Consider the following 72,089-nt stretch of genomic DNA (forward strand, 5'->3'; position numbering starts at 1 on the left):
GTAGTGGATACTATTCTAATCTTTGGTGACTTTAATATTCACATGGAAAAGTCCACAGACCCACTCCAAAAGGCTTTCGGAGCCATCATCGACTCAGTGGGTTTTGTCCAACATGTCTCTGGACCCACTCACTGTCACAGTCATACGCTGGACCTAGTTTTGTCCCATGGAATAAATGTTGTGGATCTTAATGTTTTTCCTCATAATCCTGGACTATCGGACCACCATTTTATTACGTTTGCAATTGCAACAAATAATCTGCTCAGACCCCAACCAAGGATCATCAAAAGTCGTGCTATAAATTCACAGACAACACAAAGATTCCTTGATGTCCTTCCAGATTCCTTCTGTCTACCCAAGGACGCCAGAGGACAAAAATCAGTTAACCACCTAACTGAGGAACTCAATTTAACCTTGCGCAATACCCTAGATGCAGTTGCACCCCTAAAAACTAAAAACATTTCTCATAAGAAACTAGCTCCCTGGTACACAGAAAATACCCGAGCTCTGAAGCAAGCTTCCAGAAAATTGGAACGGAAATGGCGCCACACCAAACTGGAAGTCTTCCGACTAGCTTGGAAAGACAGTACTGTGCAATACCGAAGAGCCCTTACTGCTGCTCGATCATCCTATTTTTCTAACTTAATTGAGGAAAATAAGAACAATCCGAAATTCCTTTTTGATACTGTCGCAAAGCTAACTAAAAAGCAGCATTCCCCAAGAGAGGATGACTTTCACTTTAGCAGTGATAAATTCATGGACTTCTTTGAGGAAAAGATTATGATTATTAGAAAGCAAATTACGGACTCCTCCTTAAATCTGTGTGTCAGAGACCTATGTCAGAGACGCAAACTCGGTCTCAACCTTTAAGTCTCTACTGAAGACTCATCTCTTCAGTGAGTCATATGATTGAGTGTAGTCTGGCCCAGGAGTGGGAGGGTGAACGGAAAGGCTCTGGAGCAACGAACCGCCCTTGCTGTCTCTGCCTGGCCGGTTCCCCTCTTTCCACTGGGATTCTCTGCCTCTAACCCTATTACAGGGGCTGAGTCACTGGCTTACTGGGGCTCTCTCATGCCGTCCCTGGAGGGGGTGCGTCACCTGAGTGGGTTGATTCACTGATGTGGTCATCCTGTCTGGGTTGGCAACCCCCCCCCCCCCCCCCCCCTTGGGTTGTGCCGTGGCGGAGGTCTTTGTGGGCTATACTCAGCCTTGTCTCAGGATGGTAAGTTGGTGGTTGAAGATATCCCTCTAGTGGTGTGGGGGCTGTGCTTTGGCAAAGTGGGTGGTGTTATATCCTTCCTGTTTGGCCCTGTCCGGGGGTGTCCTCGGATGGGGCCACAGTGTCTCCTGACCCCTCCTGTCTCAGCCTCCAGTATTTATGCTGCAGTAGTTTATGTGTCGGGGGGCTAGGGTCAGTTTGTTATATCTGGAGTACTTCTCCTGTCCTATTCGGTGTCCTGTGTGAATCTAAGTGTGCGTTCTCTAATTCTCTCCTTCTCTCTTTCTCTCTCTCGGAGGACCTGAGCCCTAGGACCATGCCCCAGGAATACCTGACATGATGACTCCTTGCTGTCCCCAGTCCACCTGGCTGTGCTGCTGCTCCAGTTTCAACTGTTCTGCCTTATTATTATTCGACCATGCTGGTCATTTATGAACATTTGAACATCTTGACCATGTTCTGTTATAATCTCCACCCGGCACAGCCAGAAGAGGACTGGCCACCCCACATAGCCTGGTTCCTCTCTAGGTTTCTTCCTAGGTTTTGGCCTTTCTAGGGAGTTTTTCCTAGCCACCATGGTTCTACACCTGCATTGCTTGCTGTTTGGGGTTTTAGGCTGGGTTTCTGTACAGCACTTTGAGATATCAGCTGATGTACGAAGGGCTATATAAATAAATTTGATTTGATTTGATTTGACAATCAAAACAGAATCATTTCCTTGCATCATATACAATGCCTTTAAAAAATACCTCTTTTACTAGAAATGTTTGCACATTTATTTTAAAAAAATGAACACAGAAATATCTAATTTACATAAGTTTTCACACCCCTGAGTCAATACATGAATCACCTTTTGCAGCAATTACAGCTGTCCTTCTGAAAAGCGAAAAGGTGAATTTGTCTCCAAGTGTCTGTTGGAAAGCAGCCTGAACCAGGTTAACCTCTAGGATTTTGCCTGAGCTAAGCTATCTTCCGGGGGGGGTTTATCCTAAAAAACTCCCTAGTGTTTGCCAATGACAAGCATATACATAACATGATGCAGCCACCACCATGCTTGAAAATATGAAGTGGTACTCAGTTATGTGTTGGATTTGCCATAAAGCTTTGTATTTAGGACATAAAGTTTGTATTCTGTACAGGCTTCCTCCTTCTCCACTCTGTCATTTAGGTTAGTATGGGGGAGTAACTACAATGTTGTTGATCCATCCTCAGTTTTCTCCCATCACAGCCATTAAACTGTGTAATTGTTTTAAAGTCACCATTGGCCTCATTGTGTAATCCCTGAGCAGTTTCCTTCCTCTCCGGCAAACTGAGTTAGGAAAGACGGCTGTATCTTTGTAGTGACTGGATATATTGCTACACCATCCAAAGTGTAATTGTTTTAATTCGGTCATACCAAGGATAATTTAGCTATTTGATTTTTATTGTTTTACTCTCTCGAATGGACACACAACCAATAAAACGAGGTTGCATTTTTTTGAGCCAAGAACCAAATACTGGTGCAGGGATTTTCAAGGCAATATATGTTTTTAGATGAAATCTAACAGAAATGAAGCTACTCTTACCTTTATGAAGGTAAACAAGTTGATATGTGTTCCTGTATTGAAGGTTCTGCACTGTGTTCTCTCTCTCTCTCTGAGTGTGTCAGTTTGCAGGAGTTAATGATAAAGTGTTTCGATTCACATTGGTTTTTATATGAAGCTTGCTATTTGGCTGTGGGTTGTTCTAAAACCCTCTGGAGTCAAAACGGGGGTGGAAGATTGAAAAACATGTTTTCTGAAAAGAGAACAAAGGGGAGGGGTTGAGGGGAGAAGATCTTTGACTTGCCAGGAGAACAAATTGGGCTTGCGAGAGAAGAGCCCCCCCTCTCTCTCTTCACCTTTTTCTCTCTCTCTCTACAAATAATTTATTATTTTGACTCTATACTCCAAAAGTTTGGAGTTTGAAATCAAACAATGACTGTGAGGTTAAAGGGTAGGCTGTCGGCTTTAATCTGAGGGTATTTTCATCAATATCAGGTGAACCGTTTAGAAATTACAGCGCTTTTTTGTGCATCGTCCCCCCCTCCCCATTTCAGTGGACCAAAGGTATTGGGACAAATTCACTTACATGTGTTTTAGTAGTGAAAAGTAATTCGTCTAAAAGTAATTCCTCCAACAATGACTACATCAAGCTTGTGGCTCTACAAATGTGTTTCATGCATTTGCTGTTGGTTTTGGTTGTGTTTCAGATTATTTAAATTAATGGTCATGGTAAATAATGTAGTGTGTCACTTTTATTGTAAATAAGAATAGAATATATTTCGAAACACTTCTACATTAAAGTGGATGCTGGTATGATTATGGATAGCCCTGAATGAATTGTGAATAATGATGAGTGAGAAGGTTAGATGTACAAAGACCATAGCCCCAAGACAGGCTAACCCCTCACCAATACAATAACATATACATTTGGGGGGGGGGGGGGGGGGTGATTTTTGTGCGCCTAACTTTCTCACTCATCATTATTCACGATTCATTCAGGATTATCCGTAATCGTGGTTAGAAACATTCTTCACTGTCCCAATAATTGAACATAACAGCTGCTTAGCTAGCTACCCATCCAGCTCAGGCTAGAAAGCTGTGTTTAGCTAGCTAACTATAAAGGTCTGCTAACTTAGCTGCAGTTAGGCCTATATTAATTGACAGTGTCTGTACAAGGTAATTGACAGAATACATACATATATCAAATTGTTAGCTAACAGTTCACTAGCTGGTTAACAAGTGATTAGCTAACCGATTAGCTACTTACTATTCATCTTCTGCATAGATAGCTAGCTTAATTAACCACAGAGCTAAGGTCTGCCAGTTAGCTAGCTAGCTGGGCTAGCAAGCATCCCCATGGTTCCTCCCACCCAACGGTTTCTCAATCAGACAGTTATGAGCAACAAAATTAGTTCCAGGCTATTATAAACAGTCACCTTTGATGGGAGAATCTTTCCAGTCTTTTTATTGGGTTTGGGTTTTTAGCAAGGGAGTGGACAGCGATGTCGATGTTTCCAACTGACAATAACGGTTGTAACTCAAATCAAATGTTATTAAATCAAAATCAAAATCAAATCAAATGTATTTATATAGCCCTTCGTACATCAGCTGATATCTCAAAGTGCTGTACAGAAACCCAGCCTAAAACCCCAAACAGCAAGCAATGCAGGTGTAGAAGCACGGTGGCTAGGAAAAACTCCCTAGAAAGGCCAAAACCTAGGAAGAAACCTAGAGAGGAACCAGGCTATGTGGGGTGGCCAGTCCTCTTCTCCAAACAGGAAGGATATAACCCCACCCACTTTGCCAAAGCACAGCCCCCACACCACTAGAGGGATATCTTCAACCACCAACTTACCATCCTGAGACAAGGCTGAGTATAGCCCACAAAGATCTCCGCCACGGCACAACCCAAGGGGGGGGGGGCGCCAACCCAGACAGGATGATCACATCAGTGACTCAACCCACTCAGGTGACGCACCCCTCCCAGGGACGGTATGAGAGAGCCCCAGTAAGCAAGTGACTCAGCCCCTGTAATAGGGTTAGAGGCAGAGAATCCCAGTGGAAAGAGGGGAACCGGCCAGGCAGAGACAGCAAGGGCGGTTCGTTGCTCCAGAGCCTTTCCGTTCACCTTCCCACTCCTGGGCCAGACTACACTCAATCATATGACCCACTGAAGAGATGAGTCGTCAGTAAAGACTTAAAGGTTGAGAACGAGTTTGCGTCTCTGACATGGGTAGGCAGACCTTTCCATAAAAATGGAGCTCTATAGGAGAAAGCCCTGCCTCCAGCTGTTTGCTTAGAAATTCTAGGGACAATTAGGAGGCCTAAATCTTGTGACCATAACGTACGTGTAGGTATGTATTAGTCACATGCGCCGAATAAACCAGCTGTAGGTAGATCTTACAGTGAATGCTTTGTTACAAGCCCTTAACCAACAGTTGCAGTTTATAAAATACAAATAAGAAATAAATGTAACAAGTAGTTTAAGAGCAGCAGTAAAATAACAATAGGGAGACTATATACAGGGGGTACCAGTACAGAGTCAATGTGCAGGGCCACCGGTTAGTCAAGGTAATTGAGGTAATATGTACATGTATGTAGAGTTATTAAAGTGACTATGCATAGATAAAAACAGAGAGTAGCAGCGGGGTAAATGGGGTGGGGGGGGGGACAATGCAAATAGTCTGGGTAGCCATTTGATCAGATGTTCATGTGTCTTATGGCTTGGGGTTAAAGCTGTTTAGAAACCTCTTGGACCTAGACTTGGCACTCCGGTACTGCTTGCTGTGCAGTAGCAGAGAACAGTCTATGACTAGAGTGGCTGGAGTCTTTGACAATTTTTAGGGCTTTCCTCTGACACCACCTGGTATAAAGGTCCTGGATGGCAGGAAGCTTGGCCTCAGTCGGAGGCTGAGCATTTGCCATACCAGGCAGTGATGCAACCTGTCAGGATGCTCTCGATGGTGCAGCTGTAGAAACTTTTGAGGATCTGAGAACCCATGCCAAATAATTTCAGTCTCCTGAGGGGGAATAGGTTCTGTTGTGCCCTCTACACGACTGTCTTGGTGTGCTTGGACCATGTTAGTTTGTTGGTGATGTGGACACCAAGGAACTTGAAGCTCTCAACCTGCTCCACTTCAGCCCCGTTGATGAGAATGGGGCTGTGCTGGATTCTCCTTTTCCTGTAGTCCACAATCATCTCCTTTGTCTTGATCACGTTGAGGGAGAGGTTGTTGTCCTGGCACCACACGGCCAGGTTTCTGACCTCCTCCCTATAGGCTGTCTCGTCGTTGTCGGTGATCAGGCCTCCAGGCCTGTCATCGGTAAACTTAATGATGGTGTTGGAGTCGTGCCTTGCCGTGCAGTCATGAGTGAACAGGGAGTACAGAAGGAGACTGAGCATGCACCACTGAGGGGCCCCTGTGTTGAGGATCAGAGTGGCAGAGTGTTGTTACCAACCCTTACCACCTGGGGGCGGCCCATCAGGAAGTGCAGGATCCAGTTGCAGAGGGAGGTGTTTAGTCCCATAGTCCTTAGCTTATTGATGAGCTTTGAGGTCACTATTGTGTTGAACACTGAGCTGTAGTCAATGAATAGCATTCTCACATAGGTGTTCCTTTTGTCCATGTGGGAAAGGTCAGTGTGGAGTGGATATTGTGTCATCTTTGGATCTGTTAGGGCGATATGCAAATTGGAGTGGGTCTAGAGTTTCTGGGGTAATGGTGTTGATGTGAGCCATGAACAACCTTTCAAAGTACTTCATGGCTACAGATGTGAGTGCTCTTGGGGACAGGGTCTATGGTGGTCTGCTTAAAACATGTTGGTATTACAGGGGGAGGTTGAAAATGTCAGTGAAGACACTTGCCAGTTGGACCAGCGCATGCTCACAGTACAAGTCCTGGTAATCCGTCTGGCCCTGCGGCATTGTGAATGTTGACCTGTTTAAAGGTCTTACTCACATTGGCTGAGGTGAGCATGATCACACAGTGCTCTCATGCATGTTTCAGTGTTATTTGCCTCAAAGCGAGCAGTAGTTTAGCTCATCTGGTAGGCTTGTGTCACTGGGCAGCTCTCGGCTGTGCTTCTCTTTGTAGTCTGTAATGGTTTGCAATCTGTCCCACATCCAAAGAGCGTCGGACCCGGTGTAGTATGATTCGATTTTGTTCCTGTATTGACACTTTGCCTGTTTCATGGTTCGTCGAAGGGCATAGCGAGATTTCTTATAAGCTTCCGCGTTAGAGTCCCGCTCCTTGAAAGCGGCAGCTCTAGCCTTTAGCTTAGAGCAGATGTTGCCTGTAATCCATGGCTTCTGGTTGAAGTATGTACGTACGGTCACTGTAGGGACGACGTCATCAATGCACTTATTGATGAAGCCAATGACTGATGTGGTGTACTCCTCAATGCCATAGGATGAATCCATGGAACATATTACAGTCTGTGCTTGCAAAACAGTCCAGTAGCTTCATCGGACCACTTTTGTTTTGACCGAGTCACTGGTGCTTCCTGCTTTAAAATCTGCTTGTAAGCAGGAATCAGGAGGATAGAATTATGGTCAGATTTGCCAAATGGAGGGTGAGGGAGAGCTTTGTGCGCGTCTTTGTGTGTGGAGTAAAGGTGGTCTAGTTTTTTTCTCCTCTGGTTGCACATTTAACATGCTGATAGAATTTTGGTAAAACGGATTTAAGTTTCCCTGTATTAAAGTCCCCGGCCACTAGGAGCGCCACCTCTGGATGAGCGTTTTCCTGTTTTCTTATGGTGGATACAGTTAATTAAGTGCGGTCTTAGTGTCAGCATCAGTCTGTGGTGGTATGTAGACAGCTACGAAAAATACAGATGAAAACTCTCTAGGTAGATAGTGTTGTCTACAGCTTATCATGAGATACTCTACCTCAGGCGGGCAAAACCTTGAGACTTCCTTAGATATTGTGCACCAGCTGTTGTTTACATATATGCATAGTTCCACCCCTTGTCTTACCAGACGCAAGCTGTTCTATCCTGCCGATACAGAGTATTACCAGCCAGCTGTATGTTGATAATGTCGTCATTCAGCCATGACTCTGTGAAGCATAAGATATTACCGTTTTTAATGTCCCATTTTCGTAGTTTAATCTTCTTCATAGGTCGTCGATTTTATTTTCCAATGATTGCACGTTAGCTAGTAGGACGGAAGGCAGTGGGGGTTTATTAGATCACCTACGAATTCTCAGAAGGCAGCCCAACCTCCGTCCTCTTTTTCTCTGTCGTCTCTTCACGCAAATAACGTGGATTTGGGCCTGTTCCCGGGAAAGCAGTATGTCATTCACATCAGGCTTGTCGGATTCGTTAATGGAAAAAAAAGCTTCTGCCAGTTCGTGGTGAGTAATCGTTGTTCTGATGTCCAGAAGTTTTTTTCAGTCATAGCAACAACATTATGTACAAAATAAGTTAAAAAAATAAGTTACAAACAATGCAAAAAAACAAACATAAAAGCACAATCGGTTAGGAGCACGTAAAACGTCAGCCATCTTCTCCATCACCGTCTTCTCAAATTGAATGCAGGGGACAGTGCACATGAGCTGTGCAACTTTTGTTTTAGAAGTGGGATAAACACTCCAAACAGCAGCGTCCGCAAGGAGGCATCCACATGGTCCTAAAGCACACCGCTGCCTCGTTTTGTATCACATTCTAATAGTAATCATAAACATTTTTTATTTCAGATTGTGGGGGGGGCATGTGAAAGTTGTGCCCCTTTCAAATATTCATAGTCTAATATAGTTTATATAGTTTCAACTAAAAGGCAACACTTTTTTTTTAAATAAATGCTCATTTATTTGATGGCGGCCAAATATTTGATCAAAAACTACAAGTTAGTTGAATTAGTCTAAATATATGATCATTAGCACATGGTCTGGAGGGCTCTCAGATGTGAATCTTAAATAGAATATATAGCCTAGAATGAAACACATGAGGGACATGGAATCACATCAACATTAGCAGACCACTTTTGCAGCTTCAAAATGACTAACAAATATATTGTTCATAATGAGTGAAACATAAGATAATACAGAAACACTTCACATCATGTTCTTATATATGTGTTGTTGCGTAGTACTTTGTAAATTGCTTCATAATTACATAACAATGGATTTATTACATGGAATAAGGAACAGTCACTATTCCTATTGTGTCCCGTAAAAATACTCTTGGCTCATTGCTATGCGATTAAAATGCAATTACCAAAGTATTATGTCACAACATGCAAATAGAATTTAGTTTTAATACACAGGCACAAGGGGGAGTTTAATGTTAAGTGCTAACAGTAACAAAATACAGCTATTAAGTGGAAACTAAATATCCAAAACTGCCTTCTTGAATCAACTACAGCCAAGGTACAGTAGGTAAAAAATTATGTTAGTTTGTACTCTGAATAAACTATCCCTTTAAATGTGGTAGAGTGTGTTTGAAACAAGAACACTTCCCCTCAGATGGACAAGAAGGTCCAAAGTAGTTTTTGCTAAGCATCCAACTTGCTGTTTGCAAATGGCTTTGAATCAAAAACTGTATTGCAGCTTTCAACATTTTCAGTGGTATGTTGAAAGAGTCATACAGTATTTGAGCATCACAACTTATTTATACTTCTCTGTACAGACTATCATTGGTTAGTTGGTTTGACTTGATTATGTACACCTGGGGCAATGGACAGTCAGGAGAATGGACATTTACAAAATGTTCAGATAGACTGATCTTCAACATGAAGTTCCATGTAACGAGTTTCGTCTTCATACGAAGGAGAGTCGGACCAAAATGCAGCGTGTGGTTTACGATCCATGTTTATTAATAATACGAAACACGAATCTCCAATACAATACTACAAAACAAAACGTAACGAAAACCTAAACAGCCTATCTGGTGAAAAAACACATAGACAGGAACAATCACCCACAAACACACAGTGAAACCCAGGCTACCTAAATATGGTTCCCAATCAGAGACAATGACGAACACCTGCCTCTGACTGAGAACCATATCAGGCTGAACATAGAAATAGACAAACAAGACATGAAACATAGAATACCCACTCAGATCACACCCTGGCCAACCAAAACATAAAAAATACAAAGTAAACTATGGTCAGGGCGTGACAGTACCCCCCCCCCCAAGGTGCGGACTCCGGCCGCAAAACCTGAACCTATAGGGGAGGGTCTGGGTGGGCATCTGTCCGCGGTGGCGGCTCTGGCGCTGGACGTGGACCCCACTCCATGACAGTTTTAATCCCCCCCCTAAACGTCCCTAAATAGGTTACCCACCACAATGATAACACGGGACAGAGGGACAGCTCGGGACAGAGGTAACTCGGGACAGATAGGTAGCTCAGCACTGAGAGGAAGCTCAGCACTGAGAAGAAGCTCAGCACTGAGAGGAAGCCCAGGCAGGTAGTAGAAACTACCAGAACCTGGCTGGCTGGCGGTTTCAGCAGATCCTGGTCGACTAGCGGATCTGGGAGAATCTGGTCGACTGGCGGATCTGGGAGAATCTGGTCGACTGGCGGATCTGGGAGAATCTGGTCGACTGGCGGATCTGGGAGAATCTGGTCGACTGGCGGATCTGGGAGAATCTGGTCGACTGGCGGATCTGGGAGAATCTGGTCGACTGGCGGATCTGGGAGAATCTGGTCGACTGGCGGATCTGAGAGAGTCTGGACGACTGGCAGATCTGAGAGAGTCTGGACGACTGGCAGATCTGGAAGAGTCTGGACGACTGGCAGATCTGGAAGAGTCTGGTCGACTGGCAGATCTGGAAGAGTCTGGTCGACTGGCAGATCTGGAAGAGTCTGGACGACTGGCAGATCTGGAAGAGTCTGGACGACTGGCAGATCTGGAAGAGTCTGGACGACTGGCAGATCTGGAAGAGTCTGGACGACTGGCAGATCTGTCTGCTCCATGCTGACTGGCTGCTCCATGCTGACTGGCAGCTCTGGCTGCTCCATGCTGACTGGCTGCTCCATGCTGACTGGCAGCTCTGGCTGCTCCATGCTGACTGGCTGCTCTGGCTGCTCCATGCTGACTGGCTGCTCTGGCTGCTCCATGCTGACTGGCTGCTCCATGCTGACTGGCAGCTCTGGCTGCTCCATGCTGACTGGCTGCTCTGGCTGCTCCATGCTGACTGGCTGCTCTGGCTGCTCCATGCTGACTGGCTGCTCCATGCTGACTGGCTGCTCCATGCTGACTGGCGGCCCTGGCTGCTCCATGCTGACTGGCGGCCCTGGCTGCTCCATGCTGACTGGCGGCCCTGGCTGCTCCATGCTAACTGGCAGCTCTGGCGGCTCCTTGCAGACTGGCAGCTCTGGCGGCTCCTTGCAGACTGGCAGCTCTGGCGGCTCCTTGCAGACTGGCAGCTTTGGCGGCATCCTGCAGACAGGCAGCTCTGGCGGCTCCTTGCAGACTGGCAGCTCCATGCAGACTGGCAGCTCTATGCAGACTGGCAGCTCCATGCAGACTGGCAGCTCCTTGCAGACTGGCAGCTCCTTGCAGACTGGCAGCTCCTTGCAGACTGGCAGCTCCTTGCTAACTGGCAGCTCTAAGCTAACTGGCAGCTCTATGCTAACTGGCAGCTCTATGCTAACTGGCAGTTCTGAACAGGCGGAAGACTCCGGCAGCGCTGTAGAGGCGGAAAGCTCTGACAGCGCTAAACAGGCGGGAGACTCCGACAGCGCTGGAGAGGAGGAGGGCTCCGACAGCGCTGGACAGGCGAGGCGCACTGTAGGCCTGATGCGTGGTACTGGCACTGGTGGTACTGGGCCAAGGACACGCACAGGAAGCCTGGTGCGGGGAGCTGCTACCGGAGGGCTGGGGTGTGGAGGTGGTACTGGAAAAACCGAACCGTGCAGGCGCACTGGAGCTCTTGAGCACCGAGCCTGCCCAACCTTACCTGGTTGAACGCTCACGGTCGCCCTGCCAGTGCGGCGAGGTGGAATAGCCCGCACTGGGCTATGCAGGCGAACCGGAGACACCGAGCGCAAGGCTGGTGCCATGTAAGCCGGCCCAAGGAGACGCACTGGGGACCAGCTGCGTAGAGCCGGCTTCATGGCATTAGGCTCGACACTCAATCTAGCCCGGCAGACACGTGGAGCTGGAATATACCGCACCGGGCTATGCACCCGCACTGGAGACACCGTGCGCACCACTGCATAACACGGTGCCTGTCCGGTCTCTCTAGCCCCCCGGTAAGCACAGGGAGTCTGCTCAGGTCTCCTACCTGGCATAGCCATACTCCCTGTTAGCCCCCCCCCAAGAAATTTTTGGGGCTGCCTCTCAGGCTTCCATCCGCGTCGCCGTGCTGCCTTCTCATACCAGCGCCTCTCTGCTTTCACCGCCTCCATTCTACGGTAACTGTTAGTGTTCAAATACTGGAGAGTTGAGACCAAATCACGGACGCTGGACAGAGTGGATTTCAGTTGTAACGAAAGACAGTTTTAATGAGTCAGGGATATCTTGTCCCGCAGTTTTACGTGCACGGACCTAGTTCACATAACTCGGCAAGGAGCCAGGTGAAAAAGAGGCCTATACAATGGTTACATACATTTTTATACATAGAATAAAGTAGGTGGAGTCTTGTCGTTTCGGTCTTCTTGACTGGTCGGAGGGTTGGAGGCGGGCCTTGCTCTAGCCAGAGCGGGCCCCATTGGTGCACAGCAAAAGTTCTTTGCTCTTGGGACCGGCCAGTTAGAGGGAGATGAGATGTGTGTTTATATAAGGAAGAGGGGGTCAGTCTTATGGCTGGGTGTATGTGTTCTTACGATGGAATGTCTTTGTTTATATGAGCTATGTGTATGAATATTTATATAACAAATCCCCCTCTTCACGTCTATTAGACGTGAAAACTATAGCAGAAAGGTGGCGGTTGCAATCGTGGGTATACATAAGGTGGTGCTCCTAACCTTGTCTGATTTGCATGGTGGGTCTGTAGGTGTAGTGCTACGTTTGGGACGGGAGTGATTGGAGGGAGTGATATCAGGAAAGGAGTTAGGGACATGTGTAGGGGTTGGTGTATGTGATGTGGCAGGGTGAAATAGTTGTTCAATTAACCATGTGAAAGTCCTAGGGTTACTCCAAATATCAGTAGGAATATCACAAATAAGGGACCAGATATCCCCAGCCTCACCCAGAGAGGGAGAAATTTCCCTCTAACTGGGCGAGGTTCCCTTCTCAGGGGAGGCGGAGTTTGATGCCGCATCACCTGAGGAAGGAGTGTCTTCATTTGGAATCGAATTTAGGCCGCTCAAATCAGCTCTGACTTCAGTCAGTGTTCTAGAAGGAATTGGGGCTGGGGTGCAATGTGTAAGGCGGTGTCAAGGTGTGCCTGATTTACCTTTGACCTGGACTGAGTGTGAAGTAACCTCCTTCACTTCGTACGGTCCAGTCCACCTGGGTTCCAGCCACTTTCTCTTGTGGACTGTAACCCTCACCCCGTCACCAACCTTTACCTTCAGTAGTGGCGTGTCCCCCGGCAGCTCCCCCTCCTGGACCTTGTGAACCTGGGTAGAGAGTGCTGCAGAGAGAACCGTCAGTTTTTTCACATAATTAGACATTACAATTTGTTGTACATCAAGGGCGGGCATATGACCTCCCTCCCTTGGTGGACCATGCATGACTCTACCAGTCATTATCCCAAAGCTATCTTAGCTTTTGGTTTGACGTTCCACCAGATTTTGGGATTGGGGCCTGTACACAGATCCAAATCTGTGGGTTATGCCAAATCTTTCTTCCACCTGTCTCAGGTGTTTGTTAAATGTGAGCCATTTGTCAAATTTGATTTGTCTTGGGATGCCATACCTGGGTATTAGTTTGGTTTGTAGCCACTTAAAAGACTGACCTAGCATCCTCCCCTTTTGTTAGTATTGCCTCTACCCATTTGGAGAACCTATCTACTATGACTAGGAGATAGAGTTTGCCTTTAGATAAATTTTCGGGGCCCATGTCGGTGTAGTCTATCCTAATATCCTGAAAACATGCATTAGGAATTACGTATGAGCCCATTGGTGTTTGATATGGTTTCTTTGGGTTGTGTCTGTCACAACCATTGCATTCGTCACAAAATAAATCATCGTCATAAAATAAGTCAGTCATATTTTTTATGTGAGGGTGCCACCAGATGTGCGAGGCCTTTTTGGAGGGTCTTTAGTTTGCCTTCGTGTGTGGGGCCATGTGTTTCTCATAAAAGTTCTGGGTCCATCAGTGTGGCCTGCTTCATGGGCATGGGCTGAGTCTGTATAGATATTCAGTCTCTCCTTTTCCTCTGATGAGGACCTGCGTCAATCCGATGATTTCAGCTAATTTGGCCGATGCTGGTTGAGGGTTGATGGCTGATTGAAGGGTGACATGTGAACCGTCTGGGAGTTGCTGTTTCCTTCTTCTGCCGTGGGTGGTTGGCATTTCTATGACCAGGGGATGGTGCTCCCAGTCATTCCCTGGAACTGCGGTTGGTTGTATGCGGGTTGCTGATGCATGGGTGTGGGTCCTGGTTGCTGATGTTCGTACTGTTGAGGTCTATTTCCACCCCTTTCCTTCCCATATGGACCTCTCGTAGAGTTCCACTGGCGTTGTTGTGGTGTGAGTGGGTATGGACACTCTCGTGAGTAGTGCCCTGGAGTTCTACAGTTGAAACAAACCCCTCTTTTTTGAATGGCCTGGTATCCATTGCGGCTGGTATGCAAATTGTGGTTGCGGGGGATACCAAGGCCCCGGGTTGGCTGGTTGAGGACCGGCCTGCTGTTGAATCATCTGGGAGATAGTCTGGGCCACTATTTGAGAGATGTCTGTTTTGGTGCCCGTCTCCTTCGTTTCTTCCGCCACCATCTGTTTCTTAGGTTTTTCTCCTTGTTGTGCTTCCTTCAATTGGAGTTTCAGGAGTTGTACCTGGAGGGACTGCACCTGGCTCTCAGCACCCCCTCTTTCCTTGTTGTGCTGGGTCACATGGTGGTGCACATGAGTGTTGAATTGGGTCAGAGGAAGTGCAAACAACCCTACCGTTCCTCTGAGTTTGGTTTTAACATCTCCGGGACACCCGTTGACCACCATTTCCTTCCACATGCTGAGTGTGGTATCAGTGTGATCGAATGGTTCTTCGTGGACCGATCTCCATGTGGTCTTAGCCCTGTCCAGGTATGCTGCAGGTTGCTCACCTGGGTTGATTGTAAAGGAGGATAAGGTGGCATGGTTTCTTTCTGTAGGGTATGTTCTCCGTAGAACTTCCCATAATCTGGTACGGAAGTGGTCTATGGGCAGTGTTGGGGCCCGCCATCCAAGGTCAGCTGCTGTCATGAGGGCCTCCATGGTTCCGTGGTCGGTGGCTCTTGCTAGAAGTGCTTTCATGTCTCCTAGGCAGAGTTGCAGGCCTGACGTAAGTGTCTGCAGTTGATGTAGCCACGCTGAAGCTCCTCCATGTAGGCTAGGCATCTGTCCCATCAGTGTTGTTAAATCAGTCATTTTCCAGGGCTGGTACTCCACAGTGTGTGCATCACCTGGTGTCGGTCGCAGGGGGTACTGTCCTGCCATCTCCTGCTCTCGCTCTCTTCTATCAGCAATTCTGGAGGAATGTGTTTCGGACCCCATTGATTCGGTAACTTTGGTTACTGTTCCTCTCCTTATGCCTTCCACACGGTAGGCTCCCTCTCTGTTGTTATCTTGGTTAGCTATTAGCTCCCTGAGTTCCTTAGCTCGAGCTATTGATGATTTCAGCAGCTCCTGCATCTTAGTCACGTTTGGAGCTCCCATCGGAGCTGGGGTGAGCACCATGTCAATTTCTTCTTCGTTTTCGATATCCATGTTCTGATGACAGTCCTCCCTATCCGTCTGATAGAAGTGGTTTGAATCTAATCTTGTTTGTAAGTGTCCTCTGGTTTCAGAGGTGAGAGAGTTCACAGAGGAGCATTGCGGCCTCCGTTCCTGGGGGAGGTCTCCTGCTCCTGGAATCCCAGTTTCGAACTGTTCACATACCATATGGCCAGCCGTTATCCCCAGGGTAATTTCCCCTTTTAACTCCCCTTGGTCTATTCTCAGAACTGGAGCCTGTATTGTGGGAGGTGCCCTGGGTAGGAATGGGTTGTGTGACGGGCTCCGGTGATTTTGTCCCTTTGAGTATGGCTGGGGCTGAACTGCCTCCATTGTCAATTGTGGATATAGTGAGGGAGAAACGGCCACAGGGGGAGCCGTGGGCAAGTTCTCAGGCGGAGCTTTAACATCCCCCGACGCCACAATGGCCACGCCCATCATGTCTGGTGTGTTTTTGGGCAGCACCCTCCTACTCTCCTGTATGGCCCATGTACCTATCTTGAGCTCCCCCTCTGCTCTCTCTCTCTCTCTCTTGTACCTACTTTTTTGAACCTGTGTATGTTGTTTCTCTCCGCCTCACTCGCTTTTGCATGCTCTACTGCGTCCTCTAATTCTGTCTGCATATCTTGGAGTTTCCCCCCTGTAGGTGGTCCTCCGCTAAAATAACCTGCTTGTGTCCATCTTATCCGTAATCCTTTCCACACTTTCTCCACTTTCCCATACTGTTTTTTACCTCCCGCTCTATCAATCATACTCTGATCTAAATATTCATTGAATTTTAGTTTGGGCGTGGTAGCTGCAGACATTTTATCTAGTTCGTCTGATAATGTGTATACTGCGTTATTTAGGTATATTCAATCCTTACTATGTGGTGTTTATTTCTATCGTTGTATGCGTAGCCTGTCCCTGGTCGAGACAAAGGGGGTTATCAGTATGTGACGCCCGCCACGTGTGTATTTCACCGGTATTTTATTTGAATTTGTTCAGCGATTCGTTTAGGTATTTTCTATAAATGATTATGCGATTTCCTTTTGGAACAATATATCAGTGAATATATGCGGTTCTATAACAATTTTCAGAGTAATTCTAGCTCTTTAGGAAATATAGATAGAATGTCTAGACAACCAAGAGTTGTTCAGTGAATTATTTAAATACTTTCTGTAAACAATTCAGTAAATTCCTTTATGAACTTATATCAGTAAATTCGAGCGATTCTATAGCAATTGTCAGAATAATTACATATCTTTAGGAAATATGGATAGAATAGAAAAACCCAAAAATCAGTGTGTAGCTTTTAGCGTCTGTCAAACAAAGTCTGTACTAAGCTCGGCGGCTTATTTAAATACTTTCTAGAAACAATTCAGTAAGTTCCTTTATGAACTTATATCAGTAAATTCCAGCGATTCTATAGCAATTGTCAGAATAATTTTAAACTTTAGGCAATATCAACAGGAATGAAAAAAACGAAAATCAGTATTCCATTCGATACTAAGGTGGCTTTGTCTACCAGCACGTGTGCATAATAGCCCAGTTACGTATCCCAACCTACTCCGCGACAAACGTTTCTTTCAATTTAATTTCCCCCATCTCCAAATCATGGAATGTCAACTCTGGTTCATCTTATGTTTATTGTTTGATGTGCAATAGCCACATCATTCCCGATCTCTGTCTAGTGGAAGGCCAAACTTACATATCCTATATCTATTCGACTACACCTCTAACATAACCAATTAAACAGTTTACAACTCATTCAATAGGATCTTTTACATGCAGATTCAGTCGATCTATTAATTAACTAAATCTCTAAACACAACCAATTAAACAGTTTAGAACTTATTCAATAGGAACTTTTACGTGCATACTACACTTCTACACAAAACCAATTAAACAGTAAGCACTTATTTAATAGGAACTTTTACATGCAGATTCAGTCGATCTATTAATTAACTAAATCTCTAAACACAACCAATTAAACAGTTTAGAACTTATTCAATAGGAACTTTTACGTGCATACTACACTTCTAAACAAAACCAATTAAACAGTAAGCACTTATTTAATAGGAACTTTTACATGCTTTTACATACTACACTTCTAATAATAGGCCAATTGATAAAAAATAAAAATACAAATAAAAAATAAAAACGAGCAAAACAAGATCTCCCCGATCAATGTCTTAGGTTCTTATGTAGAAATTTGGGCACCGATTCATACTCACGCCCAGTACTCTCTGATCAAAATTTGGTTTAGGCTATAATACAATATGCAGATTTCGATATAACGGGCTCTGCTCACCTTTATATAGAGCGCTCCGATCAGATTTCCTGAGGCAAGATGAATGGCTGGGGAAGTCACTCTTCCGTCTGATTTTTTAGCCGTGATCAGTCTCGTCCTCTCACACTAACTTATAATAGATCGAATTCGAGAACAACCAAACTCTGCTACCAATTCTGTTAGTGTTCAAATACTGGAGAGTTGAGACCAAATCACGGACGCTGGACAGAGTGGATTTCAGTTGTAACGAAAGACAGTTTTAATGAGTCAGGGATATCTTGTCCCGCAGTTTTACGTGCACGGACCTAGTTCACATAACTCGGCAAGGAGCCAGGTGAAAAAGAGGCCTATACAATGGTTACATACATTTTTATACATAGAATAAAGTAGGTGGAGTCTTGTCGTTTCGGTCTTCTTGACTGGTCGGAGGGTTGGAGGCGGGCCTTGCTCTAGCCAGAGCGGGCCCCATTGGTGCACAGCAAAAGTTCTTTGCTCTTGGGACCGGCCAGTTAGAGGGAGATGAGATGTGTGTTTATATAAGGAAGAGGGGGTCAGTCTTATGGCTGGGTGTATGTGTTCTTACGATGGAATGTCTTTGTTTATATGAGCTATGTGTATGAATATTTATATAACATAACCCTCCTCGCACTGCTCCAGCGAATCCCAGGCGGGCTCCGGCACTCTCCCTGGGTCGGCCGCCCACCTGTCGATCTCCTCCCAAGTAGTATACTCCATACTGTACTCCTCCTTGGGCTGTTCCTGTTGTTTCTTCTCCCGCTGCACCTTAGTGCGGCTACACTCCCCTGGTTTAGCCCAGGGTCCTCTCCCGTCGAGGATTTCCTCCCATGTCCAGAAATCCTTATTGCGCTTCTCCTCGCGCTGCTCCTGCCTGTTGACACGCTGCTTGGTCCGTTGGTGGTGGGTGATTCTGTAACGGCTTTCTTCTATCTCCTCTTCTGATGAAGAGGTAGAACAAGGATCGGACCAAAATGCAGCGTGTGGTTTACGATCCATGTTTATTAATAATACGAAACACGAATCTCCAATACAATACTACAAAACAAAACGTAACGAAAACCTAAACAGCCTATCTGGTGAAAAAACACATAGACAGGAACAATCACCCACAAACACACAGTGAAACCCAGGCTACCTAAATATGGTTCCCAATCAGAGACAATGACGAACACCTGCCTCTGACTGAGAACCATATCAGGCTGAACATAGAAATAGACAAACAAGACATGAAACATAGAATACCCACTCAGATCACACCCTGGCCAACCAAAACATAAAAAATACAAAGTAAACTATGGTCAGGGCGTGACATTCCAGATATAACCCTGCTGATCTATTTAAAAAAGAAATCTGATTCTACTGCTTGCATGAATTACTTGATGTGGAATAGAGTTCCATGTAGTCGTGGCTCTATGTCATACTGTGCGTTTCCCATAGTCTGTTCTGGACTTGGGGACAGTGGAGAGACCTCTGGTGGCATGTCTTGTGGGTGTCTTCGCTGTGTGCTAGTCATTTATACAGACAGCTCAATCCATCAACGTGTCAATACTTCTCACAAATACAAGTACTGATTAGGTTAATCTCTCCTCTACTTGTCCATCTGATCCAGGAAAGATTGGCATGCATATTATTATTGTTAGCTCTCTGTGTACATTTAAGGCCCAGCTGTGCTGTTCTGTAATGGGCCAACTGTAATTTGCCTATGTCCATCTTTGTGGCACTTGACAAAGGGCAACAAAATTAGGGCATGTACACTCTTAGAAAAATGTGTTCCAAATGGGTCATTGGCTGTCCCCTTAGGTCAACCCTTTTTGGTTAGAGGTTTAACTTTTTTGGGTTCCATTTAGAACCCTCAGTGGAAAGGGTTCTACACCGAACCCAAAATGGTTAAACCTGGAACCGAAAGAGTTCCTCCTGAAACCAAGAAGGGTTTTTCAAAGGCTTCTCCTATGAGGGACAGCCGAAGAACCCTTTCAGGTTCTAGATAACGCAGTTTTTTCTAAGAGTGTAGGACTTGCTTTTTTTGATAGCCATGTCAAGAAAGCAGAGCAGCGCTTTATTACGGACAGACAGCCCCTTATGTCATGCAATAAAATGCAAATTAATTACTTAAAAATCATACAATGTGATTTTCTGGATTTTTGTTTTAGATTCCGTCTCTCACAGTTGAAGTGTACCTATGATAAAAAATTACAGACCTCTACATGGAGAACCTGCAAAATCGGCAGTGTATCAAATACTTGTTCTCCTCACTGTAGGTATATTATTTGAATAGCATTTGACATGAGATCCTCTCTAAGCTTTACAGGAATATGACTCCAAACAGCAACTCCACCCCCATCATTTTTTCTGATGATGTGGTAACCAAAGCATTGCTGCCATTTCCCAGAAAGTTATCAATTTCTTTTAACCTTGTTTCCAGACTAATTATGTTAATGATTGTTTTTATTGATTTACTGTGAGGCTTATCAGAGGAAGACATGGCAGTGATATTTATTTTGGAGCAGATAATGGACTTCCTACCAGAACAAACCGCCTCAGTGCTGACAGTAGAACTCAGGTGCATGGGCTCGTGATTACTGCTTACAATATCTGTTCGATTGACAGAGGCATTTCGGGAAGTTAGAGGAAAACACATTTGGTCACTTACATTATAACTTCCAACACTCCTGGGATAATGTACATTTGCAGCAGCACTAAGGCAATTCAGCAGCACAATGGTAGGGATTATCTGAGCAGGGCTTGATATCACAAAAATAATCATTACAATAATGACACATTTCTATATACAAACTTCCTATAGGAGAAATTAAGTCATTGTAAAGACAAATGCAATTCCCAATTTCAAAATTATAACGTAATTACCATATTGGTCATGGGGTGATGATGATAAAACAACACTAAAACAGACCTTCATCCTTCATTTAGTAGGATAAAACAGACCTTTTGAAAACAGACCTTCTGAAATGTAGGGGGCAAGTATGTCCTCAACTCCAGAGCAAGGAAAATATCTGGAAGACAATTTATTTATTATTATTTATTATTATTATTTTATTATTATTTATTTTATTATTATTGGACTCACAAGATAAATAAAAACACCCCTCTCTCAGCCTCTGTCTATCAGCAAGATGTTTGTGGTTGTGCCTTCACTTTCACTGTTGTTGTTTTCTGTGCCTATTATAGGCTTATTGTATTCCATAGAATGCTCTAGTAAGGGACCCAATGGTAGAAATGCATGTGCTAGATCTGTTGTAACACAAAAAAATATTATACAATATATTTTTAAAGAAACAAGATTCGGTATAGGGGCACTATAGGACATGTCAACAATATTCTATGATAGGCACTGTATATGAACACAGGCTACCAGAAAATTGATTACCAGAAAATTACAGATACCGACACTGCTGTGATCTTACCGACACTGCTGTGATCTTACCGACACTGCCCTGCTCTTACCGACACTGCTGTGATCTTACCGACACTGCTGTGATCTTACCGACACTGCCCTGCTCTTACCGACATTGCCCTGCTCTTACCGACACTGCTGTGATCTTACCGACACTGCCCTGCTCTTACCGACATTGCCCTGCTCTTACAGACACTGCCCTGCTCTTACCGACACTGCTGTGATCTTACCGACACTGCCCTGCTCTTGCCGACACTGCCCTGCTATTACCTACACTGCTGTGATCTTAGGGATACTGCCCTGCTCTTACCGACACTGCTGTGATCTTACCGACACTGCCGTGCTCTTACCAACACTGCCCTGCTCTTACCGACACTGCCCTGCTCTTACCGACACTGCCCTGCTCTTACCGACACTGCCCTGCTCTTACCGACACTGCCCTGCTCTTACCGACACTGCTGTGATCTTACCGACACTGCCCTGCTCTTGCCGACACTGCTGTGATCTTACCGACACTGCCCTGCTCTTACCGACACTGCCCTGCTCTTACCGACACTGCCCTGCTCTTACCGACACTGCCCTGCTCTTACCGACACTGCCCTGCTCTTACCGACGCTTTCCTGCTCTTGCCGACACTGCCCTGCTATTACCGACACTGCTGTGATCTTACCGACACTGCCCTGCTCTTACCGACACTGCTGTGATCTTACCGACACTGCCCTGCTCTTACCGACACTGCTGTGATCTTACCGACACTGCCCTGCTCTTACCGACACTGCCCTGCTCTTACCGACACTGCCCTGCTCTTACCGACACTGCCCTGCTCTTACCGACACTGCTGTGATCTTACCGACACTGCCCTGCTCTTGCCGACACTGCTGTGATCTTACCGACACTGCCCTGCTCTTACCGACACTGCCCTGCTCTTACCGACACTGCCCTGCTCTTACCGACACTGCCCTGCTCTTACCGACACTTTCCTGCTCTTGCCGACACTGCCCTGCTATTACCGACACTGCTGTGATCTTACCGACACTGCCCTGCTCTTACCGACACTGCTGTGATCTTACCGACACTGCCCTGCTCTTACCGACACTGCTGTGATCTTACCGACACTGCCCTGCTCTTACCGACACTGCTGTGATCTTACCGACACTGCCCTGCTCTTACCGACAATGCCCTGCTCTTACCGAAACTGCTGTGACCTTACCGACAATGCCCTGCTCTTACCGACACTGCCCTGCTCATACCGACACTGCTGTGATCTTACCGACACTGCCCTGCTGTTACCGACACTGCCCTGCTCTTACCGACACTGCCCTGCTCTTACCGACACTGCCCTGCTCTTACCGACACTGCCCTGATCTTACCGACACTGCCCTGCTCTTACAGACACTGCCCTGATCTTACCGACACTGCCCTGATCTTACCGACACTTTCCTGATCTTACCGACACTTTCCTACTCTTACCAACACTGTCGTGCTCTTACCGACACTGCCCTGCTCTTACCGACACTTTCCTGCTCTTGCCGACACTGCCCTGCTATTACCGACACTGCTGTGATCTTACCGACACTGCCCTGCTCTTACCGACACTGCTGTGATCTTACCGACACTGCCCTGCTCTTACCGACACTGCTGTGATCTTACCGACACTGCCCTGCTCTTACCGACACTGCTGTGATCTTACCGACACTGCCCTGCTCTTACCGACAATGCCCTGCTCTTACCGAAACTGCTGTGACCTTACCGACAATGCCCTGCTCTTACCGACACTGCCCTGCTCATACCGACACTGCTGTGATCTTACCGACACTGCCCTGCTGTTACCGACACTGCCCTGCTCTTACCGACACTGCCCTGCTCTTACCGACACTGCCCTGCTCTTACCGACACTGCCCTGATCTTACCGACACTGCCCTGCTCTTACAGACACTGCCCTGATCTTACCGACACTGCCCTGATCTTACCGACACTTTCCTGATCTTACCGACACTTTCCTACTCTTACCAACACTGTCGTGCTCTTACCGACACTGCCCTGCTCTTACCGACACTGCCCTGCTCTTACTGACACTGCCCTGGTCTTAACGACACTGCCCTGATCTTACCGACACTGCACTGCTCTTACAGACACTGCCCTGATCTTACCGACACTGCCGTGCTCTTACCGACACTGCCGTGCTCTTACCAACACTGCCCTGCTATTACCTACACTGCTGTGATCTTAAGGATACTGCCCTGCTCTTACCGACACTGCTGTGATCTTACCGACACTGCCGTGCTCTTACCAACACTGCCCTGCTCTTACCGACACTGCCCTGCTCTTACCGACACTGCCCTGCTCTTACCGACACTGCCCTGCTCTTACCGACACTGCCCTGCTCTTACCGACACTGCTGTGATCTTACCGACACTGCCCTGCTCTTGCCGACACTGCTGTGATCTTACCGACACTGCCCTGCTCTTACCGACACTGCCCTGCTCTTACCGACACTGCCCTGCTCTTACCGACACTGCCCTGCTCTTACCGACACTGCCCTGCTCTTACCGACACTTTCCTGCTCTTGCCGACACTGCCCTGCTATTACCGACACTGCTGTGATCTTACCGACACTGCCCTGCTCTTACCGACACTGCTGTGATCTTACCGACACTGCCCTGCTCTTACCGACACTGCTGTGATCTTACCGACACTGCCCTGCTCTTACCGACACTGCTGTGATCTTACCGACACTGCCCTGCTCTAACCGACAATGCCCTGCTCTTACCGAAACTGCTGTGACCTTACCGACAATGCCCTGCTCTTACCGACACTGCCCTGCTCATACCGACACTGCTGTGATCTTACCGACACTGCCCTGCTGTTACCGACACTGCCCTGCTCTTACCGACACTGCCCTGCTCTTACCGACACTGCCCTGCTCTTACCGACACTGCCCTGATCTTACCGACACTGCCCTGCTCTTACAGACACTGCCCTGATCTTACCGACACTGCCCTGATCTTACCGACACTTTCCTGATCTTACCGACACTTTCCTGCTCTTACCAACACTGTCGTTCTCTTACCGACACTGCCCTGCTCTTACCGACACTGCCCTGCTCTTACTGACACTGCCCTGATCTTAACGACACTGCCCTGATCTTACCGACACTGCACTGCTCTTACAGACACTGCCCTGATCTTACCGACACTGCCGTGCTCTTACCGACACTGCCGTGCTCTTACCAACACTGCCCTGCTCTTACCGAAACTGCCCTGCTCTTACAGACACTGCCCTGCTCTTACCGACACTGCCCTGCTCTTACCAACACTGCTGTGATCTTATCGACACTGCCCTGCTCTTACCGACACTGCTGTGATCTTACCGACACTGCTGTGATCTTACCGACACTGCCCTGCTCTTACCGACACTGCCCTGCTCTTACCAACACTGCCCTGCTCTTACCAACACTGCCCTGCTCTTACCGACAATGCCCTGCTCTTAAAGACAATGCCCTGCTCTTACCGACACTGCCCTGCTCTTACCGACACTGCCCTGCTCTTACCGACACTTTCCTGCTCTTACCGACACTGCCCTGCTCTTACCGACACTGCCCTGATCTTACCGACACTGCCCTGCTCTTACAGACACTGCCCTGATCTTACCGACACTGCCCTGATCTTACCGACACTTTCCTGATCTTACCGACACTTTCCTGCTCTTACCAACACTGTCGTGCTCTTTCCGACACTGCCCTGCTCTTACCGACACTGCGCTGCTCTTACTGACACTGCCCTGATCTTAACGACACTGCCCTGATCTTACCGACACTGCCCTGCTCTTACAGACACTGCCCTGATCTTACAGACACTGCCGTGCTCTTACCGACACTGCCGTGCTCTTACCAACACTGCCCTGCTCTTACCGAAACTGCCCTGCTCTTACAGACACTGCCCTGCTCTTACCGACACTGCCCTGCTCTTACCAACACTGCTGTGTTCTTACCGACACTGCCCTTCTCTTAACGACACTGCTGTGATCTTACCGACACTGCTGTGATCTTACCGACACTGCCCTGCTCTTACCGACACTGCCGTGTTCTTACCGACACTGCCCTGCCCTTACCGACACTGCCGTGTTCTTACCGACACTGCCCTGCCCTTACCGACACTGCCCTGCTCTTACCGACACTGCCCTGCTCTTACCGACACTGCTGTGATCTTACCGACACTGCCCTGCATCTGACATTATATAGGTTTATCAAAACTGCTGCAGGAATTTGTCTTACCTTGCAGGAATAAATTAATCCTGCAGGAATTGACCTTGTCCTGCAGGATTGTCTTTTTTTTAAACATGCAGGATCTGTAGGATTTTAGAAATTCCTGCAGGACAATACTAACAGGAGTCCAAAAGAGGGGTAGGCAAAACTTCTGACAGTTATCAACATTAGTCCTGCACAATTCCTTCACAGAGGCACAAATTCCTGCAGGAGTCACAGACAAATATTAGGAGAAAACCTAAACACTTCATGGTGATAAAAGAAAGAACCAAATTGAGAGCATTATGCTGAAAAACAGTTGTTTTATTGATGTCTAAACTGAGGACCATGAGATCAGAGTGAGGAGGAGGGGGAAACTAGGTACATGTGTCTGTTGTGATTCAGAACACAGTTTAGAGCTGTGTCTAGGGGACTCAAAGAGGAGCACGTTTTGGGTTATGCCCTAGCACTCCGCTAACACACTTGATTCAACTAATCAAGTCATCATCAAGCCTTTAGTTGAAACAGGTGTGTTAGTGCCCAGGACCGGGATTGGGAAACGCTGGTGTTGAGGGTGTTTGGAATCAGAGTGAGGTCAGAGTTTTGACAGATTGTTGTGGATGAGAAGTGGGACATTACTCTAGGCTTGGGGTGTAGGAGTAGTACAGGGTCTACTGTAGAGGCTCTAGGGTGTAGGAGTAGTACAGGGTCTACTGTAGAGGCTCTAGGGTGTAGGAGTAGTACAGGGTCTACTGTAGGGGCTCTAGGGTGTAGGAGTAGTACAGGGTTTACTGTAGAGGCTCTAGGGTGTAGGAGTAGTACAGGGTCTACTGTAGAGGCTCTAGGGTGTAGGAGTAGTACAGGGTCTACTGTAGAGGCTCTAGGGTGTAGGAGTAGTACAGGGTCTACTGTAGGGGCTCTAGGGTGTAGGAGTAGTACAGGGTCTACTGTAGAGGCTCTAGGGTGTAGGAGTAGTACAGGGTCTACTGTAGAGGCTCTAGGGTGTAGGAGTAGTACAGGGTCTACTGTAGAGGCTCTAGGGTGTAGGAGTAGTACAGGGTCTACTGTAGGGTCTCTAGGGTGTAGGAGTAGTACAGGGTCTACTGTAGGGTATCTAGGGTGTAGGAGTAGTACAGGGTCTACTGTAGGGTCTCTAGGGTGTAGGAGTAGTACAGGGTCTACTGTAGGGTCTCTAGGGTGTAGGAGTAGTACAGGGTCTACTGTAGGGACTCTAGGGTGTAGGGGTAGTGCAGGGTCTACTGTAGGGTCTCTAGGGTGTAGGAGTAGTGCAGGGTCTACTGTAGAGGCTCTAGGGTGTAGGGGTAGTGCAGGGTCTACTGTAGAGGCTCTAGGGTGTAGGGGTAGTGCAGGGTCTACTGTAGGGGCTCTAGGGTGTAGGAGTAGTGCAGGGTCTACTGTAGAGGCTATAGGGTGTAGGAGTAGTGCAGGGTCTACTGTAGAGGCTCTAGGGTGTAGGAGTAATACAGCGTCCCTCCCCTCTTGATGGAGCAGCTATGTTGCCAAGTTCCATTCTTGATGGAGCGCTCGCAGGTCCCCAGCAGGTCGTCGAAGAGCACGTCGGAGTCGTACACCTCCAGCCTCAGCGGGTCATTCTCACGGACGTTGAAGAAGTTGAAGTCCTCCTTCCACCAGGGGTCATGGTTGTCGGTCTTTACCTCTGTCTTCCCACCGTAGCCGGCGCCACTGAACACCTGAATTATAATAATGACAATGATTATGACAATAATGATGATAATAATGATAGTGATAATCATCATCATCAACATTATCGTCATCATAAATATCATCATCGTCATGACAATCATCATAAACATAATAACAATCATAATAATAGATTAGATTTATATAAAGCATTTGCCCAGATGCTCAAAGAGCTTCATATAGCTTCCACCACAAATGTGTATCACCCAGACATTTGGCACCAGACAGATCACAACACATCAGCTATCATGGTTGACAGGTGACTCAGGTGAGGAGAGATTTACCTTGACGTAGCCATCAGGGGTCTGGAACAAGCCGCTGTTCAGGTCGCTGGCTCTGAGGTTGAACACCTTGAGGACCTTACGTTCCTCTGCTGCATAGATCTGGACCACAGCCAGAACACACACCACCAGCAGGCACAACAGAAGAGAGGAGGAGGACATGCCTCTCAGTCAGATAGGGCTTGATCTGTGGAGGGAAGAGAGAGAGAGAGAGAGAGAGAGAGAGAGACGGGGGTGAGAGTGAGAGAGAGAGAGAGAGGGAGAGAGACGGGGGAGAGGCAGAGATGGGGGGTGGGAGGCAGAGAGAGAGTGCGGGGGTGAGAGTGAGAGAGAGAGAGAGAGAGAGACGGGGGAGAGGCAGAGATGGGGGGGTGGGAGGCAGAGAGAGAGTGCGGGGGTGAGAGAGAGAGAGAGAGAGAGAGAGAGAGAGAGACAGAGAGACAGAGAGACAGAGAGATGGAGGGTGGGAGGCAGAGAGAGAGTGCGGGGGTGAGAGTGAGAGAGAGAGAGAGAGACACGGGGGAGAGGCAGAGATGGGGGGTGGGAGGCAGAGAGAGTGCGGGGGTGAGAGTGAGAGAGAGAGAGAGAGAGACGGGGGAGAGGCAGAGATGGGGGGTGGGAGGCAGAGAGAGAGTGCGGGGGTGAGAGTGAGAGAGAGAGAGACAGGGGAGAGGCAGAGATGGGGGTGGGAAGCAGAGAGAGAGTGGGGGGGAAGAGAAACAAATGAAAATATAGAAAAAGTCAGAAGAAGAGAGGAAAGACTTGATATATCAGGACATGACGTGGAAACAACGTTGATTCAACCAGTTTTTGCCCAATGAGTTCTTTACATTATGTTCATTTTCAAATATAATACATTATAAAATAAACTCTCGGCAGGGTCATAATACCTGTGTTCTGTAAAGTCTGGGGACGAGCGTCTGTCTGTGTGTCTGTCTCTGTGTCTGTCTGTGTGTCTCAGGGGAACCACTGACTGTTTTCCTATGCCCTCTCACTGTTTATAAATGGCACTCCACAGGTGGCTTGTTCTCAGTGATGCCTCAACCAATGAGATGACAGTCTGCGTTGCCAAATAACAGCAACACCTACAGGTATTATTATCCTCTGACGCTGATAAAATGAAGGCCAGACTTTTGAATTAACACTTTGAGAGCTAGTTTCCCTGCCCAATGAGTGAGGAAAACGTTGCTAACTGTCGAGTGGCGCAGCGGTCTAAGGCACTGCATCTCAATGCTAGAGGCGTCACTACAGACCCTGGTTTGATCCCGACTGTATCACAACCGGCCGTGATCAGGAGTCTCATAGGGCGACACAATTGGCCCAGCATTGTCCGGGTTAGGGGAGGGTTTGGCCGGGGTAAGACATCATTGTAAAATAAGAATATGTTCTTAAATCCTCTTTGGGTTAGATGTGCCGCTAGCGACCCACCTCGACAACATCCGGTGAAATTGCAGAGCGCGAAATTCAAATTACAGAAATAGTAATATATAACAGTCATGAAATACAAGTGCCATACATCAGTTGAAAGCTTAACTTCTTGTTAATCCAGCCGCTGTGTCAGATTTCAAAAAGGCTTTACGGCGAAAGCACACCATGCGATTATCTGAGGACAGCGCCCAGCACACAAAAGCATTAAAAACATTTTCCAACCAGGCAGATGCGCAACGAAAGTCAGAAATAGCGATAAAATAAATGCCTTACCTTTGAAGATCTTCTTCTGTTGGCACTCCAAAAGGTCCCAGCTACATCACAAATGGTTCTTTTGTTCAATAAAGTCCTTCTTTATATCCCAAAAATTCAGTTTCCCTCCTTCAAAATGCATATAAAATCAATCACAAACGTTACCAATAAACTTCTCCAAACAAGTCAAACAACGTTTATAATCAAACCTCAGGTACCCTAATACGTAAATAAACAAGAGAATTTAAGACGGAGGATTGTTATTGTCTTTACCGGAGATAAACAACAAAGTAAGCGCATTCACCAGTCCGCGTAACTAACACTACAGCCAAAATGGGAGCCACTTAGAAAAACTACAAATTCTAGCAAATTTTTCCAAAAACAAGCCTGAACCTCTTTCTAAAGACGGTTGACATCTAGTGGAAGCCCTAGGAACTGCAATCTGGGAGGTTTTCCCTTCATATTCAAAATGACAGCCATAGGAATCAATGGTGGGCTGAATTTTTGTTTTTCTGGATGGTTTGTCCTCTGAGTTTTGCCTGCCATATCAGTTATGTTATACTCACAGACATTATCTTAACAGTTTTAGAAACTTTAGAGTGTTTTCTATCCAAATCTACCAATTACATGCATATCCTAGCTTCTGGGCCTGAGTAACAGGCAGTTTACTTTGGGCACGCTTGTCATCCAGACGTCAAAATACTGCCCCCTAGCCCAAAGAGGTTTTAACTGACTTGCCTAGTTAAATTTTAAAAATAAAAAAATCCTTGCTTCTTTATCTTCTCAATTCCTCTCAAAACTCTGAAGCTGGAGTCTTATATCTCCCTCTCTAACTTTAAGCATCAGCTGTCTGAGCAGCTTACCGATCACTGTACCTGTACACAGCCAATCTGTAAATAGCACACCCAACTACCTCATCCCCATATTATTACTTACCCTTTTGCTCTTTTGCACCCCAGTATCTCGACTTGCATCATCATCATCATCTGCACATCTATCCCTCCAGTATTATTACTAAATTGTAATTATTTTCACCTCTAGGGCCTATTTATGGCCTACCTCCCTCCTCTTCTACATTTGCACACACTGTACATAGATTTTTTATATTTTTCTGTTCTTTTATGTTATTAACTGTACGTCTGTTTATGTGTAGCTGTGTTATTTTTGTCCCACTGCTTTGCTTTATCTTGGCCAGGTCGCAGTTGTAAATGAGAACTTGTTCTCAACTGGCCTACCTGGTTAAATAAAGGTGTTCTCAACTGGCCTACCTGGTTAAATAAAGGTGATATAAAATGTAAAGAAATAAAAAAGATCAATGGAGGAAGAGAACCATGGGACCTTGGACCCTCTACTCTCTGCCAGTACACTTTAAGGGGAACTGAGGAAACAACGGCATAGGAAGCAAGGATTTTGACAGCTAGTGCTGTTTTCAGACACAGCCCAATAAGAGGTCCTGTCCGTCTTTTTCTGCTATTGGCCTGTAGCGATGGGACTTAGGAACTGGGTGACACATTCCTTATTACCTTGTTTTACAATGGGTGGGTTAGTTCCTCAATTCTGATTGGTTGAAAGCGCATTCCAGTCATTGTCTATTCCAGAAGTTACCACCGGCTAAATCTATGATGTTGAAAGGCCTATTTACTCTGTTCCATCTGACTGCACAATCCACTGTCTCATCAGCCCAGCCAGGCAATTTATAAACTTGATCTCCACTATAAAAAGCATCTGGACATTGTCTCACATTTCTTTTAGGCTAACATTTCATTTTCAACATCAGAGATTTGTATAAACCTTTCTGTCCGTCTCTGACATTTGCAACATTGCTCTGAACAACAGTGTCCTGACGAGAAAACACATTTCCCTAGAAAACAGCTTAAGCAAATTCAAATGCAGCTTAAACCGCATCAGATTACCTGATGTTGAGTTTATTGTTTTCTTATGTAGGATTAAACATCAGATTGGCTTTTTAGCTTGTTTTTAAAATCTCTTGGCAGGAGAGGGTGTGACTGCTTCCCAAATGGCATCCTATTCTCTTTGTACACTACCTTTGACCAGGGTGCATAGTAGTGCACTATATAAGGAAAAGGGTGGCATTTGGGATGCACTCTGTGTTCATATTGGTGCTAGATACCACTGGGAACAAACCACATGTGGTTTAATATGAGCGTATTCTGCATGCCACGGGGGCTTTATAAAGTGGCACGAGGCCTTCGGATAACTTGGGTAACCATGAGACAGGCACATCAGGTTAATGTTAACTAGCTGGCTCATCGTTGCCCATGAAAATAAGGTAGGCTAGCGAGCAAGGATTTTAGACAGGAGCCTAGGACAACAAAATATTAAATTGTGAACAGGTCAACATTCACAAAGCTGCTGGGCCAGATGGATTATCAGGATGTGTACTCAAAGCATGCGCAGACCAACTGGCAAGTGTCTTCCCTGACATTTTCAAACTCTCCCTGACCGAATATGTAATACCTACATGTTTCAAGCAGACTACCATAATCCCTGTGCCCAAGGAAGTGAAGGTAACCTGACTAAATGATTACCGCCCCGTGGCACTCACGTCGTAGCCATGAACTGCTTTGTAAGGCTGGTCATGGCTCACATCAGCAGCATCCTCCCGGACACCCTAGACACACTCAAATTTGCATACCGCCCCAACAGATCCGCAGATGACACAACCTCAATCTCACTCCACACTGCCCTTTCTCACCTGGACAAAAGGAACACCTATGTGAGAATGCTGTTCATTGACTACAGCTCAGCGTTCAACACCATAGTGCCCGCAAAGCTCATCACTAAGCTAAGGACTCTGGGAATAAACACCTGCCTCTGCAACTGGATCCTGGACTTCCTGACGGGCCGCCCCCAGGTGTTAAGAGTAGGCAACAACACATCTGCCATGCTGATCCTTAACACTGGGCCCCTCAGGGGTGTGTACTTAGTCCCTTCCTGTACTCTCTGTTCACCCACGACTGCATGGCCAAACACGACTACAACACCATCATTAAGTTTGCTGATGACACAACAGTGGCCTGATCACCGACAACAATGAGACGGCCTATAGGGATGAGGTCAGAGAACTGTCAGTGTGATGCCAAGACAACAACCTCTCCCTTAATAATTAATGTGAGCAAGACAAAGGAGCTGATCGTGGACTACAGGAAAAGGCGGGCCGAACAGGCCCCCTTTAACATCGACGGGGCTGTAGTGGAGCGGGTCAAGAGTTTCAAGTTCCTTGGCGTCCACATCCCCAACGAACTATCATAGTCCAAACATACCAAGACAGTCATGAAGAGGGCACGACAAAACCTTTTCCCCCTCAGGAGACTGGAAAAACTTGGCACGGGTCCTCAGATCCTCAAAGGTGATACAGCTGCACCATCGAGAGCATCCTGACCGGTTGCATTGCCGCCTGGTATGGCAACTGCTGACCACAAGGCGGTACAGAGAGTAGTGTGAACGGCCCAGTACATCACTGGGGCCAAGCATTACATTGACCCTGATCCCTTTTGTGCACTGCTGCTGCTCGCTGTTTATTACCTATGCATAGTCACACCCACCTACACTACCGATCAAAAGTTTGGGGTCACTAAGAAATGTCCTTGTTTTTGAAAGGAAATCAAATTTTTGGTCCATAACAAATTGATCAGAAATACAGTGTAGACATTGTTAATCTTGTAAACTGAAAAAGTTTGGGCACCCCTCTGAGGCTGCATAATAATTTACTCTGTCGTCACAGAAAATGATCACAGTGGCATGCCATTAATTTTCTAATAAAAGCTGAGTACTGGGGTATTGTCGAGACAAAGATTTTTAGTGTAGCAATATTAAGTTGTATGAAATTAAATCAGACGTGAAAAATAGGCTATGCAAAAATGTGGGCACCCTTGTCATTCTGTTGATTTGAATACCTGTAACTACTTAACACTGATTAATTGGAACACACAATTGGTTTTGTGAGCTCATTAAGCTTTGAACTTCATAGACAAGTGCATCCAATCATGAGAAAAGGTATTTAAGGTGGCCAATTGCAAGTTGTTGTTCTCTTTGACTCTCCTCTGAAGAGTGTCAACATGGGGGCCTCAAAACAACTCTCAAATGACCTGAAAACAAAGATTGTTCAACATTATGGTTTAAAGGAAGGCTACAAAAAGCTATCGCTGAGATTTAAGCTGTCAGTGTCCACTGTGAGGAACATAGTGAGGAAATGTTAAGGCCAGAAGTGGCAGGCCAAGTAAAATATCAAAGAGGCAAAGGTGAAGGATGGTGAGAACGGTCAAAAACAGCCCACAGACCACCTCCAAAGACCTACAACATCATCTTGCTGCAGATGGTGTCACTGTACATCGTTCAACAATTCAGCACACTTTGCACAAGGAGAAGCTGTATGGGAGAGTGATGCGGAAGAAGCCTTTTCTGCACACACGCCACAAACAGAGTCGCTTGAGGTATGCAAACACACATTTGGACAAGCCAGCTTCATTTTGGAATAAGATGCTGTGGACTGATGAAACAAAGATTGAGTTATTTGGCCATAACAAGGGACGTTATGCATGGCGGCAAAAGAACACAGCGTTCCAAGAAAAACACTTGCTACCCACAGTACAATTTGGTGGGGGTTCCATCATGCTGTGGGGCTGTGTGGCCAGGGCCGGTACTGGGAATCTTGTTCAAGTTGAGGGTCGCATGGATTCCACTCAATATCAGCAGATTCTTGGGAATAATGTTGAAGAATCAGTCACAAAGTTGAAGTTACGCCGGGGCTGGATATTTCAACAAGACAACGACCCAAAACACAGCTCAAAATCTACCCGGGCATTTACGCAGAGGAGCAAGTACAATGTTCTGGAATGGCCATCCCAGACCTGAATATCAATGAGAATCTGTGGGATGATTTGAAGCGGGCTGTCCATGCTCGGCAACCATCAAACCTAACTGAACTGGAGATGTTTTGTAAGGAGGAATGGTCCAAAATACCTTCATCCAGAATCCAGACACTCATTAGAGGCTATGGGAAGCGTCTAGAGGCCGTTATTTTAGCAAAAGGAGGCTCTACTAAATATTGATGTGATTTTTCTATTGAAGTGCCCAAATTTATGCACCTGTCTAATTTTGTTTTGATGCATATTGCACAAATATTACTGTGTCCATCAGTTATTTGATAGATCAAAATGAAATTGCTGATTCAAACACCCAAGTATTTATAAATGGAAATCATGGAAATTGTCAGGTGTGCCCAAACTTTTTCATACGACTGTAGCTGAAAACAGCAGATTTTTATTGGAATATCTACGTAGGCGTACAGAGGCCCATTATCAGCAATGGCACAGTGTGTAAGGTAATTCAAGTTTGTCATTTGAAAAGTCTAATTGATCATTAGAAAACCTTTTTGCAATTATGTTAGCACAGCTGAAAACTGGTCTACATTTGTTGTATTCGGCTCATTTGACAAATAAGGTTTGATTTGATTTGGAATGAGAAAGCCATATAACAGATGAGGGGTCAGACAATGGAGGGGTAGGTCTAGATACTCTAGCTGAGTATTGTTGGATTAGAGTAGTTGATGAAGGGGCTCTATGCTAGGCTAGGGAATCTAGGGTGTAGGAGTAGTACAGGGTCTACACTAGAGGCTCTAGGGTGTAGGAGTAATACAGGATCTACTGTAGGGGCTCTGCATGAACGCACAGAGAGAGAGAGAGAGAGAGAGTGAGAGGGAGAGAGGAATCAGAACCACGGACTGCCATGGCTGATTGGACTAAATTGTTTTTAGTTGTCATTGTATTAGACTAAGCAGAGGTGATTTGATAATGTTAAAACTGTGCTGGAATAGTGGAGGCAGCTCCTGTTTTCTTTGAGACTTAAGGAAACTCTCCGTGGTTCTAAATCAATAGTTGTTTAGTAGTCCAAAAATGTCAAATACTAACTTGCTTGACCCTGCTGCAGTAGGTCATGGAGCTGTTTGTTACATGCAATATGTTTTGTGGACTTCACTGGATAGAGGTCGCTCTCTGGTTTTAAGATGAAACAAATGTGTGGTTGAATTCATTCTTTCCCTGTGTCTTCTTATTGTATCGGTCTTCAGGCCAATATATGAGGGCCGCAAGGCATATGAACTAACAGGTTATAGAGCAAACAACGCAATTATCACAACACATACAGTTGAAGTCGGAAGTTTACATACACTTAGTTTGGAGTCATTAAAACTCCTTTTTCAACCACTCCACAAATGTCTTGTTAACAAACTGTAATTTTGTCAAGTTGGTTAGGACATCTACTTTGAACATGACACAAGTCATTTTTCCAACAATTGTTTCCAGACAGATTATTTCACTTATAATTCACTGTATCACAATTCCAGTGGGTTAGAAGTTTACATACACTAAATTGACTGTGCCTTTAAACAGCTTGGAAAATTCCAGAAAATTCTGATAGGCTAATTGACACTATTTGAGTCAATTGGAGGTGTACCTGTGGATGGATGTCAAGGCCCACCTTCAAACTCAGTGTCTCTTTGCTTGACATCGTGGGAAAATCAAAAGAAATCAGCCAAGACCTCAGTTAAACATTTTAGACCTCCACAAGTCTTGTTCATCAATGGGAGCAATTTCCAAATGCCTGAAGGTACCATGTTCATTTGTACAAACAATAGTATGCAAGTATAAACACCATGGGACCACGCAGCCGTCATACCGCTCAGAAAGGAGACACGTTCTGTCTCCTAAAGATGAACGTACTTTGGTGCGAAAAGTGCAAATCAATCCCAGAACAACAGCAAAGGACCGTGTGAAGATGCTGGAGGAAACAGGTACAAAAGTATCTATATTGACATAACCTGAAAGGCCGCTCCGCAAGGAAGAAGACACTGCTCCAAAACCACCATAAAAAAAGCCAGACTATGGTTTGCAACTGGGGACAAAGTACTTTTTGGAGAAATGTCCTCTGGTCTGATGAAAAAAAATAGAGCTGTTTGGCCATAATGACCATCGTTATGTTTGGAGGAAAAAAAGGGGAGGCTTGCAAGCCGAAGAACACCATCCCAACCGTGAAGCACGGGGGTGGCAGCATCATGTTGTGGGGGTGCTTTGCTGCAGGAGGGACTGATGTACTTCACAAAATAGATGGAATCATGAGGGAGGACAATTATGTGGACATATTGAAGCAACATCTCAAGACATCAGTCAGAAAGTTAAAGCTTGGTTGCAAATGGGTCTTCCAAATATACAATGACCCCAGGCATACTTCCAAAGTTGTGGCAAAATGGCTTCGGGACAACAAAGTCAAGGTATTGGAGTGGCCATCACAAAACATGGACCTCAACCCTATACAAAATTTGTAAGCAGAACTGAAAAAACGTGTGCGAGCCAGGAGGCCTACAATCTTGACTCAGTTACACCAGCTCTGTCAGGAGGAATGGGCAAAAATTCACCCATTATTGTGGGAAGCATGTGGAAGGCTACCCGAAACATTTGACCCAAGTTAAACAATTTAAAGGCAATGCTACCAAATACGAATTGAGTGTATGTAAACTTCTGACCCACTGGGAAAGTGATGAAAGAAATAAAAGTTAGAATAAGTCATTCTCTCTACTATTATTCTGACATTTCACATCCTTAAAATTAAGTGGTGATCCTAACTGACCTAAGACACAGAATGACTAGGATTACATTTCGGGAATTGTGAAAAACTGAGTTTAAATGTATTTGGCTTAAGGCCATGCTCAACTAAAAAGCATACTTCATGGAGAATCCCTGTTGAAAGGGCTTTTCTTTGTCGTCCAGGACCAAATTGAATTTGTGTCCAGAAAACTAGCCCACAAAGTGTTAATTCAAAAGCCTGGCCTTCATTCATCAGCATCAGAGGTTAATAATACTTGTAGGTGTTGCTGTTGTTTAGCAACACAGAGTGCTATCTCATTGGTTGAGGCATCACTGAGAACAGGCCACCTGTCTCCATTGGCCCTCTACCTGTGTCCCAAATGGCCTAGATAGTGCACTACTTTTGTAGAGTAAAATGTAGGGTAGTAGAGCACTATGTAGGGAATAGGGTGTCATTTGGTACAAAGCATCTGTGTTGAGGGTGTATTGTGGATGCACAGGTGAGGTCTTTATAAACAGTGAGAGGGCATAGGAAAAACCATAAGTGGTTGTTTCCCCCTAAGACAGACAGACTCGTCCCCAGACTCTACAGAACACAGGTATTATGACCTTTTAGGAGTCACGTAACGAGAGTTTACTTTATAATGTATTAGATTTGAAAATGGACATTATGTAAAGAACTCACTGGGCAAAAACTGGTTGAATCAACATTGTTTCCACAAAAATCTATGTGATGACTTTGAATCAACGTGGAATTCTGAATTTGCAAAAAGTAATCAATGTAACCTAAATCCAACGACAACCAAATGTAAATCAGAAGTAGACTTTGAACTGTGACCAGTGGGTATTGTCCTGATATATCCTGTTCCTTCTATCTTCTAATTATTTATGTATTTTAATATCTCTCTTTTCTTGTTCTTCTTGCTCTGTGACATGCTCTTAGAGAAACAGGTGATGTGCTTATATTTTCTCCTTTCATCTCCCTATCCCCCCTCTCTCTCTAGTTGTCTTCTCTCCACGGATTAAGCCCTATCAGACTGAGAGACATGTCCTCCTCCTCTCTCCCGTGGTGCCTGCTGGTGGTGTGTGTTCTGACTGTGGTCCAGATCTATGCAGAAGAGGAACCTATGGTCCTCAAGGTGTTCAACCTCCATGCCACTGACCTGCACAGCAGCCTGCTAGGGACCCCTGATGCCTACGTCGAGGTAAATCTCTCCTCACCTGAGTCACCTGTCCACCATGACAGCTGATGTGTGATGTTAGGATTATTCGATCCCGGGCTGTATCACAACCGGCCGTGATCGGGAGTCTCATTGGGCGGCGTACTATTGTCCCAGCGTCGTCCGGGTCAGAGGAGGGTTTGTCATTGTAAATAAGAATTTATTCTTAAACTGACTTGCCTAGTTAAATAAAGGTTTAAAAAATGAGGATAATTTTCAGCATTAATATCAGAATTCATAGAGTTAGTTAGAGGACTCGTCTTTGTATCTGAGCATGGGCAGCACCATTAAAGCCATCTCCATTTTTAAGTAGTCAATTTTCACAAAGCTTATATATGTAATTTACTGCCACCAGCAGGGCTGGAGTCCTGAACCAAATCGTGTGTCATTAATTTAATTAAATCCAAAGTTTGAAGAAAGAGACAATGCTCTCCTGATCTGCTCTCTGCTGATCATCTGCTCTCCTTGGCTGATCACTCCCAACCCATAGGATTACCCACTGGTTTCTACAAGATGCCACGGACACAAAAAAAAATGATGCATTCATTTAAGGTTAGGGTTAGGCATTAGATTAGCCGTGTGGTTACCGTTAATGTTAGGGTTGGGGTTGGGTTTAAAATCAGATTTTTACGAAGATAAATTGTAGATATAGGTGGGGTTTATGACTTTGTGGCTCTGGTAACTAGTGACGACCATACCCACTCAGTTGACTACTTTAAAGGGATACCGCGAGATTCTGGAGATTCTTTTTTTCTATTTACCCAGATTCTTTACCCAGAGTCAGATGAACTCGTCGATACCATTTTTATGCCTCTGAGTGCCGTATGAAGGAAGTTACCGGTAGTTTTTTGAGCTAACGCTAGCTAGGTATGCTAGCTTACCTGTAGACTTCCAGTCATTGTGCTATGCTAACATACAGTAGTGTATCCTCATTGGCGAACGGGTTATATCCATGATGTTTCCTCTAACTAACTCTATGATCATAATCATTCTCATTATTATCCAGGTGTTCAGAGCTTACGGCTTTCTCGGGAGGACAGAGGTGAAGAACAACAACCATGACCCCAGCTGGAAGGAGGAGTTCAGCTTCCTCAACGCCCGTGAGAACAACATCTTGAGGTTGGAGGTGTACGACAGTGACGTGCTCTTCGACGACCTGCTGGGGACCTGCGAGAGCTCCATCAAGATTGGAACTTGGCAACATAAATGTTTCCTGAAGACAGGCGGGATCCTGAACTACTCCTACACCCTCGAGCCTCTACAGTAGACCCTGTACTACTCCTATACCCTAGAGCCCCTACAGTAGACCCTGTACTACTCCTACACCCTAGAGCCTCTACAGTAGACCGTGTACTACTCCTACACCTTAGAGCCCCTACAGTAGACCCTGTACTACTCCTACACCCTAGAGCCTCTACAGTAGACCCTGTACTACTCCTATACCCTAGAGCCCCTACAGTAGACCCTGTACTACTCCTACACCCTAGAGCCTCTACAGTAGACCCTGTACTAGTCCTACACCCTAGAGCTTCTACAGTAGACCCTGTACTAGTCCTACACCCTAGAGCCCCTACAGTAGACCCTGTACTACTCCTACACCCTAGAGCCTCTACAGTAGACCCTGTATTAGTCCTACCCTACACCCTAGAGCACCTAGCCTAGCATAGAGCCCCTCCATCAACTACTGCAATCCAACAATACTCAGCTAGAGTAGCTAGACCTCCTCCTCCCTTGTCCCTTCTCCTCCCTTGTCCGTTACATTGCTTTCTCATTCCAAATCAAATCAAATCAAACCTTATTGAAGCCAGCCGCCGCCATATCGGTTCTCCTCATAAAGAGCAGTCCTCCATAGGATGTCACGGACAAAATTACTTGTATTTAAGTCTTTCTTTGTTGTAGCGGGGACAGTAACATTGGTACTCTCTAAAAACGCTACTTTATTATACTTTAAAAGTATGCATTAAGGCATATATAATAGATTATACTTGGCAAAAACAAATGTTGACAACAATAAATGCATTTCTATATAATCCCAAATAGTTTTTACAATGGTGAAGGAGTTGAATGGTGAAGGAGTTGAATGGCTGCGCAGTGGCTTCCAAACAGCGGCCAATGTTAGTCATCTAGGGTTTTATACACATTATTGATTCCTTACACCCTCAACTAGAGTGGACGCCTGCTCTTACCAACAACAACATCCGGCCCTCATCTAACCCCTCTCCTCTGACATGGATTTCTCATTCTCCTCAAACTGAGCTGAAAAACCGTCCTCCCCCTGACCTCATCCTCAGGCTCATCATAACAGACTCGATTCTAGAACATTGAGCAGTACAAAACTCCACCTCCCCCCTACAGTTAGTTCATTGTAATTAGTGTCTACACATTTACCTTAGAACTGCAGTAGTGAATGAGTTAACATCTGTCACTCACTGGTGTCTGGCCTGCTGTCACTGTGTCTAGCCTGCTGTCACTGTGTCTGGCCTGCTGTCACTGTGTCTGGCCTGCTGTCACTGTGTCTGGCCTGCTCTGATCCTCACTTTAGTATGACATCAATTAATACAAATCTTGTTTCCCTGCACAATGGTCTCAGTCTGGCTCTCTCTAGTTCTTCACTGAAATACCAAATTACCATATTCATGTTATAGAAATAACAGCTAGCCTACAATTTGACAATGAGGCTTACATCTTTTCAATCATAGTCTATTACCATGTTTAGTGTGGAGACCGGACTTTGGCCACAAATTGTCAATAAAACTGTGGAATTATGATTTAAACAAGGTAATTGAACCTCTGTTAGAGAAAACGGAATCTCGATGAGAAAAATAATACAATTCCTAGAGAGAGAAATTAAGAAAACCTTTTAAGCTAAATGTGTTTGTTTACTGTCATAGTATCTAATTAGCAGCATCTTCATTATTCAACATTGGTTCTCTTTCACAACAGTTAAAAATGTAAACAATCAAATAATATAGCATTTCCCCTGCAAAGAACGTTGTTGTTTTTGGGGGATTGTGATTAAGTAAAAAAGCAGTATTCAGCTATTTTTGGTATACCCGGCCAGATGTACAGATAGCTAAGCTGGATTCTTCTTGTGCTGTAAGGAAACATGTTTTACATGAAACAATGTTGGAACGAGGCGTACCAAACACATTTTAGGCCAGCTTGAACAAACACGGGTGTGGAAAAACATGTTGCCATGGGAATACGTCATGATGACACATGATATGTCACTCAGCTATTAGTCCCTGTTTGTGTTCCAAATGGCACCCTATTCCCTGTGTAGTGCACTACCCACTCTATGGGCCCTGGTTTAAAGTAGTGCACTATATAGGGAATAGGGTGCTATTTGGGATGAAGGCCTTGTAAAGAACTAGTAACCTCCCCTTTATGGACACATTGGACTGGCTGTGTATGAAAACATTACTGGCTGTCAAATCCTTGCTTCCTCCCTCCTTGTTTCCTCAATTCATCTTAAAGATCATTGGAGGACAAGGTCCATGGGAGGGATATTGGATCTTCTCCTCCAATGAGCTTTAAGAGAGAGGTTACTGGTTGGTTACTGGGAGTCTGGGACTAACAGGTGAGTAATAATGATGAGAATTCTGCCACGCTAAAGATGATAAGCACCTCTTTGTCAAATTGTAGGCTAGCTGTTATTTCAACAACAACAAAAATATGGTAAAAATTAATTGTTTTATGAAGACTGAAGTCTATCATGAGTAAGTATATCATTTGTATCTATTATTTGTTATTTGCTAACTTTTCTGTGAAAGGCAGTAGCATGTATTCATGGATGCCAAGGGAAGCCAAGCTTCCCCAAAAATCATTTTTATTTCATCTCTCTGTATTCTCATAATTTTCCTTCAATTTGCAAGAGGCTGAGTGTACACTACCGTTCGAAAAGTTTGAGGTCACTAAGAAATTCCATTGCGCTCCACTAGGCTACTCCACTGTTTATAATACATGATGATGTAATAATATAACATTGTGCTCCACTAGGCTTCTCCACTGTTTATAATACATGATGATGTAATAATATAACATTGTGCTCCACTAGGCTTCTCCACTGGCTATAATACATGATGATGTAATAATATAACATTGTGCTCCACTAGGCTTCTCCACTGGTTATAATACATGATGATGTAATAATATAACATTGTGCTCCACTAGGCTTCTCCACTGTTTATAATACATGATGATGTAATAATATAACATTGTGCTACACTAGGCTTCTCCACTGGTTATAATACATGATGATGTAATAATATAACATTGTGCTCCACTAGGCTTCTCCACTGGTTATAATACATGAGGATGTAATAATATAACATTGTGCTCCACTAGGCTTCTCCACTGGTTATAATACATGATGATGTAATAATATAACATTGTGCTCCACTAGGCTTCTCCACTGTTTATAATACATGATGATGTAATAATATAACATTGTGCTCCACTAGGCTTCTCCACTGGTTATAATACATGATGATGTAATAATATAACATTGTGCTCCACTAGGCTTCTCCACTGGTTATAATACATGATGATGTAATAATATAACATTGTGCTCCACTAGGCTTCTCCACTGTTTATAATACATGATGATGTAATAATATAACATTGTGCTCCACTAGGCTTCTCCACTGGTTATAATACATGATGATGTAATAATATAACATTGTGCTCCACTAGGCTACTCAACTGGTTATAATACATGATGATGTAATAATATAACATTGTGCTCCACTAGGCTTCTCCACTGTTTATAATGCATGATGATGTAATAATATAACATTGTGCTCCACTAGGCTTCTCCACTGGTTATAATACATGATGATGTAATAATATAACATTGTGCTCCACTAGGCTTCTCCACTGGTTATAATACATGATGATGTAATAATATAACATTGTGCTCCACTAGGCTTCTCCACTGGTTATAATACATGATGATGTAATAATATAACATTGTGCTCCACTAGGCTTCTCCACTGGTTATAATACATGATGATGTAATAATATAACATTGTGCTCCACTAGGCTTCTCCACTGGTTATAATACATGATGATGTAATAATATAACATTGTGCTCCACTAGGCTTCTCCACTGGTTATAATACATGATGATGTAATAATATAACATTGTGCTCCACTAGGCTTCTCCACTGTTTATAATACATGATGATGTAATAATTTAACATTGTGCTCCACTAGGCTATGATGTAATAATATAACATTGTGCTCCACTAGGCTTCTCCACTGGTTATAAAACATGATGATGTAATTTCATAACATTGTGCTCCACTAGGCTTCTCCACTGGTTATAATACATGATGATGTAATAATATAACATTGTGCTCCACTAGGCTTCTCCACTGGTTATAATACATGATGATGTAATAATATAACAATGTGCTCCACTAGGCTTCTCCACTGGTTATAATACATGATGATGTAATAATATAACATTGTGCTCCACTAGGCTTCTCCACTGGTTATAATACATGATGATGTAATAATATAACATTGTGCTCCACTAGGCTTCTCCACTGGTTATAATACATGATGATGTAATAATATAACATTGTGCTCCACTAGGCTTCTCCACTGGTTATAATACATGATGATGTAATAATATAACATTGTGCTCCACTAGGCTTCTCCACTGGTTATAATACATGATGATGTAATAATATAACATTGTGCTCCACTAGGCTTCTCCACTGGTTATAATACATGATGATGTAATAATATAACATTGTGCTCCACTAGGCTTCTCCACTGGTTATAATACATGATGATGTAATAATATAACATTGTGCTCCACTAGGCTACTCCACTGTTTATAATACATGTGAATCATGTGGTCACCTAAGCATTCCAGCACCGGTTTGATTGGGACAGTGCCATTGCGCATTGGGACAGTGCAAACGCGTCGTTTTTTGTTGTCCTCCCTGACGAAGACCATGCAGCCGAAACGCGTCGTTTTTTGTTGTCCTCCCTGACGAAGACCATGCAGCCGAAACGCGTCGTGTTTTGTTGTCCTCCCTGACGAAGACCATGCAGCCGAAACGCGTCGTGTTTTGTTGTCCTCCCTGACGAAGACCATGCAGCCGAAACGCGTCGTGTTTTGTTGTCCTCCCTGACGAAGACCATGCAGCCGAAACGCGTCGTGTTTTGTTGTCCTCCCTGACGAAGACCATGCAGCCGAAACGCGTCGTGTTTTGTTGTCCTCCCTGACGAAGACCATGCAGCCGAAACGCGTCGTGTTTTGTTGTCCTCCCTGACGAAGACCATGCAGCCGAAACGCTTCGTTTTTTGTTGTCCTCCCTGACGAAGACCATGCAGCCGAAACGCGTCGTGTTTTGTTGTCCTCCCTGACGAAGACCATGCAGCCGAAACGCGTCGTGTTTTGTTGTCCTCCCTGACGAAGACCATGCAGCCGAAACGCGTCGTGTTTTGTTGTCCTCCCTGACGAAGACCATGCAGCCGAAACGCGTCGTGTTTTGTTGTCCTCCCTGACGAAGACCATGCAGCCGAAACGCGTCGTGTTTTGTTGTCCTCCCTGACGAAGACCATGCAGCCGAAACGCGTCGTGTTTTGTTGTCCTCCCTGACGAAGACCATGCAGCCGAAACGCGTCGTGTTTTGTTGTCCTCCCTGACGAAGACCATGCAGCCGAAACGCGTCGTTTTTTGTTGTCCTCCCTGACGAAGACCATGCAGCCGAAACGCGTCGTGTTTTGTTGTCCTCCCTGACGAAGACCATGCAGCCGAAACGCGTCGTGTTTTGTTTCTATTGAACATGCCATTCTAATAAAGGCATTGTAATTAATTATATGAAGACCGCCTTGGTCCTCCTTTCTTTTTGAATAACAAGAAGTGTTGATTATTTGGCCTTGGGGATGAAAACATAGCCACAATAAACTGTAAGTGCTGCAGATCAAGTCAAATACATTTGTTAAATGATAAAGGCCTAATTGCTCCTGTCTGTACAGAAATAAATGAAATCATTGAAAATACTTCACCAGAGAGCATCATTTAGCCATAGCACATATAGGCCTACTGTCGGGAATCCCACAATTGGGCAGCCTTGGGGCAAATATCAAACAGCTGACTGTTGAGTTGTGTCTGTCAATGTGTCTGTCAATGTGTCTGTCAATGTGTCTGTCAATGTGGCTGTCAATGTGGCTGTCAATGTGGCTGTCAATGTGTTTGTCAATGTGTCTGTCAATGTGGCTGTCAATGTGTCTGTCAATGTGGCTGTCAATGTGTTTGTCAATGTGTCTGTCAATGTGGCTGTCAATGTGGCTGTCAATGTGGCTGTCAATGTGTTTGTCAATGTGTCTGTCAATGTGTCTGTCAATGTGGCTGTCAATGTGTTTGTCAATGTGTCTGTCAATGTGGCTGTCAATGTGTCTGTCAATGTGGCTGTCAATGTGTTTGTCAATGTGTCTGTCAATGTGTTTGTCAATGTGTCCGTCAATGTGGCTGTCAATGTGTCCGTCAATGTGTCTGTCAATGAACAGCAGTCAGCAGCTAAAAGGCCTTTCATAATATAAAAAATGCAATTGCGGGGAAAAAACAGTTTGGATGTGTCACGACTTCCGCTGAAGTTGGCCCCTCTCCTTGTTCGGGCGGTCGACGTCACCAGCCTTCTAACCTTCGCTGATCCCTTTTTCATTTTCCATTTGTTTTGTCTTGTCTTACTTCACACCTGGTTTCAATCCCGTAAATGACATTAACCCTCTGTTTCCCCTCATGTGTTTGTCGGTGATTGTTTGTTGTATGTTTTGTGCAAGTCATGTTCTGGTGTGTGTGATGGGTTTTGTACCCGTTTATATTATTTTTGTATATATTGGTTTTCTGGGTTTTTTGTGTTTTTTTTAAAGCATTTATTAAACTGCTCTGTTTATACCAAGTTCACTCTCCTGCGCCTGACTTCCCTGCCACCAACACGCACCAGGATGACTGGGTGCCACTGGAAAGTTGGTGAAGTATAATTCCTCCTCGTACAATCTGTGCATCCATACTTTTCATTGGCCTATGCTACAGGGTTGCATTTAAGACAGGGTCATTTGTTTAACTCATCTCAGTATGTCGACGTCGGAGTAGCCATTTTGGTAATTTGTGTGCTATTAAAAAAACGTTCTTGTAACGTCTCCAGTCATGTAAAATGACATTTCAAATCTGATTTCATTTTTTTTCCCTTCCTTTTTTTCCTTCATGGAATCAGATTTGAAAAGGCTATTTTTTTTTCCTTAGACCCGCATATACAACGACATGCATTTCATGGAATCAGATTTGAAAAGGCATTGTTTTTCCTTAGACCCGCATATACAACGACATACATGCAATGTGCTTTATTAAATGTGATTGGTTTTAACTCCCCAGTCTTCAGGACTGAATGTTATGAAACTCTGTTTTATGCCCCTGACCAGCAGGACCTCAACCGTTACACAACGCTGACCTTTGACCTCTGACCCCACGCTCATTCCAAACACCCTCTTGACCTAAGAGACGTACATACTATGTACTCACCCCTATCACAATGTCTGATTATCATATTTAAGTGCATTTGTTAATGAACTAACCCCAATAACTGAGCATATGCCAAATGCTCCCTGTGACCTTGTCCCTACTGAATATTGGGATCACTCATCTGATATGACAATAGCATCAATAAAGAAACCTACATCTCAGCATTATGGTCTCAGTCTGGATATTTATTTCATCACGTAAAGTGTTTACTTTTTATCTTAATATGTCAGTGATTATGAATTTGAATTTTCATGGATTTCTCTTTATGAGCATTGAGGTCTGATTTCCCATACCCAGATTAAGCCTAATGCTGAACTTAAAAAGCACACTTAATGTAGAATCCCTGTTGAAAGGGCTTTTCTTTGTCGTCCAGGACCAAGTTGAATTTGTGTCCAGGAAACTAGCCCACAAAGTGTTGATTCAAAAGCCTGGCCTTCATTCATCAGCATCAGAGGTTAATAATACTTGTAGGTGTTGCTGTTGTTTAACAACAGAGTGCTATCTCATTGGTTGAGGCATCACTGAGAACAGGCCACCTGTCTCCTTTGGCCCTCTGTGTCCCAAATGACACACTGGCCTAGATAGTGCACTACTTTTGACCAGGATCTATAGGGCTCTGGTCAATAGTAGAGCACTATGTAGGGAATAGGGTGTCATTTGGGACAAAGAATCTGTTTGAGTATGTTGAGGGTATATTGTGGATGCACAGGTGAGGTCTTTATAAACAGTGAGAGGGCATAGGAAAAACCATAAGTGGTTGTTTCCCCCTGAGGCAGACAGACTCGTCTCCAGACTCTACAGAACACAGGTATTATGACCTTTTAGGAGTCACGTAATGAGAGTTTACTTTATAATGTATTAGATTTGAAAATGGACATTATGTAAAGAACTCACTGGGCAAAAACTGGTTGAATCAACATTGTTTCCACAAAAATACAAAAAATCTATGTGATGACTTTGAATCAACGTGGAATTCTGAATTTGCAAAAAGTAATCAATGTAACCTAAATCCAACGACAACCAAATGTAAATCAGAAGTAGACTTTGAACTGTGACCAGTGGGTATTGTCCTGATATATCCTGTTCCTTCTATCTTCTAATTATTTATGTATTTTAATGTCTCTCTTTTCTTGTTCTTCTTGCTCTGTGACATGCTCTTAGAGAAACAGGTGATGTGCTTATATTTTCTCCTTTCATCTCCCTATCGCCCCTCTCTCTCTAGTTGTCTTCTCTCCACGAATCAAGCCCTATCTAACTCAGAGACATGTCCTCCTCCTCTCTCCCGTGGTGCCTGCTGGTGGTGTGTGTTCTGACTGTGGTCCAGATCTATGCTGCAGAGGAACCTAAAGTCCTCAAGGTGTTCAACCTCCATGCCACTGACCTGCACAGCAGCCTGCTAGGGACCCCTGATGCCTACGTCGAGGTAAATCTCTCCTCATCTGAGTCACCTGTCCACCATGACAGCTGATGTGTGATCAAATCAAATCAAATCAAATGTATTTATATAGCCCTTCGTACATCAGCTGATATCTCAAAGTGCTGTACAGAAACCCAGCCTAAAACCCCAAACAGCAAGCAATGCAGGTGTAGAAGCACGGTGGCTAGGAAAAACTCCCTAGAAAGGCCAAAACCTAGGAAGAAACCTAGAGAGGAACCAGGCTATGTGGGGTGGCCAGTCCTCTTCTGGCTGTGCCGGGTGGAGATTATAACAAAACATGGTCAAGATGTTCAAATGTTCATAGATGACCAGCATGGTCAAATAATAATAAGGCAGAATAGTTGAAACTGGAGCAGCAGCACAGTCAGGTGGACTGGGGACAGCAAGGAGTCATCATGTCAGGTATTCCTGGGGCATGGTCCTAGGGCTCAGGTCAGTTGAAACTGGAGCAGCAGCACAGCCAGGTGGACTGGGGACAGCAAGGAGTCATCATGTCAGGTAGTCCTGGGGCATGGTCCTAGGGCTCAGGTCCTCTGAGAGAGAGAAAGAGAGAAGGAGAGAATTAGAGAACGCACACTTAGATTCACACAGGACACCGAATAGGACAGGAGAAGTACTCCAGATATAACAAACTGACCCTAGCCCCCCGACACATAAACTACTGCAGCATAAATACTGGAGGCTGAGACAGGAGGGGTCAGGAGACACTGTGGCCCACTCCGAGGACACCCCCGGACAGGGCCAAACAGGAAGGATATAACCCCACCCACTTTGCCAAAGCACAGCCCCCACACCACTAGAGGGATATCTTCAACCACCAACTTACCATCCTGAGACAAGGCTGAGTATAGCCCACAAAGACCTCCGCCACGGCACAACCCAAGGGGGGGGGGGGGGGGGGGCAACCCAGACAGGATGACCACATCAGTGACTCAACCCACTCAGGTGACGCACCCCCTCCAGGGACGGCATGAGAGAGCCCCAGTAAAGCCAGTGACTCAGCCCCTGTAATAGGGTTAGAGGCAGAGAATCCCAGTGGAAAGAGGGGAACCGGCCAGGCAGAGACAGCAAGGGCGGTTCGTTGCTCCAGAGCCTTTCCGTTCACCCTCCCACTCCTGGGCCAGACTACACTCAATCATATGACCCACTGAAGAGATGAGTCTTCAGTAGAGACTTAAAGGTTGAGACCGAGTTTGCGTCTCTGACATGGGTAGGCAGACCGTTCCATAAAAATGGAGCTCTATAGGAGAAAGCCCTGCCTCCAGCTGTTTGCTTAAAAATTCTAGGGACAATTAGGAGGCCTGCGTCTTGTGACCGTAGCGTACGTGTAGGTATGTACGGCAGGACCAAATCAGAGAGATAGGTAGGAGCAAGCCCATGTAATGCTTTGTAGGTTAGCAGTAAAACCTTGAAATCAGCCCTTGCTTTGACAGGAAGCCAGTGTAGAGAGGCTAGCACTGGAGTAATATGATCAAATTTTTTGGTTCTAGTCAGGATTCTAGCAGCCGTATTTAGCACTAACTGAAGTTTATTTAGTGCTTTATCCGGGTAGCCGGAAAGTAGAGCATTGCAGTAGTCTAACCTAGAAGTGACAAAAGCATGGATTAATTTTTCTGCATCATTTTTGGACAGAAAGTTTCTGATTTTTGCAATGTTACGTAGATGGAAAAAAGCTGTCCTTGAAATGGTCTTGATATGTTCTTCAAAAGAGAGATCAGGGTCCAGATCAGGGTCCAGTGTGATGTTAGGATTATTCGATCCCGGGCTGTATCACAACCGGCCGTGATCGGGAGTCTCATAGGGCGGCGTACTATTGGCCCAGCGTCGTCCGGGTCAGAGGAGGGTTTGTCTTTGTAAATAATGTCACGCCCTGACCTTAGAGAGCCTTTTTATGTCTCTATTTGGTTTGGTCAGGGTGTGATTTGAGGTGGGCATTCTATGTTTTTGTTTTCTATGATTTTGTATTTCTATGTTTTGGCCGGGTATGGATCTCAATCAGGGACAGCTGTCTATCGTTGTCTCTGATTGGGAACCATACTTAGGTAGCCCTTTTCCCTCCTTTCAGTGTGGGAAGTTAACTTTGTTTGTGGCATATAGCCCTTAACTCTTGGCGCACGTATCCCTTTAACGGGATCATTTTCGTAAACAACCTCTGAATTGCAGAGTGCCACATTTTTTTTTAAATTACAAAAAATATGAATTTTCATGAAATCACAAGTGAAATATACCAAAACACAGTTTAGGTTGTTGTTAATCCACCTATCGTGTCAGATTTTGAAAATATGCTTTACAGCGAAAGCAATCCAAGCGTTTGTGAGTTTATCGATCACTAGACAAAACATTACGAACAGCTAGCAGCAATGTAGATTGGTCACGAAAGTCAGAAAAGCAATCAAATTAATTGGTTACCTTTGATGATCTTCAGATGTTTGCACTCACGAGACTCCCAGTTACACAATAAATGTTCCTTTTGTTCGATAAATATTATTTTTATATCCAAAAACCTCAATTTGGTATGTTCAGAAATCAACAGGCTTGAGCGGTCATGAAGGGCAGACGAAAATTCCAAATAGTATCTGTAAAGTTTGTAGAAACATGTCAAACGTTTTTTATAACCAATCCTCAGGTTGTTTTTAACATAAATAATCGATAATATTTCAACCGGATGGTAAACTATTCAATAAAAGAGATAAAGAAAATGTCGAGCTACAACTTTCGCGCGCATGAACTAATCGAAGGACATTCAGCTATCCAGTGACGCGTTTTGATAAATCTTGCTCATTTTTCAGAATAATACCTTGAAACTATGTCTAAAGACTGGTCACACCCTATGGAAGCATTTGCAAAAGGAATCTGGTTGATATCCCTTTAAATGGAGGAAAGGCAGGCTATGGAACAGGAGTTTTTCAAAATAAGAGGCACTTCTGGGTTGGATTTCCTCAGGTTTTCGCCTGCAAAATCAGTTATGTTATACTCACAGACAATATTTTGACAGTTTTGGAAACTTTAGAGTGTTTTCTATCCTAATCTGTCAATTATATGCATATTCTAGCATCTGGGCCTGAGAAATAGGCAGCTTACATTGGGAACATTATTTTTTCCAAACATAAAAATTCTGGCCCCTAGCTTCAAGAGGTTTAAGCTTCACGGTTGTTTTGTATTGTTTATTGTTTTTTGTCGGCGTCATCCTAAATAAAAGGAATATGTACGCTCACCACTCTGCGCTTTGGTCAACTTCCTTTGACGGCCGTGACAAATAAGGATTTGTTCTTAGCTGACTTGCCTAGTTAAATAAAGGTTAAAAATTATTAGGATAATTTTCAGCATTAATATCAGAATTCATAGAGTTAGTTAGAGGACTCGTCTTTGTATCTGAGCATGGGCAGCGCCATTAATGCCATGTCCATTTTTAAGTCAATTTTCACAAAGCTTATATTGGTAATTTACCGCCACCTGCGGGGCTGGAGTCCTGAACCAAATCTTGTCATTAATTTAATTCAATCCATAGTTAACCCAATTTGAAGAAAGAGACAATGCTCTCCTGATCTGCTCTCTGCTGATCATCTGCTCTCCTGATCTGCTCTCCTTCGCTGATCCCTTCCAACGCACTGGTTTCCACTACATACCACAGCCACACAAAAAATGTATGCATTAATTTAAGGTCAGGGTTAGGCATAAGGTTAGCAGTCTGGTTAACGTTAATGTTAGCGTTGGGGTTGGGTTTAAAATCCAATTTTACAAAAAAAAAAATAGGCGGGGTTTATGACTTTGTGGCTGTGGTAACTAGTGACGACCATACCCACTCAGTTGACTACTTTAAAGGGATATCGCGAGATTCTGGAGATTCTTTACCCAGATTCTTTACCCAGATTCAGATGAACTCGTCGATACCAGATTTATGCCTCTGCGTGCCGTATGAAGGAAGTTACAGGTAGTTTTTCGAGTTAATGCTAGCTAGGTATGCTAGCTTACCTGTAGACTTCCAGTCATTGTGCTATGCTAGCATACATTAATGTATCCTCATAGGCAAACGGGTTATATCCATGATGTTTCCTCTATCTAACTCTATGATCATAATCATTCTCATTATTATCCAGGTGTTCAGAGCTTACGGCTTTCTCGGGAGGACAGAGGTGAAGAACAACAACCATGACCCCAGCTGGAACGAGGAGTTCAGCTTCCTCAACGCCCATGAGAACAACATCTTGAGGTTGGAGGTGTATGACAGCGACATCAACTCCAACGACCTGCTGGGGACCTGCGAGCGCTCCATCAAGATCGGAACTTGGAAACATCAATGTTTCCTCAAGAAGGGTGGGATCCTGAACTGCTCCTACACCCTAGAGCCCCTACAGTAGACCCTGAACTACTCCTACACCCTAGAGCCTCAACAGTAGACACTGTACTAGTCCTACACCATAGAGCCCCTACAGTAAACCCTGCTACTCCTACACCCTAGAGCCCCTACAGTAAACCCTGTACTACTCCTACACCCTAGAGCCCCTACAGTAAACCCTGTACTACTCCTACACCCTAGAGCCCCTACTGTAGACCCTGTACTAGTCCTACACCCTGGAGCCCCTAGCCTAGAGTAGAGCCCCTCCATCAACTACTGTATGCCTACAATACTCAGCTAGAGTAGCTAGACCTCCTCCTCCATTGTCTGACCCCTCATCTGTTACATGTCTTTCTCATTCTCCTGAACTGAATACTAGGCTCCTCTTGTCCTCTCTAGGTTTCTTCTTAGGTTCTGGCCTTTCTAGGGAGTTTTTCCTAGCCACCGTACTTCTACACCTGTATTGCTTGCTGTTTGGGGTTTTAAGCTGGGTTTCTGTACATCACTTTGTGACATCAGCTGATGTAAGAAGGGCTTTATGAATAAATTTGATTTGATTGAACCCGGCCTCTACTATTCCTACATATGATGTTTATAAACCCTTGATACTGATGCTATGTATTGGCCAACGAGACACTTTGAAGCCAGCAGCCGCCATATTGGTTCTCCTCATAAAGAGCAGTCCTCCACAGGATGTCACGGACAAAATTACTTGTATTTAAGTTTTTCGTTGTTGTAGCGGGGACAGTAACATTAGTACTCTCTAAAAAGTATACTTTAAAGAATGTTTTATTATAACAGTTTTTTATTTAAATGTGTATGTTTAAAAGTATGCATTAAGGCAACTATGATAGAATATACTTGGCAAAAACAAATGTTGACAATAATACATGCATTTCTATAGCCTCTAAAATCGTTTTTACAATGGTGTAGGAGTTGAATGGTGTAGGAGTTGAATGGTGTAGGAGTTGAATGGTCAAGGAGTTGAATGGTCAAGGAGTTGAATGGTCAAGGAGTTGAATGGTGTAGGAGTTGAATGGTGTAGGAGTTGAATGGTGTAGGAGTTGAATGGTATAGGAGTTGAATGGTCAAGGAGTTGAATGGCTGCGCAGTGACTTCAAAACAGCACTCCATTAAAGTATTCTAGGGTTTTATAAACATCCCTGATTCCTACATCCTCAACTAGAGTGGACGCCTGCTCTCACCAACAACAACATCCGGCCCCCATCTAACCCCTCTCCTCTGACATGGATTTCTCGTTCTCCTCAAACTGAGCTGAAAAACCATCCTCCCCCTGACCTCATCCTCAGGCTCATCATAAGAGAATAGATTCTAGAACATTGAGCAGTACAAAACTCCACCTCCACCTTACAGTTAGTGTATTGTAATTAGTGTCTACACTGATGTCTCCCACCTTGTGTATTTGAAGTTTGACTCAGTTATATGACCCAGATCTGGTTGTCCCACTGTAGTTACATCTTTTACAAGTACTGTGTCTGTTTACCTTACGCAGTATTGAATGTGTTAACCTCTGTCACTTACTGTGTTTTGACAATGAGGCTTACATCTTTTCAATCATAGTCTCTTACCATGTTTAGTTTGGAGACCGGTCTTTGGCCACAAATTGTCAATAAAACTGTGGAATTATGATACCAACACGGTAAATGAACCTCTGTTAGTGAAAATGGAATTCCTAGAGAGAGAAATTAAGAAAACCTTTTAAGCCACGTGTTTGTATATGGTCATAGTGTCTAATTAGCAGCATCTTCCTGATTATCACGGCTGTTGAAAAGAGAGGACCAAGGTGCAGCGTGGTGAGCTCACATTTGACTTTATTTAAGAATGACGCCAACAATAAACCGTGACGCTGAAGGCAATAGTGCCAACAAACAAAGACTATTTCCCACAAAGAATGGTGGGGGAAAAAAAGCTACCTAAGTATGGTTCCCAATCAGAGACAACGATAGACAGCTGTCCCTGAATGAGAACCATACCCTGCCAAAACATAGAAATAGAAAATCATAGAAACACAAGACATAGAATACCCACCCCAACTCACGCCCTGACCAAACCAAAATAGAGACATAAAAAGGATCTCTAAGGTCAGGGCGTGACACTGATTCAACATTGGTTCTCTTTCACAACAGATAAAAATGTAAAACAATTAAATAACATAGCCTTTCCCCTGCAACGAATGTTGTTGTTTTTGGGGATTGTGATTAAGTAAGAAAGTAGTATTCAGCTATTTTTGGTATACCCGACCAGATGTACAGATAGCTAAACTGGATTCTTCTTGTGCTGTAAGGAAACATGTTTTAAATGAAACAATGTTGGAACGAGGCGTACCAATCACATTTCAGGCCAGCTTGAACAAACACAGGTGTGGAAAAACGTGTTGCCGTGGGAATACATCATCATGACAGATGATAAGTAACTCAGCACAACCCTCCCCCTTCCTTTGGGTTGTGCCGTGGAGGAGATCTTTGTAGGCTAGACTCGGCCTTGTCTCAGGATGGTAAGTTGGTGGTTGAAGATATCCCTCTGGTGGTGTGGGGGCTGTGCGTTGGCAAAGTGGGTGGGGTTATATCCTGCCTGTTTGGCCCTGTCCGGGGGCATCGTCGGATGGGGTCACAGTGTCTCCCGACCCCTCCTGTCTCAGCCTCCAGTATTTATGCTGCAGTAGTTTATGTGTCGGGGGGCTAGGGTCAGTTTGTTATATCTGGAGTACTTCTCCTGTCCTATCCGGTGTCCTGTGTGAATCTAATTCTCTTTCTTTCTTTCTTTCTTTCTTTCTTTCTTTCTTTCTTTCTTTCTTTCTTTCTTTCTCTCTCTCTTCTCTTGGAGGACCTGAGCCCTAGGACCATGCCTCCGGACTACCTGGCCTGATGATTCCTTGCTGTCCCCAGTCCACCTGGTCGTGCTGCTGCTCCAGTTTCAACTGTTCTGCCTGCGGCTATGGAACCCTGACCTGTTCACCGGACGTGCTACCTGTCCCAGAGATACTCTGAGATACTCTGAATGATCGGCTATGAAAAGCCAACTGACATTTACTCCTGAGGTGCTGACCTGTTGCACCCTCGACAACTACTGGCCACCCCTCATAGCCTGGTTCCTCTCTAGGTTTCTTCGTAGGTTCTGGCCTTTCTAGGGAGTTTTTCCTAGCCACCGTGCTTCTACACCTGCATTGCTTGCTGTTTGGGGTTTTAGGATGGGTTTTTGTACAGCACCTTGATATATCAGCTGATGTAAGAAGGGCTTTATAAATACATTTGATTTGATTTGAGATATTAGTTCCTTGACCCTTCCAAATGACACCCTATTCCCTGTGTAGTGCGCTACCCACTCTATGGGCCCTGGTCTAAAGTAGTGCACTATATAGGGAATAGGGTTCCATTTGGGATGAAGGCCTTGTAAAGAACAAGTAACCCCTTTATGGAGACATTGGGCTGTCTGGTTATGAAAACATTACTAGCTCTCAAATCCTTGCTTCCTCCCTCCTTGTTTCCTCAATTCCTCTTAAAGATCATTGGAGGAGGTCCATGAGAGGGACATTGGATCTTCTCCTCCAATGAGCTTTAAGAGAGAGGTTACTGGTTGGTTACTGGGAGTCTGGGACTAACAGGTGAGTAATAATGATGAGAATTCTGCCACGCTAAAGATGATAAACACCTCTTTGTCAAATTGTAGGCTAGCTGTTATTTCAACAACAACAAATATGGTAAAAATGACATGTTTTATGAAGACTGTCAAGGCTGAAGTATATCATGAGTAAGTATATCATTTGTATCTATTATTTGTTATTTGCTAACTTTTCTGTGAAAGGCAGTAGCATGTATTCATGGATGTCAAGGGAAGCCAAGCTTCCCCAAAAATCATTTTTATTTAATCTCTCTGTATTCTCATAATTTTCCTTCAATTTGCAAGAGGCAAGAGGAATGTCACCAACGAAAACATCCCAGCGAGTGAAACAGCGCCCCTCTGTCTCCGTATGTGTAGGTAATCTGTTTGATGCTGTCTGGTCATAAAGAGTATAACATTGTTGCCGCCATGTGGCATTGAATGCAAGAGAAGCCAACGAGCAAAATAGCCAATCAGCGTTGCGCTAAACTTGTGGTTTTGCTTAATTCTCCGTACTGGCCAATGATTATAACGGAAATTCTGATCCAACCATAAATTCCTGCATTGTGCCCCTGGCCCGAGAGGATGGAAGTTCAATATGTAGCTAGATGTAGAAGGCTAATGTTAACTAGCTAACATTGCACATGAAAGAAAGTTAGGATAGCGAGCAAGCAATTTAGCCAGGTAGCCTACGGCAACATAAAATAAAAGTGTGTATGACAGAGTGAAAGACTGTTTCATCAACATGAAAGAGGAGGATGGCGTTTCTCTACAAGTAGGGTGAGTCAACATATTTTTTACTTGCTCTCACGCACACACACACACACACACACACACACACACACACACACACACACACACACACACACACACAAATCAGAAACATGGACACGTCATATTAAGCTTATGTTGATTGGACTAAACTGTTTTTGGTATCTTTTAGTTGTCACTGTATTAGACTAAGCAGTGGTGATTTGATGATGCTGAAATGGTGCTGGAATAGTGGAGGCAGCTCCTGTTTTCTTTGTGACTTTCTGTAACTCTCAAAATCAATAGCTGAAAATGTCAGAAATATTAACTTGTTTAACCATACTGTAGGTCATGTACTGTAACTGCTAGTTACATGCAATATGCTTAGTGGACTTCACAGGACAGAGGTTTCTCTCCGGTTTTGTGAAACAAAGGTGTGGTTGAATTTATTCTGCCACTGAGTCTTCTTATTGTCTCGGCCTTTAGGCCTATGTATCACTGTCGCAAGGCATATGAACGAACAGGTTATAGAGCAAATAACGCAATAATCACAACACATAGGTTGTAATATGGCTTTTTCCCAGTGGTTTTACCCACACACCACTACTGGTGAAGGGAGCATCAGTAGTACAGAATAATTGCTAGACATTCACTCGCTAGATGCACAATTAAAGGGCCAGATGCACAACTAAAGGGCCATATGTGCAATTAAAGGGCCAGATGCACAACTAAAGGGCCATTGTGCAATTAAAGGGCCAGATGCACAACTAAAGGAGAATTACACAAGATAATTCAAGTTTTGTTTCAGACCTAAATAAAATTGTTTTAAGGGCCAGATGCACAACTAAAGGACCATATTTGCAATTAAAGGGCCAGTTGCGCAATTAAAGGGGAATTACACAAGATAATTCAAGTTTTGTTTCAGACCTAAATAAAAAATGTTCTGATGTGAATTAGGGGTAATGAGTGGGGCAGCTGTCTAAGGCACAGCATCTCAGTGCTAGAGGCATCGCTACAGATCCTGGTTCGATTCCATGCTGTATCACAACCGGCCGTGATTGTGAGTCCCATAGGGCGGTGCACAATTGGCACAGTGTCGCCCGGGTTAGGATTTGGCCAGGGTAGGCCATCATTGTAAATAAGAATTTGTTCTTAACTGACTTGCCTAGTTAAATCAAATAAAAATTAAGCTGTGACATGGACATCAAATTTAATCGACAGCTCGAAAATATAAGATAGAATTTGGGTGCGAAATTACAGATGTATAGGGTTCGCCTTAGAGTTGTTTATTAACCATTATTTTACCAGGTATATTGACAGAAAACATAGTGCACTACTTTCTCTTGTATACTTTTTACTTATTTATTTATCTGTATTTCACCTTTATTTAACCAGGTAGGCCAGTTGAGAACACCTTTATTTAACCAGGTAGGCCAGTTGAGAACATGTTTTCACTAAGGACATGGAGAAGAGTTGTTTATTAACCATTATTTTACCAGGTATATTGACAGAAAACACAGTGCACTACTTTCTCTTGTATACTTTTTACTTATTTATTTATTTTTATTTCACCTTTATTTAACCAGGTAGGCCAGTTGAGAACACCTTTATTTAACCAGGTAGGCCAGTTGAGAACACCTTTATTTAACCAGGTAGGCCAGTTGAGAACACCTTTATTTAACCAGGTAGGCCAGTTGAGAACACCTTTATTTAACCAGGTAGGCCAGTTGAGAACACCTTTATTTAACCAGGTAGGCCAGTTGAGAACACCTTTATTTAACCAGGTAGGCCAGTTGAGAACACCTTTATTTAACCAGGTAGGCCAGTTGAGAACACCTTTATTTAACCAGGTAGGCCAGTTGAGAACACCTTTATTTAACCAGGTAGGCCAGTTGAGAACACCTTTATTTAACCAGGTAGGCCAGTTGAGAACACCTTTATTTAACCAGGTAGGCTAGTTGAGAACACCTTTATTGAACCAGGTAGGCCAGTTGAGAACACCTTTATTTAACCAGGTAGGCCAGTTGAGAACACCTTTATTTAACCAGGTAGGCCAGTTGAGAACACCTTTATTTAACCAGGTAGGCCAGTTGAGAACACCTTTATTTAACCAGGTAGGCCAGTTGAGAACACCTTTATTTAACCAGGTAGGCCAGTTGAGAACACCTTTATTTAACCAGGTAGGCTAGTTGAGAACACCTTTATTGAACCAGGTAGGCCAGTTGAGAACACCTTTATTTAACCAGGTAGGCCAGTTGAGAACATGTTCTCACTAAGGACATGGAGAAGAGTTGCAGGGAGAGAAGAAAGAGAACAATGTACCTATTTGAAAGTCAGACAAATGGAAAATGGGATTTTTTTTTAAAGTAGCTCTCATGCTAGAAAAGGTTGAAGACCTCTGACCTACACTGTGGTTGTAGTGGAGGATGGGTTCCTTTAAAAGGAGGTGTCTAGTTGAGGGTGTTGACTACAGTAATAGACATTGTTCTAGATGAAAGGAGTGGTCTAGGTTTCAGCTCAGGTCTGAGGAGAACGAGAAAGCTGATGGGGTCAGACATGGGACATTGTGGTAGATATAGATAAGAGGACTAAGAGATATGGGAACAGACGTTGCGTAGATAACAAGAGGCCTCTACTCTAGCTGTATATAGGACTATCAGTAGTAAATGCTGTTTTAGATAAGAGGACTCCAGGGTAGGGTGTACTGTAGGCTTTAGGGTGTAGGAGTAGCACACGGTCTACTATAGAGGCTCTAGGGTGTAGGAGTAGTACAGGGTCTACTGTAGAGGCTCTAGGGTGTAGGAGTAGTACAGGGTCTACTGTAGAGGCTCTAGGGTGTAGGAGTAGTACAGGGTTTACTAAAGAGGGTGTAGGAGTAGTACAGGGTCTACTGTAGAGGCTCTAGGGTGTAGGAGTAGTACAGGGTCTACTGTAGAGGCTCTAGGGTGTAGGAGTAGTACAGGGTCTACTGTAGAGGCTCTAGGGTGTAGGAGTAGTACAGGGTTTACTAAAGAGGGTGTAGGAGTAGTACAGAGTCTACTGTAGAGGCTCTAGGGCAGTGTTTATTAAAGTATGGGTCGTGGACCTATTAACGGTGGGTGGAGACGTAAATGTTTAATTCTTTCATTAATTACTGGAATTGATTTGGCCAAGTGCAACTGCGATCTCGGTTCAGTGCTCTCTCTGCTTAGCAGCGGTCTCTGCTCAGTTTGGCAGCTACGCGAGTGGGAAAGGTAGAGGTAGAGATTCCCGTGTGCTTCGAGGTTTACCAGCTGGGATTTGACAGTGTTACTAAGAATATCATCACCGTATAGGCTGGTTTTGAAGTCATGACCGCTCAGTGTTAGTAAGATATCATCACCCTATAGGCTGGTTTTGAAGTCATGACCACTCAGTGTTAGTAAGATATCATCACCCTATAGGTTGGTTTTGAAGTCATGACCGCTCAGTGTTAGTAAGATATCATCACCCTATAGGCTGGTTTTGAAGTCATGACCACTCAGTGTTAGTAAGATATCATCACCCTATAGGCTGGTTTTGAAGTCATGACCACTCAGTGTTAGTAAGATATCATCACCGTATAGGCTGGTTTTGAAGTCATGACCGCTCAGTGTTAGTAAGATATCATCACCCTATAGGTTGGTTTTGAAGTCATGACCACTCCAAGTGATACAGTCAAGGGGATCTAGTGGCAAAATGACCATACATGTTGAAGCCGGGCAGCCCTGCCTTGTAGAACGGAGAAGCTGAAAGTGACAGATGTTACAGTCTGCCATTCGTTTCAAGTGAAGCAATAGGTTCATGATAGAGTGCCCTGATCCACTGCATAATAGCAGGCTCAATTTAGAGAGAGTATAAAACACATGAGGCCAATTCCATTCTATCAAAAGCTTTCTCTGCATCCAGCGATACTGCTACTTCTGGATACTGGAGAGAGCTAGCCCCTTGACTTAACATGGAAAAAGTCTCCTTGTGTTGTTGGAGGATAGGCCACCTGGTACAAACCCCACCTGGTCTAAGTGTACAAGGCACAGGGCAAGGATCCTAAGAGATAGAAAGATGGATTGGCTGTCCTTTACCTCATCCTTGTAGCGTCTGAATGTTGTGCATTCTAACCAGTAAATATAACATACTGTACAGTCCCTTCAGCCCCCTCCACTCTAAAGGTGATAGCAACATACATATGGTCAGTTCTCAAGCATCGTCTCAGCCAATGAGTCTCCATGGTGCTGGCTATGAGACGGCAACACCCTATACTACGTGGCAAAGAGGGATTTGAACTGAAATCTTTGTCGTGTCCCAAATGGAAGCTGGGATGAAGCCCGGGTTAACAGAGATGGTCTCATTACGTAATGAAAGGTAGGTTAGGGTACGACTGTGAGAAAAGGCTTTCCTCCAACAGGTAGGTGACAACAGAGGCCAAGCAACAATACTATATTGAGGGTGATTACGGGGTTATCACAGGCCAAAGCACATATCCTCTCATAGTAAGTAAATTAAGCCTTGGAAAAGTAAGTCTTGTCTGAGCCAGACCAGCCCATAGAGGCAGGAGCCCATCTCCTGTCTCTGTAATGTGACTGAGGCAGCTTGATGTTCAAGTACACCCCCTGGACAGGACGCCAGTTGCCTACACGTACACCCCCTGGACAGGAAGCCAGTAGCCTACACGTACACCCCCTGGACAGGACGCCAGTAGCCTACACGTACACCCCCTGGACAGGACGCCAGTAGCCTACACGTACACTCCCTGGACAGGACGCCAGTAGCCTACACGTACACCCCCTGGACAGGAGAGTAGAAAAAGGGGGGTAAAAATTTATTTTTTAAATATAATAATTAAAAAGTCACTATCAGCAGCGTTCCTCCTCTGGTCCCAGCTGAATCCCGCTGAATCCCGCCAAATTTACCCAGGTGAATCCTGGGATTACAGCAAACCAAAAATCCTGCAGTTACTGGCCAACTCTCATAGCCATCATACAGAGCAGATGAATAACATCAACAAACCCCAACATCGACATACATAATACCACCATATTTAAACTATAGGCTACAGTAGGCCTGATGTGCAATACCTATGAGGAAAATCCTGTAACCTGACTGCGACCATGGGGGCTACTGAACAGTATTTCGTTAATACTAATACTAAAAAAATGAAGAGAGAAACAGACAGGAACAGAGAGAAACAGAAGGAGAGAGAGAGAGAGAAACAGAGAGAGAAACAGAGAGAAGTAGAGAGAGAAACATAGAGAAATAGAGAGAGAAACAGACAGAGAAACAGAGAGAGAGAAACAACGAGAGAAACAGAGAAAAACGAAGGGAAGCAGATGTGTGATCAGAGGACACATTCTAAGGAAGTGAAAGAGGAGGAGGAGGAGGAGGAGTGATTACTGATAATAATGATGATAATGTCAATAATAATAATCCTCATCATCATGTGAGGTCCAGGTCAATGTCACCACACCACCACACTTCCTGTCACACCCACCCCTCATCCTCTCCTCACCTCTCACCTGCCCCAACCCACCCACCCCATCATACCCATCTTATCTTTCAGTGTTATGGTACAATTGTTATGGTTTATTTCACTTTTGTTTATTATCTACTTCACTTGCATTGGCATTGTAAACATATGTTTCCCATGCCAATAAAGCCCTTAGAGAGAGAGAGAGAGAGAGAGAGAGAGAGAGAGAGAGAGAGACCTTACAAAAGTAGCCCTTCTAGGCCCAGCATTTCTAGGCCCAACATTTCTTCTCTCCGCTGTAATTTAGATTTCCCCCTGTTATCTACACATTGACATATACAGACATATACATATACATTCCAAAAATTACCTATAGAGGGCAGTGGCTAATATTTGAGAAATGTACTCCAAAGGATAGCCTCGAAGAAGAGTTGGGCCATACCACAGATTGAACAATGAAACCGATATTTCACTGGATGTCAAATTTGTGACGCATCTGCTTGGCAATTCCACTCAACACCAAAAATGGTAGCGAGGGGAAGTCCACTGGCCAGCAATGGGAGAAGATTGAAGGAGATGGTTTTTGACCAACATTCTGTACGTTTTCTCATCGATTAAACATTTGATCTCAATACAGTTTTTTGTTCCCAAAACTAAACATCTGCTACGAAAAGAGTGTACTAAGTGTTGTATACTTTACCCTTTACCAAAGTTGTAAAACATCACGTTGTTTAGAAGGAGGGCAACGACAAATTTAGTTATTGCACACGCGCACTTCACGGAGTAGGCGTTCTCAAACGGAAATATGCAGACATATGCTAGAACAGGCCAATGGGATCTTGCTAACCCGTGCTTGGTTCTGCCCACTATGGCTCATTTGTTTCCATTGGAAACGACAGGCTGTGGTCTATCTGGGTTTAGTTATAACAATCTTTGGCCATACAATGCGTTATCATATCCGGTTAAATATGTATCTCTGTTGGCGGGAACTGTACAGCAGTTACTGAATATCTTCATTTTGGTTGAGCTAAAATCATTGTTCATCATTGCACTTTTTCGTCAAGTGAAAATGTCTCGTGTGCTGAACTGCATTGTGGCTGTTTGTCCTGATATGGGGATTGGAAATAACGGGAATCTACCTTGGCACCCGAAGAGACTCAAGTAAGTAACGTTAGCTAGCTAGGCTAACATCGTTAGCCTCATTCATTCATTTAGTTTCAACAGCCATCTACAACAATAGCCTATATACACATCATATCTGTTTCAACTAGCTGGCAACGAATGGAAAGCTAACAACAGTGTTGAAATGGCAAATATTGGTCGATTGATGTGTGGTACAGAAATCTAGCAAGAAATCAGAACAGTCAGCTGCAGATGATGCAATGAGTGACAACGTTCGGGGATCCAAAGGCCAGGGTTTTGCACAAGACTTAAGTTATTAATTAACAACATCATGGCATATAACTTAAATTCATCATTTCTGTAGTTAAACCCATACAATTGACTTCACAGTTTTTTTTCTACATTCTTGCTGGACTGTTGTTTTTCTCCCTTTGTCTCACAAACAATAATGACGTTGACTTCTTTTACAGTAATGAATTTAAGTATTTCCAGAAGATGACAATGACGTCTTCGGTGGAAGGTAACAGTCAGTTTCCAAACATTTCACATTTGACGACATGTTATTTATTTTAGCAGATGGTCTTGTCCAGAGTGACTTGCAGTTAGTGCATTCATCTTCAGATACCGTAGCTATGTGGGACTACCACATATCAAAGGTATAAAAAGTTACTTTTTAGTCAATAAAGTAGCTTTATCAGTAGAGTCAGAGCTGGGTATGTGCAGTGGGGGTAAAGTGCTGGTTCAGGTTATTACATATTATTATTTGTATTTTTTTACCAATGCGGTGTATATCACGAGTTTACTCCAAACACGGATACAGACATTGGCTGATTCAGTTGTAAACACTGTGACAGTTGTCAACATTAAACTGTATTATTAATGGCCACTAGGTGACAGTATAGCACCATGTGCAAAGTATCATGAGACGAAATATCGTCTCGCAAATATTATTTTAAAGGGACATTCCGCCACTTTTTAACCTCGTATTCATCATCTCCAGCACCAACCCGTTTCTATGATCGGTGGTTAAAAACATAAGACGAAAGGTCCTTAAAAAAAATGCCTCTGTGAAATCACAGGGTAGGATTAAAAGTATTTAAAAATATTGTGATTTTCAAAACCAGCAACGAGTTTCTAGCCCAAAGGAGAGTATTATCTAGCTCCCCACGTCACTGCGAATCTCAGTGTTTGAAAATCACTGTTTTTAAAATGTTATTGTTTTTGATGATGTAATCGGTGTAACTTTTTTAACTTATATTTATTGTCTACAAAACTTAGAAATGCAACATTTTCACATATGTAGACACTGGTATTGTGCTCATCATAATGAAAATTAGGTTCATAAGTGGTGGAGTTGCTCCTTAATAAAAAAATATGTAAAAACACTGTCATGATCCAAATGAATTTACCGGTACATACCCTCACTGCTTTTACAGTACTGAGTCCAAAGTCAGGAGCATCTACCATATATAAACCTCATTTTATTGGTCACATACACATGGTTAGCAGATGTTAATGCGAGTGTAGCGAAAGGCTTGTGCTTCTAGTTCCAACCGTGCAGCAATATATAATAAGTATATAATAAGTAATCTAACAATTTCACAACAGCTGCCTTATACACACAAGTGTAAAGGAATGAATAAGAATATGTACATATAAATATATGGATGAGCGATGGCCGTGGGGCATAGGCAAGATGCAGTAGATGGTATAGAGTACAGTATATACATATGAGAAAAGTGGCATTGTTTAAAGTGACTAGTGATACATTTATTACATCCAATTTTTTATTATTAAAGTGGCCAGAGATCTGAGTCAGTATGTTGGCAGCAGCCACTCAATGTTAGTGGTGGCTGTTTAACAGTCTGATGGCCTTGAGATAGAAGCTGTTTTTCAGTCTCTCTGTCCCAGCTTTGATGCACCTGTACTGACCTCACCTTCTGGATGATAGCGGGGTGAACAGGCAGTGGTTCGGGTGGTTGTCCTTAATGATATTTTTGGCCTTGCTGTGACATCGGGTGGTGTCGGTGTCCTGGAGGGCAGGTAGTTTGCCCCTGGTGATGCGTTGTGCAGACCTCACTACCCTCTGGAGAGCCTTGTGGTTGTGGGCGGAGCAGTTGCCGGTACCAGGCGGTGATACAGCATGACGGGATGCTCTCGATTGTGCATCTGTAAAAGTTTGCGAGTGTTTTTGGTGACAAGCCGAATTTCTTCAGCCTCCTGAGGTGTCTGTGTGGGTGGACCAATTCAGTTTGTCAGTGAAACTTTCCACCTTCTCCACTACTGTCCCGTCGATGTGGATAGGGGGGGTGCTCCCTCTGTTGTTTCCTGAAGTCCACGATCCTCTCCTTTAATTAGTTGACATTGAGTGAGATGTTATTTTCCTGACACCACACTCTGATGGACCTCCTCCCTCGTTGTTGGTAATCAAGCCTACCACTAGTGTCATCTGCAAACTTGATATAACATCTCACTCCTCCCTCATCACATGACCTGAGCACCTGTATCACATGTCCTGTCATCATCAAATGTCATTTTCCTGTCCTTTTCTTGATTTCTTTCCTCACTATATTCCAGTCCTGGAGGTGACAAAACACCTCTGGTTTTTCTTTCTACCTGGTAGTTAATTGCTCCCACCGAGTGCCCCAGGTCTGAAACAGTCCTAGATTAGAATGAGAGGATGAAAACAAGAAGTATTTTGGCCCTTCAGTTCTGGAATCAAACAGTCCTGTGCTTGACTGTAGGTCTGGCCCAGCCCTGAGACATGGCCTCCATAGACATCATAGCAGGCCTCAGCCATGTCTCAGGGCTGTGTAGGACCCTGAGCTATTCTTGACCAGGGGAAACACATGTCTGTCTGGGATTGGTTAAATAAACCGAATGTTGTCATCTCTGTCTGGGATTGGTTAGGTAAACAGAATGTTGTCATCTCTGTCTGGGATTTGTTAAATAAACAGAATGTTGTCATCTCTGTCTGGGATTGGTTAAATAAACAGAATGTTGTCATCTCTGTCTGTGATTGGTTAGGTAAACAGAATGTTGTCATCTCTGTCTGGGATTGGTAAAATAAACAGAATGTTGTCATCTCTGGCTGGGATTGGTTAGGTAAACAGAATGCTGTCATCTCTGTCTGGGATTGGTTAAATAAACAGAATGTTGTCATCTCTGTCTGGGATTGGTTAGGTAAACAGAATGTTGTCATCTCTGTCTGGGATTGGTAAAATAAACAGAATGTTGTCATCTCTGTCTGTGATTGGTTAGGTAAACAGAATGTTGTCATCTCTGTCTGTGATTGGTAAAATAAACAGAATGTTGTCATCTCTGTCTGTGATTGGTTAGGTAAACAGAATGCTGTCATCTCTGTCTGGGATTGGTTAGGTAAACAGAATGCTGTCATCTCTGTCTGTGATTGGTTAGGTAAACAGAATGCTGTCATCTCTGTCTGTGATTGGTTAGGTAAACAGAATGCTGTCATCTCTGTCTGTGATTGGTTAGGTAAACAGAATGTTGTCATCTCTGTCTGGGATTGGTTAGGTAAACAGAATGTTGTCATCTGTCTGTGATTGGTTAAATAAACAGAATGTTGTCATCTCTGTCTGTGATTGGTTAGGTAAACAGAATGCTGTCATCATGGGGCGGAAGACATGGTTCTCCATTCCAGAGCGGAACCGGCCACTCAAGAACAGGATCAACATCGTTCTCAGCAGAGAACTTAAGTAAGAGGCATGGAGGACATCTGTAATGACAGCCACTGACCAGCTACTCATTTCTATACAATGTTCATCATCCTGTGTTGTCTGTACCTGCGAGAGAAATGAGGATAATATAGGGAAGGTTCTCTTCCTCTGTCATAAGGGACAATGTAATACTGAAGTCAGTAAATACTATGAACCAAAACACATTGTTACTACCGTGTTGTCCTAACATTACTACCATGTTGTCCTAACATTACTACTGTGTTGTCCTAACTGTGTTGTCCTAACATTACTACTGTGTTGTCCTAACATTACTACCATGTTGTCCTAACATTACTACCATGTTGTCCTAACATTACTACTGTGTTGTCCTAACATTGCTACCATGTTGTCCTAACATTACTACCGTGTTGTCCTGACATTACTACCGTGTTGTCCTAACATTACTACCGTGTTGTCCTAACATTACTACCATGTTGTCCTAACATTACTACCATGTTGTCCTAACATTACTACCATGTCCTAACATTACTACCGTGTTGTCCTAACTGTGTTGTCCTCACATTACTACCGTGTTGTCCTAACATTACTACCGTGTTGTCCTAACATTACTATTGTGTTGTCCTAACATTACTACCGTGTTGTCCTAACATTACTATCGTGTTGTCCTAACATTACTACCGTGTTGTCCTAACATTACTACTGTGTTGTCCTAACATTACTACCGTGTTGTCCTAACATTACTACCGTGTTGTCCTAACATTACTATCGTGTTGTCCTAACATTACTACCGTGTTGTCCTAACTGTGTTGTCCTAACATTACTACCGTGTTGTCCTAACATTACTACCGTGTTGTCCTAACTGTGTTGTCCTAACATTACTACCGTGTTGTCCTAACATTACTACCGTGTTGTCCTAACATTACTACCGTGTTGTCCTAACATCACTACCGTGTTGTCCTAACTGTGTTGTCCTAACATTACTACCGTGTTGTCCTAACATTACTACCGTGTTGTCCTAACATTACTACCATGTTGTCCTAACATTACTACTGTGTTGTCCTAACATTACTACCGTGTTGTCCTAACTGTGTTGTCCTAGCATTACTACTGTGTTGTCCTAACTGTGTTGTCCTAACATTACTACCGTGTTGTCCTAACATTACTACTGTGTTGTCCTAACATTACTACCATGTTGTCCTAACATTACTACTGTGTTGTCCTAACATTACTACCGTGTTGTCCTAACTGTGTTGTCCTAACATTACTACCGTGTTGTCCTAACATTACTACCGTGTTGTCCTAACCCTAACATTACTACCGTGTTGTCTTAACATTACTACCGTGTTGTCCTAACATTACTACCGTGTTGCCCTAACATTACTACCGTGTTGTTCTAACATTACTATCGTGTTGTCCTAACATTACTACTGTGTTGTCCTAACATTACTACCGTGTTGTCCTAACATTACTACCGTGTTGTCCTAACATTACTACCGTGTTGTCCTAACATTACTACCGTGTTGTCCTAGCATTACTACCGTGTTGTCCAAACATTACTACCGTGTTGTCCAAACATTACTACCGTGTTGTCCTAACATTACTACCGTGTTGTCCTAACATTACTACCGTGTTGTCCTAACATTACTACCGTGTTGTCCTAACTGTTGTCCTAACATTACTACCGTGTTGTCCTGACATTACTACCGTGTTGTCCTGACATTACTACCGTGTTGTCCTAACATTACTACCGTGTGGTCCTAACATTACTACCATGTTGTCCTAACATTACTACCATGTTGTCCTAACATTACTACCATGTCCTAACATTACTACCGTGTTGTCCTAACTGTGTTGTCCTCACATTACTACCGTGTTGCCCTAACATTACTACCGTGTTGTCCTAACATTACTATTGTGTTGTCCTAACATTACTACCGTGTTGTCCTAACATTACTATCGTGTTGTCCTAACATTACTACCATGTTGTCCTGACATTACTACCGTGTTGTCCTAACATTACTACCGTGTTGTCCTAACATTACTACCGTGTTGTCCTAACATTACTACCGTGTTGTCCTAACTGTGTTGTCCTAACATTACTACCGTGTTGTCCTAACTGTGTTGTCCTAACATTTCTACCGTGTTGTCCTAACATTACTACCGTGGTGTCCTAACATTACTACTGTGTTGTCCTAACATTACTACCGTGTTGTCCTAACTGTGTTGTCCTAACATTACTACCGTGTTGTCCTAACATTATTACCGTGTTGTCCTAACATTACTACCGTGTTGTCCTAACATTACTACCGTGTTGTCCTAACCCTAACATTACTACCGTGTTGTCCTAACATTACTACTGTGTTGTCCTAACATTACTACCGTGTTGCCCTAACATTACTACCGTGTTGTCCTAACATTACTACCGTGTTGTCCTAACATTACTACCGTGTTGTCCTAACATTACTACCGTGTTGTCCTAACATTACTACCGTGTTGTCCTAACATTACTACCGTGTTGTCCTAACATTACTACCGTGTTGTCCTAACTGTTGTCCTAACATTACTACCGTGTTGTCCTAACATTACTACCATTTTGTCCTAACTGTTGTCCTAACATTACTACCGTGTTGTCCTAACATTACTACCGTGTTGTCCTAACTGTTGACCTAACATTACTACCGTGTTCTCCTAACTGTTGTCCTAACATTACTACTGTGTTGTCCTAACATTACTACTGTGTTGTCCTAACATTACTACTGTGTTGTCCTAACATTACTACCGTGTTGCCCTAACATTACTACCGTGTTGCCCTAACTGTGTTGTCCTAACATTACTACCGTGTTGTCCTAACTGTGTTGTCCTAACATTACTCCTGTGTTGTCCTAACATTACTACTGTGTTGTCCTAACATTACTACCGTGTTGTCCTAACATTACTACCGTGTTGTCCTAACTGTGTTGTCCTAACATTACTCCTGTGTTGTCCTAACATTACTACCATGTTGTCCTAACATTACTACCATGTTGTCCTAACATTACTACCGTGTTGCCCTAACATTACTACCGTGTTGCTCTAACATTACTACCATGTTGTCCTAACATTACTACCGTGTTGCCCTAACATTACTACCATGTTGTCCTAACATTACTACCGTGTTGTCCTAACATTACTACCGTGTTGTCCTAACATTACTACCGTGTTGTCCTAACTGTTGTCCTAACATTACTACCGTGTTGTCCTAACATTACTACCGTGTTGTCCTAACATTACTACCGTGTTGTCCTAACTGGTGTCCTAACATTACTACCGTGTTGTCCTAACATTACTACTGTGTTGTCCTAACTGTTGTCCTAACATTACTACCGTGTTCTCCTAACTGTTGTCCTAACATTACTACTGTGTTGTCCTAACATTACTACTGTGTTGTCCTAACATTACTACCGTGTTGTCCTAACATTACTACCGTGTTGTCCTAACTGTGTTGTCCTAACATTACTACCGTGTTGTCCTAACTGTGTTGTCCTAACATTACTCCTGTGTTGTCCTAACATTACTACCATGTTGTCCTAACATTACTACCGTGTTGCCCTAACATTACTACCGTGTTGCCCTAACATTACTACCATGTTGTCCTAACATTACTACCGTGTTGCCCTAACATTACTACCATGTTGTCCTAACATTACTACCGTGTTGTCCTAACATTACTACCGTGTTGTCCTAACATTACTACTGTGTTGTCCTAACTGTTGTCCTAACATTACTACCGTGTTGTCCTAACATTACTACCGTGTTGTCCTAACATTACTACTGTGTTGTCCTAACTGTGTTGTCCTAACATTACTACCGTGTTGTCCTAACATTACTACCGTGTTGTCCTAACAATACTACCGTGTTGTCCTAACATTACTACTGTGTTGTTCTAACATTACTACCGTGTTGTCCTAACATTACTACCGTGTTGTCCTAACAATACTACCGTGTTGTCCTAACATTACTACTGTGTTGTTCTAACATTACTACCGTGTTGTCCTAACATTACTACCGTGTTGTCCTAACATTACTACCGGGTTGTCCTAACATTACTACCGGGTTGTCCTAACTGTTGTCCTAACATTACTACCGTGTTGTCCTAACATTACTACCGTGTTGTCCTAACATTACTACCGTGTTGTCCTAACATTACTACTGTGTTGTCCTAACATTACTACTGTGTTGTCCTAACATTACTACCGTGTTGTTCTAACTGTGTTGTCCTAACATTACTTACCGTGTTGTCCTAACATTACTACTGTGTTGTCCTAACATTACTACCGTGTTGTCCTAACATTGCTACTGTGTTGTCCTAACATTACTACCGTGTTGTCCTAACTGTGTTGTCCTAACATTACTACCGTGTTGTTCTAACATTACTACCGTGTTGCCCTAACATTACTACCGTGTTGCCCTAACTGTGTTGTCCTAACAGTACTACCGTGTTGTCCTAACTGTGTTGTCCTAACATTACTACTGTGTTGTCCTAACATTACTACCGTGTTGTCCTAACATTACTACCGTGTTGCCCTAACATTACTACCGTGTTGTCCTAACTGTGTTGTCCTAACATTACTCCTGTGTTGTCCTAACATTACTACGGTGTTGTCCTAACATTACTACGGTGTTGTCCTAACATTACTACCGTGTTGTCCTAACATTACTACTGTGTTGTCCTAACATTACTACCGTGTTGTCCTAACTGTGTTGTCCTAACATTACTCCTGTGTTGTCCTAACATTACTCCTGTGTTGTCCTAACATTACTCCTGTGTTGTCCTAACATTACTCCTGTGTTGTCCTAACATTACTCCTGTGTTGTCCTAACATTACTGCCGTGTTGTCCTAACATTACTGCCATGTTGTCCTAACATTACTACCATGTTGTCCTAACATTACTATCGTGTTGCCCTAACATTACTACCATGTTGTCCTAACATTACTACCGTGTTGCCCTAACATTACTACCATGTTGTCCTAACATTACTACCGTGTTGTCCTAACATTACTACCGTGTTGTCCTAACATTACTACCGTGTTGTCCTAACTGTTGTCCTAACATTACTACCGTGTTGTCCTAACATTACTACCG

The 72,089-nt window shown here is 44.0% G+C and overlaps 4 protein-coding genes across 6 annotated transcripts in view; 3 read left to right on the plus strand and 1 right to left on the minus strand.

Annotated features, from left to right (window-relative positions):
* Positions 1 to 26,844: 26,844 nt before the first annotated feature.
* On the minus strand, positions 26,845 to 28,479 carry LOC139390075 (perforin-1-like). The gene is made up of 3 exons (XM_071137202.1): positions 28,390 to 28,479; positions 27,503 to 27,686; positions 26,845 to 27,208 (listed from the first exon to the last, which is right to left on the minus strand). The coding sequence occupies exons 2-3, from the start codon at positions 27,659 to 27,661 to the stop codon at positions 26,948 to 26,950; spliced, it is 420 nt and encodes a 139-aa protein (XP_070993303.1). The 5' UTR covers positions 27,662 to 27,686; positions 28,390 to 28,479; the 3' UTR covers positions 26,845 to 26,947.
* A 9,309-nt stretch (positions 28,480 to 37,788) lies between these two features.
* LOC139390032 (perforin-1-like) lies at positions 37,789 to 39,381 on the plus strand. The gene is made up of 2 exons (XM_071137143.1): positions 37,789 to 37,985; positions 39,007 to 39,381. The coding sequence occupies exons 1-2, from the start codon at positions 37,827 to 37,829 to the stop codon at positions 39,265 to 39,267; spliced, it is 420 nt and encodes a 139-aa protein (XP_070993244.1). The 5' UTR covers positions 37,789 to 37,826; the 3' UTR covers positions 39,268 to 39,381.
* An 8,387-nt stretch (positions 39,382 to 47,768) lies between these two features.
* Positions 47,769 to 52,830, plus strand: LOC139389954 (perforin-1-like). Its single transcript, XM_071137003.1, has 2 exons — positions 47,769 to 47,965; positions 52,078 to 52,830. Exons 1-2 carry the CDS (start codon positions 47,807 to 47,809, stop codon positions 52,336 to 52,338), a joined length of 420 nt encoding a protein of 139 aa, XP_070993104.1. The 5' UTR covers positions 47,769 to 47,806; the 3' UTR covers positions 52,339 to 52,830.
* A 10,186-nt stretch (positions 52,831 to 63,016) lies between these two features.
* LOC139389709 (dihydrofolate reductase) overlaps positions 63,017 to 72,089 on the plus strand; it is a 20,034-nt gene continuing 10,961 nt past the window's right edge. Inside the window, exons 1-3 of one of the 3 annotated variants that reach the window (XM_071136611.1) lie at positions 63,017 to 63,306; positions 63,738 to 63,787; positions 66,878 to 66,983. In XM_071136611.1, coding sequence (XP_070992712.1) covers positions 63,215 to 63,306; positions 63,738 to 63,787; positions 66,878 to 66,983 — 248 coding nt within the window. In that variant the 5' untranslated portion in view covers positions 63,017 to 63,214. The remainder of the gene's footprint in view (positions 63,307 to 63,737; positions 63,788 to 66,877; positions 66,984 to 72,089) is intronic. The other 2 variants (XM_071136612.1, XR_011629419.1) reach the window with 2 other exon arrangements.

This window comes from Oncorhynchus clarkii, chromosome 30, assembly GCF_045791955.1.
Source record: "Oncorhynchus clarkii lewisi isolate Uvic-CL-2024 chromosome 30, UVic_Ocla_1.0, whole genome shotgun sequence".
Classification (NCBI taxonomy): domain Eukaryota; kingdom Metazoa; phylum Chordata; class Actinopteri; order Salmoniformes; family Salmonidae; genus Oncorhynchus; species Oncorhynchus clarkii.

Bases quoted from the DNA above. Each gene is read 5' to 3' on its own strand.
- LOC139390075 (XM_071137202.1), bottom strand. From the start codon at position 27,661: ATGTCCTCCTCCTCTCTTCTGTTGTGCCTGCTGGTGGTGTGTGTTCTG. The intron at 27,209-27,502 runs GTAAATCTCTCC...ATTATAATTCAG, and splicing joins CCCCTGATGGCTACGTCAAG to GTGTTCAGTGGCGCCGGCTA.
- LOC139390032 (XM_071137143.1), top strand. From the start codon at position 37,827: ATGTCCTCCTCCTCTCTCCCGTGGTGCCTGCTGGTGGTGTGTGTTCTG. The intron at 37,986-39,006 runs GTAAATCTCTCC...ATTATTATCCAG, and splicing joins CCCCTGATGCCTACGTCGAG to GTGTTCAGAGCTTACGGCTT.
- LOC139389954 (XM_071137003.1), top strand. From the start codon at position 47,807: ATGTCCTCCTCCTCTCTCCCGTGGTGCCTGCTGGTGGTGTGTGTTCTG. The intron at 47,966-52,077 runs GTAAATCTCTCC...ATTATTATCCAG, and splicing joins CCCCTGATGCCTACGTCGAG to GTGTTCAGAGCTTACGGCTT.